Consider the following 68,673-nt stretch of genomic DNA (forward strand, 5'->3'; position numbering starts at 1 on the left):
ACAGCAATGGTGTGCCTAACCTTTGAAAATATGAAGTTGCTGGGGAGGGGGAGAGGCTAATAGAATCAATTATTCAGAAGTCATTCAGCATCCCTAGGGCTACCTAGGCCACCCTCCCATGAATTTTGAGAAACCACTTTCACTGACATCACTTAATGCTCTCACACAAAAACTCCAACGCTTCTTTTGGTTGTGCAAATGGGGGGAAAAAAATGGTAATTCTATCTACCTTTTGCACAGATTAAGACCAAATTGCTTCTACCTGAAGAACCAGCAATTACGATTTGGTCATGTTGTGGTAAATCCAGTAAGCTCCACTTAAGTTACTGACCACTCCCGCAGAAAGTATCAAAGATAAAAGTTCAGTACAAAACTTATCCTGGATCTCCATATAATCATAAAGATACCACCATATGGAAAAAAACCCCAGATTTGTGGTTTATGGAGTGCTTTTTTTTATGGTGTTTAAATGCTTATTCTAGCATGTGCTAAACCACTATCAAAATAGATTAAATAAAAACAACAACAAAAAAGCAGGACTTAAATAAATTCCTGCTACTGGCAACTGTAATATTTAAAAAGGAAACACCCATTCATCGAGTGTTCGACCCTGACAGTATTACAGATAGATATGATGCAGAGCCTGAATTAGATCAGGCTACCAGTGTTTTACTTCTTCCCTGAACATTAACAAGCTCCTTCACTAATGTGGATATTTGGGCAGACTACTGAGGTTGTAACGTTTGAGATCACCATTTTGTGGGCTATTTTTTTTCTTTTTTTTTTTCTTTTTTTTTTTTTTTCTTCAGTATCACAGTAGTTTGTTACACAAATCCCCCATCCCTGGATTAGAGTCATTTAAACTAGCTGTTGGGACCACATAGTTTAGTAAACTCAGAATCAAGTCTGTAAAAAGTGTAAAGGTCACAAAGAACCATAGTAAAGGGTATAATGAGGCATACCCTAATACATCATGTAGTGTACCCTGACTGCTCCTGACTGTGAGAAGCTTGTCTTCCGTGAGATAAGGCTACATCCTCAAGCAGGTGAGTCTAAATATCACCCTTCAAAAACACCAAATAAAATTACAGCGAAGGTAGTGTTATAAATAATTAACTGACATTTTCTGAAGGTAGTGTATGTAAGTTTTCCCTCCCCTCCCCTCCGGGTGAGCACTAAGCAGACAGCAAATGGTAAGTACGGTTAATTTAGAAAGAAAACGGTGGAGAGCCTAATTAGATCCAATTGATTATCTACCTAGTTGACAAATATGAGTTCAAGAGAGGTACCATTTCTAAATAATTTGATTTAGCTCAAATCTTTCAATCAACTGGATCAATAAAAAGAAGAGGGGGAAAAAAGATTTCTGAAACATTTTTGAAGAATGACAGTCTGATTTTCATTTGAAAATTGCCTGGTTTTAGGAGAGTGTCAGTTTAACAAAGTGGACTTATTTCTATAAAGGCAGACATGAAAAATCCAACATCAGAAGTTCAGGCAGGTTCTACAGGCAAGATGTCCACTTCTACAGATCTGCATTCTTTGTGAGGTAACTCAGTTCTCTATTACAGAGAAATATGCAAAAGAAAAAAAAAAAAAAAAAAGAGGGCAGTGGGCAGGTGAAGAAGGGAAACTGCACCATACCAGGCTAGAAAAATTTACAAATGTGACATTCAGAGCACATCTTTCATCTGTGTTCACATAAGTCTATGCTAAACTGCAAAGGAAAGAGCATTGCAGTAAACAGGAGACTCAGGTGCGCTCAGTGATGGTTGAACTATGCAGTAGTGCTCACCCAGTTTGCAAAGTAATTGGCACTCTACACCATCCCTATTCATCCTTCAATTCATTCGCACTTTGTGCTGCTTCTCCCTGGGGATCTAATTCAATCTTTACTGAAACATCCTGCCCCTCCGACCTCATTAATTTCATTTTTTTCTTTGGAGGGTTTTTCAAAGTGCCCAGCCTCTCTTTAACTTTGTACTCCAGTGTACTGTGGGGGATCCCATAAATACTCTGAGCTTTGGAAACACTCATTTTCCCGCTCATAACCACAGAGATTGCTTCCTCCAGTATCTCGCTGTTGTACTGTCTGTATCTCCCTCTTTTCTTCCTAGGTTGCTTGGAGCCAGGATCTCCCTCTTGATCTGAGGTGGGATATGGCTGTCCAGAGGTAGACTGCTCAGCATCTGAGCCCCAGGAATCTGGTCCAGCATCCAGCAAACTTCTCCTATTTTGTTTTGGAAGGATAGCCCTTAACTTTTTGCTAAGCGCGCTCTCCGTTTGTGAACCCATTACCAAAGAGCTATAGCTGTACTGGTCACCAGTGCGGGACTCCCATGAAAGGTCCATGCCTCGAACTTGTGGTATCTTTAAATCCACAGGAGATGAATGGCTCACGTCCTTTTTCCCATCCTGTTTAGTTTGAAGTGCCATTTTTTGAAAGGCAGAGTTTTCTGTAAGAAAAGGAAGGTCACTGATGTTGCTGAGTGCACCATTTCCCCTGAATTTCATGCGGCTGAAATTGAATTCGTAGTGTGGTTTTGCCCAAGAAGCCTCCCTGGATAATATTAAGTGCTGTCCATGATTCTGTAGTCCAGATGGCCCATGGCTGGCAGCTGTAGAAAACTGGTTTCTGCTCAGCAGTTCTTCACTAATCTGGAGTGATCGAGCCAGCGGTACTTTAAGAGATGTGGAGTGGCCATAACCTTCCCTGGTTCCATCCTGCAAGCTTCTTGGAGGTACCCCATCACCACTCTGTAGTCCCTCCGGATGGTGCTGGCTGGGTCTCCCAGGTCGCCTAATTGGATGGAAGGAAACTGATGTGAGCAGGACTTGCACAGGTAGGGAGGGATGGGTGAGGGGGCCACTCCTTTATTAGAAGGCCTTGCTTGGGTAACATCACTTTTTGTGTTATTTATTTTTCTCTAAATTTTTTTATTACTTTAATTTTTTTATTTTTTTTTTAAGTCTCAGCATCAGTCAGTTTTATAACTTGTTTGCAAAAAAAGAGAAGCTTTTTGGGCAAAGCAAAATGAAACCTGTTGGCTGGTCTCTGGTTGGGTTCACAAATTCTCGGAGTAGAAAAGACTTCGCGCAAGCGTCTGAAAATAGCACCTTAATTACAAAGTAGTAATCAATCGCCATAGATCTACACACAACTGTGTTACTGGTGTGACGTTACCACTAAACAAGCACAATAATAAAAGAGTAAGCCAAAGTGCAACATATTTAACATGCAAATATGACTGCCACCTGCAGTATCTACACATAGGTGGAACCCCGGATAGTGTTTGCTTACATCATATTGAAGAATTGCTGCTCAGGATAAAAGAAAAAACTTAGCAGGCCTCAAAGGTATTTGCCTGACTTCCATTAAGCACCAAATATGAAAGCTGGGATACTGCAGATCACAAAGGAAAGCGCTGCATTACTCTAGACTTACCAAACGGCTCACTTAACAACTAATTGCATATATACACAGCCCTGCATCTCATTTGATATAAAGCATGGCTAGGAAAAGGAACGTCTAAGCTCCAACTGTCACACAGATCAAGGGTTAGCAAAAAATTAAAAAAAAAAAAGGCAGTATGTATTTTTACCATTTCCTTTTCATCACGAGTGTTCTTTCTATGAAATTAAGTACTACTGCTGCAGAGAATCACATCTATTTTAATGCTTTGATTGCTTAGCCCCCTGTAGTTATTAAGTCACATTGGTTTCAAAATACACTTCCAAATTTCTGCACAAAGAGGATCTATTTTAATGCTCTAGGACACTACACTGGTGTAAAGGCCTCTGGCTAAGTCAGCATTACTTAAGAATATGATACATAGTACTGAAAAGCTACATTATTATTTTTAACATCACACTAGGATTACGAAAAGTCTTTAGAGAAAATACATCCACTGAAAGAACCTGGCATGTAACATACGAAATGCTTAATACACATGCTGTTCCCTTCTCCCCAGGATGCAACAAGTCATAGGATGTGCACAACAGAAGTCAAGAAGGATTCAGAACAAAATCCAGAGAAGTGGATCAAAGTTTGCAGCTCCAGAGAACCCTCTCAGACAATGGGCATTCTCTATCCCTTCTACAGCATGTATCAGCATCACAGTGTGCACCAGTGATTCTACACCTAAATAAAGGTCATACTGGCAGCTAACAGAGGATTACACCAAACTTAGTGACGCTGAACAAACTGCAGCCAGCCTCATATACCACACACCTGCACAAGTAACCACAGGTGCCAGTATGCCACATCCTCTCCGGACCCACAGGACTGAACAGGACAGTGCCAGATGCTGGCCCTGCCATCCCTGTGTGTTGAACTTTGGCCCTCACTTGATTCCCAAACAAGGGAACAAACAGTACAGAGCTACAGTGGCTTCTGCTGCCTTCCTCGGAAAATAAAGTTGGAAATAACCTGTTCAGAATTAAAAGGAAAATGCTGCTGGGGAAGGTTTATGCTAAAGAATTGTAGAAAGTATTAAGACTAAATTTTAAAGAAGGATTTAAGTATTTTATTAATAGAAATATTAAACAGAAAAGTAATCTTGAAAGGAGAAATCTGAGATAGTAATATTTTTCCAAAGAGAAACTCAAAAATTCAATCAGCTGTTATCGGTACATGGGATTGGTGGTGGAAGAGGGTTGCTAGTTGAGATTTTCAAGTTTTTCAAAGGCTATCATAAAGCTAAATCCAGCAATTAAATAGCACGTTAAACCATATACTATTTCTGTACTTCAATAAAAAATTATTTGTTCATAGTAGCTTCAAGGTAATCAATACCCAAAACCCCTCATAGTCCCAGTCAGCCTCTCCAGCAGAACCATGACTAAGAGTAAAGGGTTTCTAAATGTATGCAAATAGTGACCACTAGAAATATGAAACCTAAAGATTTTTTTTTTATTATTTAACAGTATTTCACACCTTGAACTGATCAGGTAGGAGTAGTACACCACATACTCTGTGATTATTAAAAAAAACCAAAAACACTTGTTCAGTACTACAGAACTATCACAAATCCAAAGTTACATTTAAAGTTTTCTGAACTACCAGACTCCCTGCTTCATGTCCTTTTCAAAGCTGCAGTTTAGGCTAGAAAATATTAACAAAAATTATGCAGTTATTTAAATCTAATTCAGCATGGTTTATCACCCAAATATCATTGTTACTTCTAAAATAAACTTTCCTGTTAGGTAACTTTGCCCTAAGTGAAATGAAGTTTAAATATACTGCAAAGTCCCTAAGACTCTTCATGCATTTAAATGAACTTGCATCTCCACAGAAATCACCTATCACTAAACTCAAGAAACAGGCAATGGAAAGATCTCTGGCTTAGTACCAAATTGGCCAAAATAACAGATATTAGAATCTTTAACTGCAAGTTAAACCTGTCTCAGTTGGCAACAACTCTTATTTGACAGGTGGGGTGAAGGTATCTGCCAAAGGTGCAAGTTGAAAACACATTACTCCAAAGGGTTAACATCAAAAGTTAAAATTAACAGGAGCTAAGCACACATTTTTAGTAAAAAACTGTTTTAAAAAGTCATAGTAAGTTGCTTTCTCTTACCCATTTCCTGAAGTACTGGAGCACCCTGGAGAGTGACTCAGAGAGGTGCTGCCAGCACAAGGACTCTTCTTAGTGGATAAATCAAGCACACCGTCTGTAGAGACAAAAGAATGACTTCAGTGTTTGCAGAAGCAGGATCAGCCATGCTGATCTTGTCTTTCGCTGAAAAGACAAAGTCTTCTGGTTGAAGTAATTTTTAGCACACATTTGTTGGTTTATTGTATTTTTAAACAAAATAAGACTTGGATTTTTCTTTTTTTTTTTTTTTTGCAATATGGTCTACATGTGACTTCAATAGTCTTCAGAAATCACAATAAAAAACCCCAAAATTTAAAGTGTATCTCTTACAAGAGACATAGCATAACAAATTACCTACAAGTGACATTTCTGGATCCAACAGAGTCTATCACATAACTACCTCTCAGTGGTCCAGAACTGAGACAATCTTCCAAGATTTGTCAACTTGAGATATTCCCACATTAAAGGGAGGCTGCAAGCCAGTATTAAGTTTTTTTTTTAATCCAAGTATCTTGTAGGAAAATTTACTGAGAATTACATATTGGAAATTAAATGAACTCACATACAGATGTGAGATTCCTTCTCATGTAGCAGCCAGCTTCATCTTCTTTTTTCATATCTCCAATGGGTCCCTACTGGAAAAGCTGCTGCCTTTCTCTTCTACTGTGTCACGTTATTCCCCCTCTCTCGTATGCCAGAATGGTTTTCCTGTTAGACTGCTTCCTCCACTTTCACTCCCTCACGCTCCCCCCATGCTCTCCTGCAAACCCTTGGGTAAACTCTGCATTTATAGGCACCAGAAAAGGAAGCATGTTTCACCAGAAAAGCCTTGCTCCTGCTGCACTGAAGCAGCTTGAAATCCTGGTCATTTTAGTAAGGGCAACATTGTCATTGAAGCAGCCCAGTCTTCTGAAGTTCCTGGAAACTCTGAGATGAGGAATTTATGAGGCAAAGATAAATGAAACCTGTTGGCAAGGTGAACTCATCAGAGCCCCTCACTCATTCCATCTAATCAAGTGAATACCACCCAACACAAGAACAATGTAAGACAGCTTTCAGATTGCTTAAAGTTCTCATTTGACATATGGAAAAAAAACATGATAAACAGTGAACTAGAATTAACTTATGGAAAGCTGTTCCACCCACTGCATTTGGGAACACACCATAACCCAAACTTAAGCAAGCAGAAAATTAAATTTTCTTTTTGAACAACACTTATGCAGGCACAAGAGGCACAGACTGGATCAAGTCTTTCCTTCTTTTCAAGAGGCTGGACAGCATAGGCAGCTGCTGGAGGCACGTGCATCCAATGCTTCTTCTCTCAGAAGGGCCAGTATCACCCAGAAACCCCTGAAGGGAAGCAGGGCCATCCTCACTCCCCAGGGAAAAGCTTACAACAAGCTGGGTTCCCTTCAACCCACTAGAAAAAAATATAGCACAAAGCACCACTAGCAGTCTTTCATGACAGCCTCTGAAATCTCTCATTAACAAGTTTGGCAAAATCTCTTTCCAATTACATTAAATGTAAATTGGGGAAAAAAATTTACATCAGCAAACAGATTACTGTATAAGTCAATACGCACATGTTCTACTTTCATAACAAGTGTTATGAACATTATACATTATTTTACAGCTTTTTCCATCACATGGTAGCTAAAGAACAGTTCATGTACATGCTTTTTTATTCACCATACCATCCTCTAATTAAAAAGGAACAAAGCAAAAATGTTTCTCTCCCTCCTTCTTTCAGCAAAAATTTTAACAAAGAGAACAGTTTAACATTTATAAACATACATGCAAAACACACTCACAAAATGCATTTATAATAAAGACAGCTAGAAACAAATGCCTATCAGCCAACTGTACAGGTCCACATTCCAAGAGAGACACTATTGAGACACTGCAGTTTGTAACAAGTAAAACGACAGCCTTCAGTAAAGCTGTTTAAGTGCAATATGTGTCCAGATGTCCAATCTGCATATTACCAGATACATAAATTTAACCTGTTTACAAAAAGCTTCATAAACCAAATTTAAAAGAATAAAGGGATACCTACTCTTCTGTCCTAGCTAGAAAAGGCTAGCTTTTTTTTTTTTTTTTTTTTTTTTCTCCCCGCAGGGACCTTTTCCGTTTGCAGATGGACAGCCTACTGCGACAGAATGACTTCAAGCACTAACATTTTTCTGAAGAACGGTAAAGGGTCTAATTTTAATCAGTACGATACACTTAGGATTTAACAGTTTCAGAAAAGAAAAGTTCATATACTGTATCACTCAAAGAATTTGCTTTTTTAAAAAACAGCATTTTTGATGGAAAGCAAGGCTTTTGAATTAAAATAAGCTCTGAAACACTGTTACAAATTATTCAATCTGTGCTCTGCAGAACAAGTCTATTTTTAAGGTAGAAAAGAGACATTTCTTCCAAATGCACAAACCTGAAAGTTTAGTGCAGTTCATGGATATCATTTTTATAGCCTTCACAAAGCAATTTCTCACAGACTTTTAACAGATACTCTTCTCACACCATGACCAGAAAGAAAATAAATCAGCCTTTCAGTCAGACTGTGCACTAATCTTCAGAGAAGAGACAACATTATGATTTTCATGACCACATGAACTTCTCTTATCAGCAAGCATGCAGTCTATTCTGGCAGACTGTTTCTTGCAGCTCCCAGTAGGAAAAGCACATTTATCCTCTGAGTCTAGAGCATGTCCATCCCCTTTGCCCTTCTTCAGAAGAATCCCTCATGTCTACGGGTCTACATTCTTTCAAGAAGTCTTTTCTTTCCCAGCCACACTGAGCTAGACATTATTTTATAAAAACATCTACTGCTTTTCCACTTTACATTTTATGCAAAAGTGCAACCTTCTAATTGTCTGGTTCTGCAACAAGAATGCCATTAATGGACTGCCACGGGATGCAAGACACTGGTAAGAGTCCTACCTTGTTCACTAGGTTCTGACTGAGACTTTCTGACAGTAAGGTCCAGAGGTGAGTCTTGGTCAGCCATGAGCAGTTTGCTGAGCACAGGGTTCTGAGCAGTTGCAGCCGTGGGAGTGGAGGCGACCAGAGATGCTTTCAGCAGGCTTTGGTTCTTTGTGCTATTGGGCTGGCTGGAGTCCTGAGTAGAGCTATTTTTTGAGGTATATTCAGCAGCAAACTGTCGGATCATTCGCTGCATGATCTCACGGGCCACTAGGGGAATATTGGGGTCAGAGACCCTAGGACTGTCTGCAAATATTAGAGATTTCTTTTAAGGAAGCGCTTTAAGTAAAACAGCTTTTATATTAAGTCATTGTTTATTTACAAAAAAAAAAAACAGGGTGGGGGGGAAAAACCCAGAGATAAAATAGTTTCTGTAGAAAATGTACTTTAGTCTTAGAATACCTGAATAAGAACCATGGCTAATTCTGGTACAGCCTTCCCAAAGTAACACTTTGCTAAAGGAAATACACAATCTCATATTTTGTTTTAAAATATAGATATATTCGACCAGACCTTTAAGAGGTATGGAAATAGAAAAGAAAGCTAAAGTGCCAAGTAATGGAGCTCATCCAAAAATATTGGACAGGTTATACAGTGGAAGAATTGCATAACTTACCTGCAGCTACAGAAGGGTAATATGGTGAATAAAGTTGCAGCAGTCCCCTATAAGTTTACTGAGAAATAAAGCCCTATAATTCTGATAATTTAAAATTATTCACACGAAGATCAAATATTCAAGTGTCTTCTATCTATTCCTTTTGATATTTCTACCATTGTAATCAATGCAGGATTAGAAATTACCCAAAGAATTTGCATATACACCAAACCCCAAGGTGTGTCACATGACAAGTAATTCTATTTCTAGAAGAACTGCTAAGTCTATTAGTAATGGATGTGAAATAGAACAAGTAGGAATTCCAATTTGTTTATATGAAATAGTGTATAAATAAAATGGTATTTGGGCATGTGGGCAACCCAAAAATTTATTGACAAAACCCACTATTTTAGATAGTAGTAATTTGTGATGTGAAAGTAAATCTGTAACTCCTAAATCACAAAAGCTAAATCCTGCCACTTCACTTGAAACACTGTGTTCTCTAGCCAAAACTGTTTTGGGTTTATTTAAACAAACAAGCCCTGACCCCAAAAACCAAAACAACAAGAACAACAACTGCCAACCGCCCACAATACCCCCCAAAAACCCCAAAGCACAGACAATCACACCACTATTCCAGAAATGGCTCAAAAGGCTTGATTTTCTATTACCAAAGAAACATTCAGGGAAAAAAAACTGTACAGCAGAAGACCAAATAAATCTTTAAAAGCAGCTCTCAAGAGGGAACAACAGAGAAGTGTTTACTACCTCTTTTAAAGAAATTGCCCAGGTTGAAAGGTAATCGATTGAGACTGAGCTATTAGAAGCATTAGCAAAATCTTCTGTGGGACCTTTCAGTGTTAGATTTCCCTTTTGCCACCATTTTTGTCAAAAGTACATCAATCCAACAAACCAGCTTTACTGTGTGTTTGAAAAATGACTGACATGAAGGTTTGAGCAGAGCTGCCCACAAATCAAAGAGCAGCAGTAGCAGCCTGTTTCTTGATGAAACACCATACTGAGCTTTAAATACTTATCAAGCCCAAATTCCTTTCTGTTAAGCACAGCTTTCTACACCTAAGATCTTATACAGTCACCACATACAGTAAATTTCTGTAAATCCATAAATTTACAGGATGTTTATGTAAATATATAACCATTTTCTTTAAAACATCCTGTTTACTTGTGGTTAAGTATAAAATACTACTGTTTTAAGAAGTTACCAAACAATGAGCCAAACTTAAAATTCTGGTATATTTATAATCTCACTTGCCTCCCAAATGATCCACAAGGACTCCAGGCTGGAAAAGTGTGGAGGTTTTGCTCTGCTGTGGTGGCATTTCTTCTAATTTTCCAAACTCTCCACTATAACCTCCTGAAGCATATAGAAAAGCTCTAGGGAGGCCCAGAGGAACATAATTTGATGGCATGATCACACAGATACCAACTGTTTGACATGTGCTTGTAGCATCTACAAGTGGGGCTGGCAGGAATGCAGAGCTCTATGGCTCTTGTGGTTTCTGAAAGAAGATTCAGGCCTTTACTGTGCACCGTGTTCATATGTTCATTTCAAAAATGCTTACATCTGAACATATTTACACATTCAGAAATAAAATATTACATATGCCTACAGCCATGCATCCTTGTAATCTGCAACTTCAAAGTATCAGCCCAGAGTGACAACTTTCTAGTGGCGTTCAAGATAAACGCACTAATTTGGGTCACAAAACTGTTTTCAAGCAGAAGGGTAGGTACCTAGCACATTACAGGCTTCTTGCTTAATATAAAGCCTGAATGCTGAGGATTAAAGCTGTTCAAAAGTGAGTGGAAAACATATGCTGGTGCCCCTCCAGCATCACTTGAAATCAACCAGATATTTATCTTGACTCCACCTGTTCAGGTTTTTTTTTAAGAAAATAAAACTAAAATTAACTAAAACATAGAAATTCTCAGAGAAGAAAAAATACAGCAAAAAATTATCAGCTATAAATAGTCTAAAGCAGTACCTTTGAGCTTTAAAGCCTTAATAGCTTTTGTGTATTTTTATACCAAAATCTTAAAAGGGCAGTATCAAACAAGTAAAGGTATGATTTCATTAAACCAGAAAAAGGTAGGTCCTGTCCTGCCACAAAGTAAAGGTAATAGACAATTAAGTACTACCATTCTGCTTTGACTGGAAAAATATGAATATTTGAAGGAAGCATTACTGGGTCAGAGTGCCAGGGACACATATTTCAGAGAAAGGACTAAAATTAATGGACAGTAAACCTGTTCAAAAAGTTTGCTGATCTTGTTAATTCCCTATTCACATTCAGAACAAGAATGTGTGGCCAGTTTAAAGAGCATCTGCATTTTCTCTAATCTATCTGGGCTACAAAATACCCATCTCAAATGTTACTGGCAGTGAGGATGGAAAAAAGAAAAAAACTAATTGCCAGCATGAAGCCAAGAGAATTCGGCATCCCTGAGCAATGTAGGAACGTCAGAGTGCTGCCATTCTTTGTGTCCTTTTTGGTATGACAGTGCCTTGGGATTTTATGGCACTAGCATGAGTTAGATTTCAAGAAAGCTAAATACAGGCAAGCTTGAAAATCATGCATTAAGGATTCAGAACTGACTTTCTGCCAGGCTTCTACCCCTTGCCTATTACTCAAGCACAGCTTTGTCCAAGGAAGGAAAACAAGGGTATATTTTTAAAAAATTCTCAAAGATTTTTAGACATCTGACATGTTTTCTTATCTTTATTCTGGGTATTCAGCCATGGACAGAATATCATATTCTTCAATAGCACACTGCAATATCTGCTGCTGGGCCTCCAATGAATTTTAAAAAGCATACTTTCCTAAAAGACACACACACACACATCATACATAAAGATTTCAGTTTAGTGGTAAAGGAATGAAGTCTTTAATAAACAATTTGGAAATTATGGCAGGGCTTTTTTTTTTTTTTTTTTCTCCTCACCAGAAAAAGCAATATGGAAAAAAACCTGTATTTTCTCTAGACTTTAGTTTTCTTAAATTCCTTCTGGATTTGAAGATAAATGGGATGAACTCAAAAGCAAAAGGAAACATTAACCGTACAATAAAAAAAGAAAACTTGAAAAGGAAGCCTTGGAATAAAGGCGTTATCTGAACCATCACTAGTAATGCAGTAACTATCCTTCCTACCATCCTGCATGTATTACAAAATGTATAGAAGCATCATAATGTATAGCTTGTATTTATTCATTTGAGTCATAAAAGAAAGGCTAAGATACTGTTATCTACTTAAAACACCTTTAAATATTTTGGTCACTGGAAGGAAGGGCTGAGGACTGGCTACAGCAATTTCTAATTTGTTAAACTGATGCCTTGCATTGTCCTCCAGCAGATAGGTTGGAATTACTGATTTGGCAGATTTTCTCACACATGGGTTAGACTGATAAGTACGATGTACTTTCATTCAGGATGAATTTGGAAACAACCTCTGGATTCATGTTTCTCAGATTTGTAGAAAACAGTGAAATGAGCTCTGTGCCTTTCTTAAGAGCACAGTTTAAGCAACAACTCTCCAGAAGATATTTAGGTGATTTGCTAGCATTGAGCATGTTCTCAGTATATTCTATAGCAATTCTTTTGCTGATTTTGAATTCTTCATATATCCCCCTTAGTGCTATTCCAATATTATTTTATAATGTTGATTGTTGGGATTACAGTGGGTAATCATTACCAATAGTGAAAAGACTGATGACCTTTAAGAAAAACTGCACTAGTACATATCCCATCAAAATAAAATAAATATTTTTTAAAAATCACATTACCCACCTACTACCACCACTGCCACTTGACCTTTCTTCCAAACAGCTCAGTCACCTAAACACTGGTTATGGGAACCAGTTCTGAGGGGTAAGAACTGAGTCATCTCTCCAAAAGCGAAAACACCACTGTTCTCATGGAGAGATTTGGTTTAGGGTTAAACTAAGAGTTATACTCTCTTCCGCTATTGCCACATTACTTGAGAGTCAATTTTTATCCTTGATAAATATATATAAAGAAGAAGATTGAAAAATATTGAACATAAAATTTGAACATCAGATCTTTGACACCTACATTGCATGCAAAAAGAACACAAGAGAGACTATTTCCCATATCCTCCTCCCCCCATTGAAACCAACCTTTTCTGTAAAAGACTGCATTGAGGAACTCTTCCGCTTGCCTTTCAAAACGAATGATTTTTGCTTGCTCTTGTCTAAGCAGAGCTTCTTGTCCAGCTTCCGAGGCTGGCTCATCCAGACTGACTAAGTGTTCCTGCAAAGATATTTAATATTTGTAAGATCTTCCAGACTCCAAAATTAATAAAGTTCCCTAGGCACGCAATATTTTACTAAATTCAAAACTTTTTAACGTACTCAGCTCAGAGTTGAATTTATTGAAATCAAAACTTGGTTTTTTTGGCTGCATCAGAACATTGTACTTTATCCTGTTTTAAATTTGGCTTGTTTGAAGGTAAACCAGCAGGAGGAATTAACCTCACAGAAATAATTTGCAAGTGATTTCCAGATGGAACTATAGTTTACTAGGAAAGTTACAATAAAGGCAACAGCACAGAAACACTGGCTTAAACTGACAAAGCCAGAGTACAACTGGGCACCCTGTTGGTCAGGGTGGTGATGGCAGCCTGGTTAAATGGTGGTTGCAGCCCCATTGAAATGAGGGATGTGGACTTGTCAAAGCAGTCATCCTGTGGAAAGGTCTGGTCCTTATCTGGAGGTCCAGTGGTGGTTCCCTGAAGTGCCCAAACCGCCAGATCATACACCCTCAAATCCAGGCAGAAATGTTCAGTACCTCCCCCAGGGCAGGGAATTTTACAATGGAATGATGTAACCCAATGAGACATAGGGGATTCTGGGGAGTCCTTGACGGTGCATTAGCAGAGATGACCACCCTTAGGCTGGGTGTAACAAAGAGAACACTACGCCCAACTCACAGCTGGGGTATGCAGATGCTACAAAGGATCCACCATTAACAGTTCATCAAAAGTTGATGTATGTGGTGGTAGAATACATACTTTGGTGACACCTTATATTGTAACCCAAGATATTATCCACCCCTTATTCCACATCATCTACATCATACCCAAATTAAACCCCTTCTTTAACTCTCCTTTATATATATATATACACACATACACAGTGAAACATTACACACAGTTCCCACTCAAAATTAGGTTCCACTGAGGTACACAACAGGTTTCCCCATCTTTCTGCATTACCCACCAAGTGTGACCAGGACCTTGAGCAATAACAATCCCATGGATGGATTTGCCTTTGCCTGAGGTGGGATTAATCCAAATGATCTTTCCTAACATAGCTGTCATGTGCAACATAGAGACTTTATTTCCATCTACTGTGTGCAAGGGTTCTGACTGGGCAGGAGCAGCTCGACTGATGGAGCTTCAGGTGTTGAGCAACCAGGTGGCTTTTCCTAAATGCAGCTCCCAATTTTTGAAGGTCTCCCCCACCCAATGCCTTCAGGGTGGTTTTTAGCAGTCCATTGCACCATTCAACTTCCCCAGCCGCTGGTTCATAAGGAATACCGTACACCCAGTCAATGAATGTTCCCTAGCCCAGGGGTTTATAAGGTTGTTCTTGAAACAAGCCCTGTTGTCAGACTCAGTTCTTTCAGTGGTGCCATGTCTCCACAGGCCCAAGATGGTGTTCTGGGTAGTGGCATGATGCACAGGGTAGGTCTCCAGCCATCTAGTGGTTGCTCCTACCATGGTCAGCATATAGCACTTGCCTTGGCGGGTTTGGGGAAGGGTAATGTAGTCAATTTGGCATGGTTCCCCATACCTATACTTTGATCACTGTCCACCATACCATAGAGGCATAATCCGCTTGGCCTGCTTGATTGCAGCACACATCTCACAGTCATGGATGACCTGTGAGATACTGTCCATGTTTAAGTCCACCCCATGGTCACAGGCCCATTGGTATGTCCCATCTCTTCCCTGATGAGGCATCAATGCTCTAACAAGCTAGAAGTAATTCCCCTCTGTACTACCAGTCCAGATACTTTAGTATCTCCACCTGAGACACTTTAATCTTGGCAGCTCAATCCACCAGTTTGTTACTTCATTAGCCAGACTTTTGGGTACACATACATAGACATGATAGACCTTCACAGTCAGTTTCTCTACCTGGGCAGCAATGTCTTGCCAGATCTCAGCAGCCCAGATGGGTTTCCCTCTGTGCTGCTATTTGGCCTTTCTCCACCAATCCAGCCATCCCCACAGAGCACTGGCTACCATTCATAAGTCAGTGTAAAGACAAGAGTCTCGGCCACTTCTCTCATTCAGTGATATTCAAAGCCAGCTGGACAGCTTTAACCTCTGCAAGTTGACTTGATCTGCCTTGTCCTTGTGCAGTAGCTTCTGCAGCTTTCTGTGTGCGGGTCCTTACAGGAGCTTTCCATTTCCGTTTTGTTCCTACAATTTGACAGGAACCATTGGTGAAGAGGGTGTTATCACTTTTCTTTCTATGGGCTAGCTGGTTATGTGGCGGGGCCTCCTCAGCACGTGTCACCTGCTCCTCTTCTTCTTCAGAAGATAGTCCAAAATTCTCACCTTCAGGCCAGTTTGTTATGATTTCCAGAATCCCAGGGTGATTAGGATTTCCTGTCTAGGCTCGCTGTGTGATCAGTGCTAGCCAGTTGCTCCACGTGGCATCAGTGGCACAATGAGTTGAAGGAACCTTCCCTTTGAACACCTAGCCCAGCACTGGTAGTCAGGGTAACAGAAGAAGCTGTGCCTCAGTGCCAATCACTTCTGAGGCAGCTTGAACCCCTTTGTAGGCTGCAAGAATCTCTTTCTCTTGGGGTATAGCTGGCCTCAGATCCTTTGTACCCCTGACTCCAGAATCCCAGCGGTCATCCTCAGGTCTCCCCAGGTATCTGCCAGAGGCTCCAGGAAGGACCATTCTCCCTAGCCACAGTGCAGAGCACACTTTTTTACATCCTGCCCTGTTCTCACTGGCCAAAGGGCTACTGCACTGGCAAACCCTGTTTACTTTGTTGAAAAGCTTTTTGTTCAGGGCCCCATCAGCAATAATTTTTCTTTTGTGCCATGAGATTGAGAGGGTTTACAATTGTACTGTACTCTGGGATATGCATCCTCCAAAAGCCCACAGCACCGAGGAAGGTCTGTGTCTCCTTCTTGTTGGTTGGTGGAGACATAGCTGTTATTTTGTTAATCACTTCTGTTGAAATCTGGAAATGTCCATCTTGCCACTTTACTCCTAGAAACTGAATTTCTTGAGAAGGTCCCTTAATCTTACTTCATTTAATGGCAAGCTTTCATAAGAATCTGGATAATCTTCTCTCCCTTCTCAAAAACTTCCCCGGCTGTGTTACCCCATATGATGATGCCATTGATGTACTGCAGATGTTCTGGAGCCTTACCCTTTTCCAGTGCAGATTGGACCAGTCCATGGCAGATGGTGGAACTGTGCTTCCACCCCTGGGGCAGTTGATTCCAAGTATATTCCATGCCCCTCCATGTGAAGGCAAACTGGGGCTTGCACTTTGCTGCCAAAGAACAGAGAAAAATCATTGGCAATGTCAATGGTCGCATGCCACTTCGCTGCCTTGGACCCCAGCTCGTACTGAAACTCCAGCATGTCCGGCACAGAAGCACTTGGTGGCATGATTTAATTCAGGCCACGGTAATCCACCATCAGACTCCATTCTCCAGTGGACTTACGCACTAGCCCTGTAGGGCTGTTAATGGGTGCATGAGTCTTGCTGACCACCCCTTGTAACTGGTGGGCTTTCCAGTCCACAAATCATCTTATGGATGGGAATCAGTCTTGGTCGGTGCGGTATTGCCGACAGTGCACTATTGCTGTGACAATAGGCACCTGTTGCTCTTCAACTCTTAGTAGTCCCACAATAGAGGGGATGTCTGAGAGACCAGGCAGGGTATTTAGTTATCTGATTTCCTCTGTCCCTAGAGCAGCTATCCTAAAAGCCCAGCAATGTCCATTTGGGTCTTGAGATAGTCTGTGCTGAGGATGCACAGGGCCTCTGGAGCAGTCACGATGGGGTGCTTCTGCCGCTCCTTACCAGACAAGCTCACTTCAGTGTCCAATACGGTCAGCTGCTGGGAACCCCCTGTCACCTCAGAAATGGAAATGGATTCCGCTCCCACATACCTTGATGACATCAGGGTACACTGAGCACTGGTGTCAACCAAAGACATAAATCTTTGTGCGTCAGACATGCCAGGCCATCGGATCCACACAGTCCAATAGATCTGATTGTCCCTTTCCTCTACTTGGCTGGAGGCAGGGCTCCTCTAATCCTGGTCATGGTACACATTGTCTCCTCCCGTAAATATAACCTTGAGGTCCCTTCAAGAGGGTCAGTCATATCATCATTCTTTTACCACCTGGAATCTTGTCTACAAGAGACCAGAGCAGTGTTGACCTTAGAGGAGCTTCTTGTAGTCATTGTTCTTTCCATGTCATGTACCCAGGTAGCTAAGGAAGAGGTGGGTTTTCCATCCCACTTCTTCATGTCTTCTCCATGCTCCTGAAGGAAAAACCAGAGGTTGCCGCATGGAGTGTATCCTCTCTCCTTGGCTGGGGGACACCTGGTCCTAAGTGCAGAGACTCTTCTTGATACTGAAAAGATGTGGTAAATTCCTTCCTTAAGCTCCTTCCTCAGTTTCTGGGGGCCCTCTTCAATTTTATCTTCCAAATTCTAGACATTCTCAGCCAGCTTTGTTTCCAGAGATTAGACATGAGTGTGTAACAGGGCAGTGATAGGACCTTGTAAATTCTTAGTTTGTTGACCAATGCACCCTCCTTCCTTCCACTGCAGTGTTGCTAAGTAGTAGGATTATATTTCTGGTCCAAGCCATGAGAATTTCAAACACATTTGTGATGTGCACTGGACACCATCTGGGCTCTTAGGGAATCTCTCATCTTGCAAAAAAATTATCTGCAGCACAGTAAATTCCCTTAAGGCATTGGATACCTTGTTTCATTGTGCTCCATAGTCCTTGTTGCACACGGACATCCTCTTTACAAAGGTATCTATCCCTTATATGTGCCAGTAGCCACTGCCAGGGCCTGAATTTCCTGGGTTCCCCTGGTCAATGACCACATCCTGGGACAATGATCCCAGCTGCCCAGCCTCACGTCCTTTCAGAATGGAGTCATTAGCTGTGGAGTCCCAGATGTGGAGCAGCCAGGTCAGAATGGACTCATTTACCTGGTGGTTGCATTCCCTCCACAGCTCATGGAGGGATAGAGATTGAGTAATGATCTCTGGTTCTGTCTCTTCCACTTTGTGCGATGGTCCTGCTGCCTCCTCAGCAGTCACTATGCAGACTGATTTGCTTTTCAATTTCCTTTTCTGAACAGGGGCAACTGTTACTGAATTAGCCTGTCATGGCTCAGTGAGAGTCTTGTGGACAGGATGCCTGCTGGTTTGCTTCTTTTCTCCTCCTCCTCTTGAAAATGATGGACCACACCAAGCTTGGTCCTGATTCCAAGCGTGGCGTACACAGCACAGGCCGTTCAGAGAAGACAAAGCAAAACTAACAACAAGATTATGCCATCCTTGACATCCAGGCAGAACTCAATATTCTCAAAAACTGCTGTGTCGGGCCTGAAAGGCTGGAAGAAACCAGTCTCTGCTCTTCCCCCATTGGCTGGGTGTGATTATTAACGAGGCCCCAGAGGCAGCAGCCCAGCCCAGGACAGGTGAACAAACGAGGTTCACTGCCTCTGATGTTATCATGCAATAGACATAAAAAACTAACAAAGCAATTTTCATACCATTCCCTGTTCTCAAAAGGAGCACCACAACTGGCAGATAGCTCCCCATGTACAGAAAAATATAGAGAGCAAGGTACAACATGCATTTAAACATCACAGGCAGTTCCTGTAATACAATGTAAAACTGCAATTCTTACTGCTCTCCGGATGCCACACACTGGGTGCCAAAATATGTGCTGGGTTCAAGGTAAACCAGCAGGAGGAATTAACCTCACAGAAATAATTTACAAGTGATTTTCAGATGGAACTACAGTTTACTAGGAAAGTTACAATAAAGGCAACAGCACAGAAACACTGGCTTAAACTGACAAAGCCAGAGTACAACTGGGCACCCTGTTGGTCAGGGTGGTGATGGCAGCCTGGTTAAATGGTGGTTGCAGCCCCATTGAAATGAGGGATGTGGACTTGTCAAAGCAGTCATCCTGTGGAAAGGTCTGGTCCTTATCTGGAGGTCCAGTGGTGGTTCCCTGAAGTGCCCAAACCGCCAGATCATACACCCTCAAATCCAGGCAGAAATGTTCAGTACCTCCCCCAGGGCAGGGAATTTTACAATGGAATGATGTAACCCAATGAGACATAGGGGATTCTGGGGAGTCCTTGACGGTGCATTAGCAGAGATGACCACCCTTAGGCTGGGTGTAACAAAGAGAACACTACACCCAACTCACAGCTGGGGTATGCAGATGCTACAAAGGACCCACCATTAACAGTTCATGAGAAGGTGATGGTAGAACACATACTTTGGTGACACCTTACATTGTAACCCAAGACATATGCAGCAGCACCCTGTAAGATTTGATAACAATACAGAAAATAAGAGTCTATTATAAAGAAGAAAACTTAAGATATTTCACAGCATTTGGCTGCCAATCTCATACCTAGCATGTGATCTTTGGCTATTGTTTTTAGATCCCAGAAGTAATTGTTGAAGGCAAAACATATGCAGTTCTCCTTACACTACACATCCTACATGCAAATTAAGCAAAAAATGACCAAGCACTATCAACAAGCAGGACTTTTTGTGAAGAGGCTCAGTAGTAAGATAGCTGTTACAACACCGACAATGAAATAAAATCCATTCTCACAACTGGAAGCAGCTGAGTAATCTCAAGAATATATTCATACTATGGCAATTAGGCACGTGAGATGTCAGGATACATCATTCATTTTAAATACATTCGAGAAACTAGAAGACAAGTTTACAAAAATACAAACGCTTAATGCTTAGGTTCCACCCCCAGATGCACACACCTTTGCTCTTTTCTTTCAGTTTAATGCCTTGCTCCTGCTCAAGAGAAAGATCTCTTTACTGGCTCTCCCCCTCCGCTTTCATTTTAAACTGTATTAATGATACAACCCAGTGGAAACAGAGTCCAGCAGCACCCTCCCTCACCATAAACAAATGTATTTTAAATTATTCATATAAAGGCAACATAAGAACAGTACAATTTAATCTACTGAAGCTAATTAAAGCTTTACACTTGCTACATAGAGAAGGAAGGAAGAAAAAGGGATCGGCCAGAAGAAAAATTCTAACTGGCTTATGCTGGTGAACAGCTCAGTAAAGGATCTCTTGATCTGCATTCAGAAGAGGAGAGGAATAATAGCAAGAAAATGGCAATGCTGAGTTTTTACCCCCCAAACTAAGGAGCTCCTCCTTACATGTATGGTTTTGAATAGTGTCCATGCTAAGACATCAAAATGTATAGAAATAGTTATGTAAAAGAGTCAGATTTAACCTCACATTTATGGGAAAAAAAAGTCTTCAGGCATCTTCAGTATACCACTGACTACGTGAGACAAAATATACTGGAAGTAGTTCTGCTTATTGCAGTTTTAAATTGTTTTTTTATCCATTGGACCATACTGTTCCAGGAATCTGAAGGTTTTTTCACCCCAGAAGGAAAATTCAAGTTTGCACACTAAGTATTTGATTGTAATTGCTATCCAACTTCCAAAATTGAGGTGGTTTGGTTCTGTTTGAGAGTGTCTGTTTGGTTGGTTTCTGTTGGGAATTTTTTGTTTGGTTAGGGTGGGGAGCTGTTGATTTTTTAGGTGGTTTTTTTACATTTTCCAGCATTTCTTCCCAATAACCATTATTTAGAACCACTAATTTCATATTTACCCACTCACTCTACAGTCCTAAATCACATCTAAGTTTTCAGTAGCAACATGCAGGTAATAATAAGAAGAAAACCCCAACAGTATCTAGAGAGCATTTTCATTGGGTGTTTTTTTCCAGTGTATTTATATTCAGTTACTTTTACATATTATTTATAACACAAGATTCTTTCTATTCTCTTTGTGCTTCTCTTCAGGTGGGAAGCAGGACCCAGAGCATTCCTGGAATCCAACACTAAACATGGAGTATCACTATATTGAACAATACTCCTTCAGAGAAAGATACCTGGAGTGCTTCATGCATGCTCCCTGAGGGCTAAAGCTCTTTCTGAATGTTAAGATAAACAGCATAACCATGTAATTAAGCCAAAGAGCCTCAGAAATACAGAGCTCAGGTTTTAAAAACGCAAGGTCAATGTGTGACCTTGCAAGACCACCTAATCCTAAGCAGCCCGGCCTCGTCAGCACTAGTGCTGGATGCTCACTGAGGGCCTCCTTGTAGGAAATGTTGATACAGCAATTCCAAATGCTAAACTGCTGACATGAAGAGAACTGTATGATGCAGGCTGTTGTTGTGTAGATGTGCAAACAGCAGTTTCATGTTTAAGCCACAGCACACACACAGATGGAATGGGAAGAGCCCAAAAGCCGGAGCAGGATGAGGTAATTCCTAGCCACCTTCAGGGAGAAAAAGAAGCGATGCTGCCCACAGACCACCCATGGCTGATGGGTCAACTAGTGGACCCTAAGGATAAAATCTAGCCTCCCACCCTACCTCAAGGCAAAATCGGGAACACTGAGTTAAGAAAGGAATGTTTCAACATCCCTAGGTTGTCTTCTCCAATGCTTTCTTTTCCTTTAGACTGGTAGAGTCTTTTTAATTCATAGCCATCAAAAAGGAGAACAATTTTCTGCAGACAAGCTTTAAGGGCACCAGAGACTCTTCTTTCCTTCTACCTGCAAGAAAGTATCATTCTCATTGCTTTCATTTCAGTGCTATTCAGTTTGTTTACATGTCTCAAAATGCTAACAGTTATTTGAGGCTTCACCAGCATTTAGGTTTTCCTCTCCAGAAATTAACACAAATTCTTCTCTTGAAATAGTTCCCAAAGTCGTTTACAACTTTTGTAATCCTATCACTTAAGACATCTGTAACTTGTGACTTGACAAAACAGGTCTGTCTGTCCTGTTTTTCAAATGTATCAAGATAATTTTCAATTCTGAGCATATCCTTTAAAGCATCTACAACTGCTCCCAGTTTAGTATTAATAAAAATTCAGATGGTTTAATAAGTTTTAAGACATCACTCACTTACTGAACATATGTATTTTTATAGTAAGATGACCGATGTCATGTTTATCAAATTCTGAACAAACAACTTGACTGATCCATAGCTATTGACTACCATTTATTGCCTATAGCAGGGGGAGTAGAAATATATCAGTGAAATATAGATGTAAGCATATTATGATGTGGAACCACAATATGCTTACATTAACACTGATACACAAGCAAAGCTGCCACCCTGCATTACTACTAAGTACATCTGGAGATTACCACAAAAAACCTTTTCAAGTTTTAGCCTCCACATCAAATTACTTTAAAATGGCACAATACAATATTGACAGTCTAAACACTTGAGTTTTTTTAAATGTTGAAATCCATTTAAAATGTTTTAGAGCACGATCCAGCATACTTAGGGATCTCTGTACACAGTTTAAACACATCCTAAAGCCATTAAAAATTTTAAGAGTTGTGCAACTTCAATTCATTTTCAGGTATTTCCTTTGCCATCTTCAATTATTCTACAAGTTAATGCTTTAAGATGAGTGATAACTTCTCTTCAGAATTATTCAGGCATTTATCACAGTTTATATCTCATTGCTTATGTTCCTCCATAGCCAAAGGCCACCAGATTTATGTAAAATAGTTTCAAGCTTTTAAAAATACCCAAATCATATTACAGTAATTTTGAATTTTAAAATAACTTGTTCAAATGCTGTACCTTACCACACTTCTTCACAAATGAAAGACATGTGAGAGGTTCTTTCACTGAAGTCCAGGTATTTTAGAGAACTTTGCAGACCAGAATCAATCTTCTGGCATCAACAGCCCATGAATCCATAATATGCTCCTAAAAGTCATTTTCTCTCTTGCTATTTTTGTAGCTTAAATATATCTATAAAATAGTTAATGTGCTTAGCAGTATTATCCTTCTTGTTCTGCTCTCACCAACTAATGAGATTAGTTGTGTGTCCATGTGTGTGTGTGTGTGTGTGTGTGTTCCTTTTTTCTCTTAATACACATGAATTGCTTTATGTCACTATAGACAATACTGTTTTCCACATAAATATACTCAACTGAATACTCTTTAAGGATTCATTTTCCAGTATCTCCTTTCTTCTGGCCTTTCTTAAACTAGGCTTGAGTGCCAACTATGAGCAAATGACACTCAAGACTACCTCATTTGATACAAACATTCTATGTGGAGCCAAAGATCTCTTCTGTAATGATAGCTCAGTCAGACTATTTAACAAACCGCATGGAAAAATTAGGAATCATAATTAATGAGAGATAAGGCTAGTACACTTCTAGTTCTATCCATCTGAATTGATGAGTCTTTGTTGTACCACATTTTAGAAGGAAAAGGGATAAAGACCACAAGCAATAGAGAATAACCACAACTGCAGATTATCCAAATGTGAATTTGTCAGATTTGATCACACAGAACCCGATACTTCTCTCACCAGATGTAGGCAGCCACAGCTGCTAACTGTCTTTTTATGTCTTTCAAGATACCTGTCCATTTCTGCACACAGGCACCAATGTTAATAACCTGTCAGCAGCACCTCAGGTGACCAGTTACTCTCCTTTCACACCCTACAGAAACAACTGTGTATTCTGCATTCTGTGATGAGAAGAAAAAATCTAGTTTCCAAAAGTTCTACATTACTGCACATAACCCTTTGGATTTGGGAAAAAAATATGTCTGGGAAGATGCTGGCTCCCTACTTTGTCTTTTATTATCTCTTTCAAATGAATGAAGACACTTAAGTCCATTTCCCTATCAAAACCTGTCTTGTATTTTGACTGCCAAAAAATGCAAGTATTTCCTCAGTATTTACAATTAGAACTACTGCTGCAAATAAATTAATATTTTCAGAATACTGCAGCAGATGGTTCTCTATCCTTTGAAGAAGTCATGTAATTGAACCTGACTGCCTGCGAAAGCAGTAACAACTATCACTGAAAGAGTAGGAGAGCTAAAGTAGATTTTTACCCTTTAAGCAGCACTGCCAATAATCTCATACTTCGATTCTCATCCTACAGTCCAGAACTCATTTTTACTTATGCACAACTACTGGTCTCCTAAGTTACAGGTAATTCTCATGGGCAAATGAAATCCAGAAAAAAACCCTGAAGATCTTTATTGGTTTTCAACTTGTTACACTAGGTAGCTATGTGTCACCTACAGATGAAAATCAAGTACACCGATTAATTATTCAACTAATTCAAAACGAGGTATTGGTAATTGTGTACTCAAAAACACCACAGTCACATGCTATCGTAATAACATGGCTTGTGGCTATCCTGCTCTCAGCTGCAGCATCAATTACACACCTTTTCATTCTGTAACTCAGCACTACACAAACACCAACTCAAACCATCCCACCCTGCCCAGTTCTTTTCCAAACAAGCTGAGAGGATGGACACGCACAGCCTGCAACTTCCTAAAGAGTTAAAGATCAGTCCAGATGTTCAACGGAACAGATGTCAAATAAACTAGTACCATTCCTAATTTAGTTAAATAAATTAGCTGAAGACTGTCTATTATTTAGCTAAATACCAAATTAAGTTACAAACTTTTTTCTAACAATTTGGTGTCTGATATAATTCCATTTAAGATGTTGTCAAATTCACACTATTTGAAGGCTCTTGTGAAAGAATCATATTTAACTGTGTACCGCAAGTTAATGACATCAGTGCCAGCAGGGCAGCAATCTGCTGCACCCACAGGGGAAAGGAAGCACTCCCATCCTACCATTTCTCACATGACGCACAAAAACTCCTAGACCTGAAAGGAGACATTATTTTCTCAAAAACAAAACAAACAAAAAAACACAAAGCAAAATGCCAAAATACCCAAACCCAACAGAATTGACAGAGAGGCTGGAGTGCAGTAACACTGCCTTTTTGAATACCTACACTGTCACATTGGCCCACACTACGACCAGTCTCTCACCCACCACAAAACTAATTTCTGAATCAATTCAATGGCTTAACTAGAGCTGTGCTTAACACTGGACTTTGTCCTTTTATGAGATGAGGTAAGAAAAAAGACAGAACTCCTTACACAAGAAGCATACACATTACCAATATGTGTAATTCTCAATAAAATAACTACGACTTATATCCGTTCTAAATGCCCTCCTCCCGTTCCTTAAAAAAACCTGTAATATGAAAACATGCATGAACTGACAGCATGGCAAGTATCAGGGTCAACAAGGTACTTCCTTTATGGACAAGCCATGCAGCTACATGTTAGCTGCTGCAGAGGAAAGAAAGAGTGCTTTCATTTCATTCCTAAAATGATACGAGAGCCATTCTGGTTTTTTTACATTGTGCAGAAGAAGCAGTAGTTACAAATTCCAGTAAATGAAGTTTTGCCAAGACAGATGATCCTTCCTTCCTATGTTGTAAAACAATCACAATTTCAACATGTGGGCTGAACAACAATTGGTATAGTACCATAGCTTTTGTTTTATATATAACTACAATCTCCTTAAGAAAATAAACTGCAAGTTTATTGTGTTGGCAAACCTGACTTGTCCATGTTTAGGTTCTGACTTCATTATGAACAAATCTACCATGCACAAGAGCACTTTAATAAAAGGATATGGCCCACAGGGAAGGAGACTCCAAGATACAGAACAAGATTCTAGATTGTTAAAATGGACCACATTTCCATACAGAAGATAAACCCATCATCTAGCTTTAGTAAACATGAACAAGCCACAGTCTGGCTTGCTTGGGGAGGGTTTCATGATTCCCAACAAGATCTCTCACAAAGAACTCAAGAAAACACAAAACAAATAAAAAACAACAACCGGAAAGAGCTAATGCACAGGGAAAAAAAAATAAACCCACCACCTGCATTACATACTACAAAGAAAAGGTTGCAGAGAAAGAGGCAAGTCTGTTCATTAACTTGCATATTTTAATTCAGAAAACCTTTTTCCAAAGGAGAGGAAAGGGGTAGGAGGTTGCAGATTTTCCATATTCAGTTAACTACAAGAAGCAAACTCCCTCCTTTTGTCCCTCCCCTACAACTACTAGCTTCACACATCTGCATTGTTACCTTCACTTTTTCTCTTCTCAGGCAGCAGAAAAGACAATTTTCATCAAAAGACCAATCAGAAACACCTTCAGGCTCACAGTCTGTAAATCAGAAGAATAGCAAATTACTTCATATTCATAAACCATGACACAACTGGAGCCAAAAGAGAAATGCTGAATTAAATACCTGTTTCACAACATTCTTGCCTGCATTCTGAGGATTCAGGCTTCATTTCGGCCATTTTTCTAAATCCCCAGATTACCAAACTATATACATTTTATCTATGCACAACAAAACTGGTTTTTTTGAGCACTGCAAAATACACTCCCAGCTACATAAAGATGAACACACACTCATTAGTAATTTTAGCCAATATGAAACTAACTGTGAGCACTGCCTGGGGGAGGGGGAAAAAAAAGCACAAATCACCACGGTAACACACATTTTCTAGAGGCAGTGCTGAGGCTGCTTCTGTCATTAGAAATGCAGAACAAGATACAAACATAGAGATTGAATACCTTTAAACAAACTGAGATCTTTTAATAATCCAGGTCCAAACAGGCCTTCTAGAATACTTTCAAACCCTAAAAGCAAATAAAAGAATTGTTAGCTTTCTAGATTAGTACGTCACTACAATATTCACAATAGCAGTTCTATATTTATCTGTTCCAAGAACAGAGCTCAACATGTTTTCTCCAAGTATTACAAGATACACGGGTCAACTGTGATGACTTAACTACTGATAAATCATAGCACAATCTAGAGTCCACTGACTCCTGTACTTTTCTAAATAGCTCGATTAAAAACAAAGAACATTACAACATTGAAATAAACCCCTTTGAAAAGAGCATAGGAAGCTGCAGGTTCTACAACATGACCGAGTAATTTCTACACAAATAAAAATATTCTCATTTAAGCTCCAAACTGAAAGAAGGTACATTTTCCCAATTAAAAAAAATACATTCTTCCATCTCAGTGGCATTCAGTTACTTTTCTGAATTTCAGTAAACATTAGAAGAAGTGTTTCCTGAACAGTTGCAGGTTTGAGGAGCGAAAATTAAAAGGAGAGGGATTCAATATTGCCATATCACTAAGGAATGAAATTTCAATCACAGATCTGCATCCAAGACACACGCAGTCCGATTTACTTCAATGCCATGATTTATACCTAACTTAAAATAAATCTAATCAATTTGAGTTTATTCCAGAAGAGGGAAAACGTGCACCAAAATTACTGCCATTATTTGGAAAAGTTAAATCAATATTCCGCTAACCCCCTGCTGGCAATAAAAAAAACTACTGAGCTATTAATTACCCAGTACTGTGAGACGATTAGCAGAATAAGAAAAGTACAAAAATTACTTTAAGGGTGACGACAAATTCCACCTTATAAAAATGTATATAAAAATTGAATGACCAGAAAAATTCAAGACTGTAACTCACTAAATTGCCTGCCCTTCCCTCCCCCTCCAATACTTTTCCTTTGTAGGTTTAAGAATGGTTTGCAAGTAGCTAGCGGCTTCTAGCTTCTCCTATTTGTTTCACTCTTTGAGTGGCAGAAGAAGAAATAAAAAACAAATTTGGAAACAAAAACATGGTCTTAAATTTAGAGAAACTTGCATGGGTGAATCAGGGACAGAAACTACCCAAAATAGCAATGTTGTAAGATATCAGTCAAAATCTAAATGATCACATACTATGAAGGAAATAGTTTATTACAGTTCAAAAGAGCAGTAATTCTAAAATAATTCTGACTTCATCCAGATGTAATATCTAAGTTACGTTTTGCAGAGCAGTCTTCAAAAGGAAATGACAAGTAGTGTTACACCCCTCTGGGTGTCAGCAAGAGTGTCAGTGCACCAGCATCTTCAGTGATCAAGATGCAGGATCCTACAGAATTTACAGCTTGCAACATGACTTAAATGGTCAAAGCATTGCTGAGGTACAACACTAAAAATCTAATCTCAGAAAGGACCAAGAACCAAAAAAAAAAAAAAAAAAAAAAAAAAAAGAAAAAAAAAGGGGAAAAAAACAAGGAAAAAAAAAAAAAAAGGAAGTGAAATAATAGTCAAGAGTGAAGAGAAATAGAGAGAAATCAGAAAACAAGGTGGAAGAGGAGAAACTGAGAAACACATCCCATTGAACAGCACCTTGTCAGGCAGAGAAGTAGCACTGCCTCCAAAAAAAGCCAATTCAGGCTTCAGGAAGTGGCAGGAACAGTGGGAAAGGGCCGACCAACCTGACCTAGAAGAAAAATAGGAGAATCAGGGTATTGACCCATAGGTTTGTAACGTTGAATAGTTTATAACGTTTTTAACATATGGGTAGTGACCCTCAGAATTTGACTCTCAAATGAAACTTTAAGGAAAGTTCTTTTTGTTCTTTATCTTTTTGTTTAAAACTTATATTTTATACATATATATGTATAAAAATCAAAAGACTTCAGAAATCTTACTCAAACTGATCAATCTTTTAATAGTAACTGCCAGTGACTCATGCCCCATAGTTTTCCATGCATGCAATTGCACACTGAAGTCCCTGCCAAGTTTTACAGCTTGGATATTGTATGATCAGAGTTTGCTAGCCCACTGTTCTGAGTGATGCTAATGCCACTCGGGTTTTATTAATATTAAATATTGGATTTAGCAGTTGCATAGCAACAGCAGAACATCTTATGTGCAATGTTTGACATTAAAAAAGGCAAATAAGGGAAGTATGAATGTATTCAAAAATTATACTAGAGACTGGTAAAACTGCCATAAAGCTGAGCCCTTTTCCCCCCAAATGCAAAGTGCAATGCAGCAAAGGCAGTTTAAGCCTTGTGATGTCGTGTTCAGTCATTCAGGGCTCCAAAAGAGCAACTATGTACAGTTAATCATGCAGAATACATTGAAAACAAAATCTTGAAAAAGGAGCTGCCTACTTTTTATAGTATTTTTTCTCTCCATTGTCACTGCTCTTAGAAGCTTGAAAAGAACATTTCTTTTCCCACCGATTGTCCTTTTCCATTTGGCAGATGATATTTTCCTGCATTTCAAATGGAACAGAAATTAACATGGCTGCCTCTGCTAAATTCCAGTTTCTATATTTTCATCATCTGTATTTCAGTGTCTGACAGTTCATAGCAGCTGAAGAGCAGAGTCAGTGGAAAAGTTGCAGGAATAACAGAATTAGAAGAAAGAAAAAGAAAGAAGATTCCAGTATTTTAGAAATCATTATTATTTATATATCAGATTAGATTTTCAATATCAGTTCTATTTAGATGTCTGATATGCTCTTCACAATCAAAGCTGCCACATATTTAACTCTTTAAAAAGTAACTGGCGACCTTTAAAATGAAAACCTTTTTTTGGATATTAGTATAAAAATTTAGGTTTTTTTAAAAAACAAACAAAAAAAATTAGGGTTTTTTTCTAAAAAAACAAACTTATGAAATGTAAAACATCTCTCTTTTCCTAAAGGCTCTATAGAAAGTGAAGAATTAGAAAAAATAAATCCCAGAACAAAGAAAGAAAACCCTTAATACTGAAGCAAGGGTGGAATAACTTTTTAAATGCAGAGGTTGTTAAAGACTTGTTTCTATTTCACAACTATTAGCTCTACAAGTAAAGCATCCCCTGAAAAAACCTCTGATAAAAATCAGAATACGTATGTGCTGTTTTTCTGCTAAGAGTAGCAAGGACAGAAATTAAAACTGAAGAGAAGGGGGAGTGGAAAAGGTTGACTATGCAGTCTCCAGCACGATCAGTTTTCATTAGTCGTCTCAGCACCTAAACAGTTTTATTTTCATTTTTTCTTGGCATTTTTACCCCTCTGTAACCAAATATTTTGTCATAAATTTAAACTGTAATTGTAGTTTGATGGCTAATGGCTTAAGACAACAATTTAACACAACAGTTTCATTTAAGCCTTGCAAAGAAAAAAAAAAATCCCTTAAAACAGAGAGCTCCTGTGATCATTAAGTAGCTACCAGGCTCCTTGAGATAATAGTATTAGAGAAGTCATAGTCGATGGCCTATCTCTAGTAATGCAGATTAGCCAAAGACACATTCTCTACTATCAAAAACAGGAATGCAAGATCTTCAAAAAAAGATAGGGATGCATTTCTGGAGTGCCATTGACACAGAGCCTACCTAGCATGTCAAACAATGCTTTTCCCCCCCCTCAAGACAGCACAGCTCAACTATACCTTTGAATAGTCACTACCTAATTCAGCCCTAGATATGTATCTAGTCAAAGCAGTAAATCTTGACTTTAACTTACAGGTACAAATCATTTTGGGGGTACTAAAAACCACAGACTACAATTGCTCTGAACGCATTATTACATAAATTGTTAATAACGGAGAAAAAAAAGAAAAAAAAAATCAACATAGCAAGGGCAGAAAATAAAAGCCGACATATGTAGCTGTCAACTCCTCAGCCCTTATCGGTGCATATCAATTTAATTTGTGAATATCAATTTATAAACTAAACCTCAACAGACTAAGTAAGTACCACCCAGGCCAGCAGTTAAGTACGGCAGGTCAGAGAACCAGAGAATCAGAATATCCAGAGTTGGAAGTGATTCACCAGGAGCAAATCCAACTGCAATGGACCAGTTTCGATAGAAATGAAGACAAGTGACTCATCAGCATTTATTTACAATAAACAGCCAAATATATAGCAATTTGCACATTAAAAGGACAACTTCAAAAAGCTGGAAATTGAGTCAAGTCACTTAAGACATTAGTTTGCAATATATTTTGTTTAAATTCCTTAAGTATCTAAAAACTTATTAGAAACTATCAAAACCATGGGGGGAAAAACCTGACCTGCCAAATGGGAAAAAAATAAATTAAAAAACCAACAAAACCCAAGTGACTAAGAGTAAAAGCACAAAGAGGAGACACTCGGTTGGATGATGGACAGGAAAATTCAGAGCAGAAAAGATAAATCAAAACTCAGAAATGTTGCAAAAGTCAGAGAGGGATGCACACAGCTTTAAAGTAAGCAAAGATAAAATCAAAGCCAAGGCACCTATAGATTGGATTTTTTAGGTAATATATATTAAAGTATGGTAGTATATTACAAAAATTCAAAAGAATGGCATATAATCATTCAGCAAAATCTACCAAGGTGGTGTTACTAACATTTGTAAGTTGTCTTAATATTCAATGGATGTGTGCTGGTTTTCTGTGAGCTACTCAATGAGTACTTGCAGCAGTGTTTAATTTCAGAAAGTCTTGAAATATTGCAAAAGTCCCAACAGGATCAAAAAAAGGAAAAAAAAATTGCTTTGAAATGTCACAACATTAAACAAGTTAGTACCAGGTTCTCAAATTTGTAAAGGTTTTCAAAACCAATGAACAGTTCTCAGGAATTGACAGCAAAAATGGTGTCAATCAACATAGGCTTACAAAAATTCTTATTAGAGTCTTACAAAATTTTAATTAACAACAGGTTTGGGGGGTTGGTATAATATTTTTAGACTTTTGGGCTGGCACAACACATTTGACTAAAACCAGAAGTTTAAAAAAAAAGACAAAAAAACCCAACCAAACAAAAAAACCCCACACCTAAGCCAAAACAAATAAAAATCAGCCAAATAAATACAAAACATTAAAAATAATTAAGTGACAGCTCTTGAAATATTGGTGGCAATGAGAAACTATTGGCAGAGAGGTCCATCAGGTACTGGCTCTTGGCCCTGTGCCATTTGCCATTTCAGTCCTAGTCAATGACTTGGAAGAAAGCAGTCACTAAATTTGCTGGAGCTACAAAGACAGGAAAAGCAGCAATTAACAAAAGGCCCAGGTCACAGAGGCTGCTTACCAAAGCAAATGCAATTAAACACTACTTGGAAAGGGGGGGTAGGGGGAACAGAGAAAGCCACAAATCACATCTAGGAACAGGAAAAACAGCTTCTCAAAGACATACCGAGATCCAGCAGCTGAAACTGGAAGCTGATCAAACTCAGCCAGACATAAGACATTCCCTCTAATTTTACAAGGGTCCAATTGAAGAGGTAAGACATGCACTCTAGGACTGGATCATCGTTTTCCCTACTCTAGGGTACTGGAGGTGTTATTTAGGAAAGCATGGGCTGGTTGCTGAGATCTATTTCCCTTTCCCTCTTCCCCAGCATTTGGATTTATCATGTTATGAGTCTCATTAACTAGTGAAGCAAGAGCCACCATGATCACATCAGGTTTTTATTGGATTTCTCCTGCCTAGATTTTCTGGTCAAGATTGGTTATATTTATCCACAGCTATGGGATTTGAAGGAGGAATTAATTCAGAAAAATCCTACAGTCTCTATGTAACACGGGAATTCTGTCTCTTTCAGAACAAGAATCTATTAAACTTGAATGTTTCAGTCACAAGCATCTTAATAGAAAAGCAAAACCACGCAACAAGGGAGGGCGAAAAAAGTCACAGGACAGTTATTAATATACACTAAGTCTCATGGCATGCATGTAATTATAAGTTGTGAATATTCTTTTATTCATGCAACAAAATAAAACTCCTACCTATGATGAGAGACCTCATTATCTGGATGGAGACCAATTAAGGACTCCAACTACAAGTCAAATCAACTTTGCTTTAGCTTCTTGGGGAACAAAGAAAAAGCTGTGCATCTCAACCAATTTTTCAAATTTCATGCTTCCCCATTCTTGTTAATGAAACTGCACTGTTCAGGGACTTACTGCAGACATTCCTGCTCCAGAGGATTCTGAGGCCCTTAAATATCAACCTGGTTCTATAAGAGCAATATAGACACATGCATACAGAAGAAAAGAACTAAGGATGTTAAGACAGGTAACGTTTAAAAGAACATGTATATCCAAGTTCTGTATAGCAACATACAGCTCTTCTGTAGCTTTTTGCACCAAAACACTTTCTGTTCTCAAGACAGAATACAGATTATCTTGTGTTGGGGTCCCTAAACAGGCCCTTGGAGGTCAAGAGAAAAAGAATTCTTTGGCCTTTGAGTAATGTTTTATATACTGTAGAACAGCATCTCCAGTAGAGAAGCTTCATTTGAAGCTATCAAGAAGCCAACAAGGTGCATGCTCTGCCAAACAGCCACTACTTCACACCGCAGTAAGCTGAGAAATCAAAAAAGCAGCAAAAAAAAAGAACTGTTAATAGAAGTGCTTCTGACTGGCCATCCATCCTGCAGGACTAATTAAAAATTCCACTACTAGTTTGTAATTTTAATAAAAAAGCTGCAGCAGACCATCCTCACTCTTCTCTCCAAGCATCCCTCTCAACCAAGCATCCCTCTCAACCTTTTCCTCTGAGAACCAAGTCTAAGAACATTTTCTCTGATGCAATCCCAAACTCACAGCAAGGCATTTAAAATTTAATGAGCTAAATATGACAGCATAACAGCTACATATCAGAACTACAGAGCTGCAATGCACTTGCCTTCACAGCAGAAAAATGCCCTGCCAAATACCCTAGAAGAGGGGAGATCTCTCCGCTCTACAAGGAAGAACAGAGAAGCAAAGCAAGCTATCAGCTTGTGTCACAGTGCAAGAAATGGAAACAAGAGACTCTCCATCCAATGTTAGCACTCTAACTGGCAGGTTATCTCACTGATTACAAATGAAAATTCAACCCCAAAAACTCAGAAGTGACAAGTTATAAAGCTTGTTGCCAGAGTGCAGAGTATAGCAAAATATGGATCATCTCCTGCTTCCCTCCCACGAGGAGTATTTTTGTGTGTGTGATCTGATATCAAGAAGAGAATTACACAAAGGCATGAAAACTTCTTATCTCCAATCAAAAGTCTCAGAAGCAGAATTCAAAAAAAGCTAAGGTCATTGCAACTGGCTGCCTTAAGATCCCCTCAAGATATAGCAATTGTTCTGGCAGGCTGAGTTGCAATCCTCTTACAGATTTGCAGGGGTGAAAGGATCCTCCAGTTTGTAGATACTGCACCACTGATCTGGCTAGTTGCTCAAGTCAGGGGTTGTGGGTTTCTGTCTTACATTTTAACTCAAGATCAGGAGGTTTATTGTACGACTGTCTGGTTTCCTTCACAGCCAGTCACCACTAATGCAGGGCCTAACTGGAATCTTCTCACATAAATACTTGAATTTTATTACTTTAGAAAATAAACCAAAAAATACAGACAGCACAAAACGGCAAAGAATTACAACAGCAGAGTTTCAGTAACTACCAACTTTTTATGCATCCTTTAAAAATACAGGTTTTACTTAATGGTAGGACAGGATCTAAATTTTCCAAAAAAGGATTTAACTAAACTAAAATCAAAAAGAAACAAATTTTAACAATAAAAACTGAAGAGGGATTTGCTTTTCAGTATCTCAGCTCAAAGACAGTGTTCTTATTTGTTCAGCTTCCAGGTATGGAGTTCCAGCAGGCAACCAGGTACAATTTTCACTAATAATAAACTGTAAGAACTAGCTAGGAAGTTTACAAGCCGTTTAGAAGAGTCAAATAGCTCAAGAATGAGAATGCACACTAGCACAAATCAGCACGGACCAAAATATAGAGGCCCAAACATTTCTCAAACTTGAGGCATTTTTTTTTTATTTCTAGCCGTGTTGCATTATTTATCACAGCAAAATAAAAACATTGAAACTTTTTTCACCATTGGAGACAATCCGTTAATGCTTCACTCCCAAGCAAATGTAAGGTGGCATTCATTAACTACCACTGTTTATCCCCATATGCCATCCTCCTAAGGCACAAACTTAAGAATAGCCTTGCAGTAGATGGAATTGATCTGCCTGGAAAATGCCTCCCACAGAAAAGATAGGATTTCCAGAAGCATCAATTCACTGCTCCACTTTATTTCACGGCCACAGTAATGCTCGTATCACAGATCAGCAAAGGCCAGGTGTGCTACCAGGAACAATGTGCAACAAGCAGGTACAGCACAGGTCCAAGTCAGTCTAAACCATGGAAGAACCCTTCCTCTCCCACAGAAGCTGTCTGTGTGGAAGCACAAGACACCAGTGGCTCTCCCCCCAACCTCAAGAGATACTGGCACAGTGCAGAAGCATTAGAGGCATGAGTTGAACTGGCTGAGATATGAGCTATATTTCATACTCTACAACGTTTTGAAGAGGGTTGCCTTCCCTCAGCCATTCAGTCTTGCCTGACATTGTTCCCAATCTGCAACACAGTCAGCTACTGAAACCACATTAACTGAAATAATTCAAAGCTGAAAATCAGCCAGAAAGGGTAGGTACAAAGCTGCTGAATACACTTAAATAAGGACTGCCAGCAGAAAAATCACCTACCAAACCACAGCTGTGATCTAGAAAACTCCTGGAGTGTGACTCAGTTTCAACTTCTTTATCGCAGGAGGTCATTTATACCACAATTCATTACTCAATTAACTCATTACATTATTCTTTTCTTTCAGCTCTTAAGTTATAGATATCTCTTTCACCATCTCTACAGAGATTTTTCAGATCTATACAGTAATTGGCAAATGGGAATGAAAACATGATTCTGTTTAGGAAACTAAATCACCAGTCACTGAAAATCTGATGACCTTCAGTTAACAGACCCATGAAAACAACTGAACATTTCTGAGTTGAGAGGTAAATATTCTGAGCTTACCTGTAAGGTAAAAATTGCCAAGAGCATTTTTACTCTGTTATTTGTGATTGTAAGTCTGTCTGGTGTAATATAAACCTCCACAATAAGCCATTACGTAACTGCCTCAATTGAACAATATACCTTGACTCCAGCTAGCTCACAGCATCCTGAAAAATCTTACGGCATGCAAAGATACATCACTTCATTGAGTCAAGTGATTATTTCACTACACCAGTGAGTATATCTAATTCTGATTAAGAAGCTAAGAAAGGCAAAGGAAAGCTCTAGATCATAGAAAGAAAGTTGAATCATGACTATAGTGAACATGAAGCACATCTGAGGTTTTGAGAAGGCTTCCCAGAAATTCTGGAAAAGTATCCTTAGTCTTTTCAGATGGACAGCTCAGTTCTGTCTCAAAAGGAAGGATGATCCAGGTGAAATCAGAAGGTGATGCAGGCAGCTACACAAAAATGAAAGGGGAAATGAAAGAAGGGCAGGGGGTCACAAGTTATCTTAAAAACCCTGAACACAGCACACACAGAGGAGGATCTTCACACTGAAAGACACAGAATTCATACCAGCTGCAGGGCAGGTTATAGTGACTAATTGATATCACTGAAGTCACGCTTGCAAGTACACATCAAGCGAGACATTATTCCATGAGTCTACAACACCAGGTGCAAACCCAAAGGAAGCAAAACTAAGCCTAACAATCCCTTCCAGCTTTATGGTTGTTTGCACAGCAGTAGTATTAAGAACACAAAGGTACAAAGTAAGCACATGTCAACTCTTCCATACAGAAAGGAAGATATAGCTGTACTACTGTTGTTATTCTTGTGCCAGCAGAATCAAATAATAACAGACATATTCTTAGTTATCCTCCAGTCACACCACAGTTTATGCCTATAAGAAAGAAGCTGCACTAAAGAAGCTGCAAGTCCCGATATTCCTCTGGAAACAGAAGAGCATAAGCATAGATGCTGACAACTTTGTAACAAAATATTACAGCAGAAAAACAATGTGGTGCTGAAATTAACGGAGGGAACTGAAATTGCCAGATGTTGTGGAACATTACTCAGTGTAGACGAGGAACAGTAAACCTTTTCCAAAAAAATAACTACACTCAGATGCAAGAAACCCAAAGTAAATAGCTGTAAAAATGCCTGACCTTTGGGGTTTAGTGAAATTTTCCCGAAGAGCAAGTGACTGATAAATCTCTCTCATTTTTGAAGTCACATGATGTCTACCATCATTTCATGTCGCAACTCTTCAAGTCTTACTAACCTTTTAGCCTCAGACACACATCACCAATTCTGTAAGCTGAGCTCACACTGCTTAACCATCAGCATTTATAGTCACTCTTTTGACTGGCAATATAAATTACTATATAAGAACATAGAGAAGATTAAAAAAAATAATATTTTTTGCTTGCCTGATTTCTATATTGGAACAATTTCCTGGCCTAGTCCAGTTACATCAGCAGGAACAAGTGGCAAGATCTGGGAGGGGCATCTTAGACAACACTGCAGAAACCAAGATCTGTCCAACCTAGTTGTTCACCCTCTCAGACTACCTTCCCCTTATTCAGATTAGAGATATCTGAAATAATTACTGGATCAGAACCGAAGATAATAGCCAGAAAAGATCCCTTGGGATTTGGTTGATCCAAAAGTAACACGATAGAGAACACAAATTTCATTATCGCCATTCAGGATTTCAAAGTTATTCCCAAGTATCTTCTGGATAGCTACAGTGAATTTGGTGTCTAATGGTATATTTAACATCTTATTTTTTATTTAACACTTATATTTAACACTTAACTGAGTTATATACATAGTAATTTCAGTTTCTATCATCATCTTTAAGTCTTTCTGAAACCAAGCAGTTAAGTGCAGCTTTTTGACACTGCTGTCTTCTACATCTCGTTTATTCCAGACCTTCTCAAATTCCTGAAGCACAGCATATATTACTGACCTTCTTTAGTCAAGTGTTTAAGCCACTGTACTTTGGTTGAGGCCACCTTATAACCTCACACGTTTGTTTTCAATACAGTTGAAGTTCTTTGCTTCAAAGCAACATTGATGATCTGAACTTCAGAGAAGGCAACAGTCCCATGCTTCTGCACACGAAGTTCCTCAATGTCATTATGTGGCAGCAGAATCTCAGGATATGCTAACAGTTAAACAAATTACATGTTTCTAGTCAAGAACATCAAACTGTTACAAAGACAAAACATCTAAAGATAGACTTCTACAACAGCCAGTCTTGCTCTAATTTTACAGTTAGTATCTCAATAAAAAGATCTTAGTAAACCTGCTAGACCTTTTCAAAGAATGAAGTCACTATCATCACTAGGATGATTAGATCTGAAACCAATTTTTTGATGCAAAGTGAAGAAACAGTGTGAGAGCACTCAGCCTTCCAAATCAGAAGTTGGTCCTTTGTTCCAAATCCAAAATAAATTTTCCAGGTAAGCTATACACAAATCTTCTCAACCTTGCCCACTCTGTTGTATTGCTAAATTCATCCGAGACTGAAGTATCTGGTATAATCTTTATATGAAGAAATAACAGAAACCCTTCACAATTTTGAGTGCTGCTCTGCTAGAAGCTTCAGCTTTTAAGATCCGTATCACCATCCACTTATTTTCAAAGCCGCCCTTTTTGTGACTTCTTAATTGTTCTTTCAGAGCAAAATCTCAGAAATTGATTTCCTAATCCACAGCTAGGATCTGCCAGCAGTACAGCCATATAAACGGCAAAGATCTTGATGCAAATTGAGCTTCTGCAGGCTACACCCTAATCATCTGACTGTAAGGGATTAAAAGACTACAGTAGCACTAACAACTATTCAAAGTTTGTTGATGTCTATGACACTTTGTAAATGTCTTCCCTGAAGGTTATTTTTCCCCTACAAAACTCTTCATACATAAGTTTCCCTAAAAGAAAAATACTATCATGCACAAGTAATGAACAAAGTATGGCATAAAGAGGGAACAGTAAATTACTGATGACTGTGTGTGCAAGAAGCATTAATAATTACTTCATGTGAGCGCCCTGCTCCCCACTATTGTCAATTTTATATCTCAAGTACTCTGAAAATTATTTCAAATATAGCAAACTTTTCAAAAAAGTTATCTTTGACAGCAGAAGTATTTCCAAGCTCAAGGAATATCAGACTTCTAGAACACATTGTAGCAACCATACCACACTTTTCTATAAAACCACAGCAATAATACCAGAGGTATGAGTGAAGGGAATCAGACACTGAAACAAAATGCAGTGGGATACCAGAACAAGTGTTGCAGAACAACTTGCACTAGTTCTTCTTTTCGGCCAAAGTAGCCAAGCTAAAGAATTGCAGTTTTACCTGGATTTATTACCTATGTACAGAGCTGAAGAGTACCAATTAAAATCCAAGCAGAGAAACTATACCTAATCACTTTAAAATCATAGCCAAGAAGGTCAGCAGCAGTTTTAACAAAAGAAATTCAAACCACATGAAGAGAAGGTGCCTTTCATTTACAGGGGAAAAAGAACAGACACATACTGGAAAACCAAGGCTGGAGAGGAACCTGCAAAATCCACAGCTCCACAATGAACACTGCATTCAGTATCCTAGTGACTTCAGTGTTTTAAATAGTTGCTTATATTAGTGTTCAACAAGTAATTCATTTAAATACAGTAGTAGTTGAATTCATGGAACACTCTAAGAGTAGCCAAGTAAAAACCCCACATTTTTCAAAATAGCACATAGTTTAATGCTGCCTTTGTCTTTGAACTGCTAATTACTTCCATACAAATAACTTACATAACAGGAAACATGAAATACCTCATTTTGCAACAGTGATACAATTACAAAACACATTTTTAAGGAAGCTGCATTACAAAATCTGCAAAAACAGTTTAGCACAGGGTTTACTCTTCCAGGCAACTGGCTCCTTACTAGTCCCAGAATAATAATATGACCTGTGATGCAGGGAATCAAAGAAGACATCAGCATGCAATTTTAGGTTTTGTTAACGCTTATGTGATGCAAGTATTTCTGTAGATATTTGACTATTTCAAGTATTTAAAAATCTCTCTTCATGCATTCAGAAGTCTGAAACTATCTTGAACACAGTCTAAAGATTTTATATGTTCATGGATTAACCTACAGTTAACCTTATTACACAAAGAGCCAACATTTTCAAGAATGAATGCTAAAGCTGTAACACTAAATAAGCTCATTTAAAAAGCAACCCTGAAATTCTTCTTACTCCTGCATCCATTTTAAAGTCACCAATAAGCACTAGTCAGACTGCAAAATGTTTCTACCAGCAGGCTTCTGAATATGCATAATGCCAATAAAGTTAATTACATTTAAGAAATAATAGTCTATGTGCAATTAAGATACTGGCAACATTTTAATGCAAAAAAAATGTTTAAATATACTAACATCCTAGTCTTGGGATATCCAGTCAAGCTACGCAAAGAGATGTGTTTGTCCCTTGCATACTCCCAAATGTGGAAGTAGGATCAGAAACTGGATCTGGAAGAAAGGGTAAACAGCAGGTTAGTTAAATTCACAGAGGATACTATGTTTGGAGATGTTGCAAACATTAGTGAAGACAAATACATAAATAACCCAAAGAAAAAATAAAATTACTTTGGAAACAAAAACATTTCATGAAAAATAACTCCAGACACTCAATGTAGAAGAACCACAAGGATAGCAGAAGAAAATGTAAAATGAAAGGAACCTAGAAGCAGCAACAGTGGACAGTCAGCTAAATATTTGCATCGAAAGACAGTTTGGAGTTGCAGAGGCACCAAACAGAGTAGGGAAATTAAAGTTCTTTCTACAGTCTCTGAGCCAATAACAATAGCCATCTCTCTGCACAATTACCAGGGACTGAAAAATTCCCCTTCACACCCAGCAAGTGGAAAGCTCTTCTCAATGGCAAATCAAGTTCTGCAGGAGGTAGGGTTTAATTTTTTTTTAAGCAAAGTTAACATACGGTTAGCATAAGCCTACGCAGCAGGCTCTTCCAGTACTTCTGCTGCTTGTGGCTTTGTGCAGAACAGGAGGAAGCTAAGAAAACTAATCCATTTTTACAGGTGCAACTCAACCTTGCATTGTTCAGATTTATTCCTGTGGTCCTTGAGAAAAGAAACCGAAACAGCTAATTCAACTACAAAAAAAAAAAAAAAAAAAAAAAAAAAAAAAAAAAAAAAAAAAAAAAAAAAAAAAAAAAACCACACCAAAAAAAACACAACCCACACAAACCCAACGAACCTTCACCATTTACTTTTTGCCTTAAATTTACTTCTCCCAAGAATGACATCCACTCATCCATCAAGGCAGATGTCAGCACTATCCAGCTTTAATAGCAAAGATAACAGGAAGAAAGCATGGACTCTGCCTTTAGAAAGGCTACAAGAGGATCCCCACCCACAGCAGACAAATGTAAATGTAAAAGTTAAAGTAACCAGCATACATCTTCAAGGATTGTCAAGCCTTTGTTTCCAAGAAATATTTCTAGGCACAAACTAAGAATCATTTACTCTGATTCATTCCCAAATTAACAGAACAAGCTAATTTTACAGAATTTGTTTCTCTCAGTAACAATGGTTCCATAAGGCAACTGTGTAGATGCTTTATATTCATGGCAGCCCACAGAAAAAACAAACAAATAACATTAAAATAATAATAATAATTAAAAAAACACCCTAAACCAAAAGGTAAAATGTCCAACATTTTACCAGAAGCCATCTTTCTGCCTATCATGCTGCTGAATATTAGGTGAAGCTCCAGTATGGAGACTCATGCTCCGTTTACGCATCCCATCATCACAAACAAACAAGAGACTGAAGGTTTTCCCTTCTCCTGACAACTGCTAAGCTATGTGATTTCTGAAATAAGTCACCCTATGCACATCTTCAGCTGCTGCCTGTGGTGTGATGGAAAGAACAAAACAGCTCCTACCAGTTTGCCTCATCTTTGACAGAAACTGGTTAGCCCTGCATATTTCAATGGAGATTTAAACTTGTTGCCAGGTATCCCTCAAGCCAAAGGCACATGAAATGCAGCTTGGGTTTTAAATTAATTCAAACTATAAAGACAGTACAGAACCAAGAATCACAATCTCATTGAAGAACTCAGTGCATTTCAGGAAGATGCAAGGCTTCAGACGTAACAAAAATTATTCTCTGCTTTTTGCACCAGAGGACACTGGTAAAGTATCTCTGTAATCTTTAGCCCCTTTTAAAAGATCAGCGCTAGCATGAGGCAAGATTCATAGAGGCAAATTCCAATCAAGCCTACAGATTCAAAGCACAGTCTCCTGAGCAGTAGCAACAGCAGGTTTTGCAGCCCTTTCCTTCCCTACTCCATCAGTCATTCCTACTCCTACACTGCATCAGTTACTCCGGTAGAAGTTCATGAGACTGCAGAAAGGATAAGTGGTTTTGCACACTCTCCCCTCACTTCTCTCTTTTTTTAAGCAGCAACTTCTACAAGTTCACCTTGCCTGAGAATGACTGTTCAGGGTTAAGACAAAGGTTTAACTAGCCCAGAATCCCAATTCCGATAAGGGCAAAAGTGCAAGTGGCAACACAAGGAGTTGCCTTAAACAATGCCATAATGAAAAGCATGGCCATCAAATCACGGAAAACCTCTTTCCAGAACTAGAAGCGTAGCTGCTGCTTAAAAGTCTGTTAAACAACAGCATGTCATTTCTCCAGTTTGTCAGACATGTAACTGCACTGGACTCCTTGCAAGTGAAAAACATGAGAGATGCTTGTTACAGTGAAGATGCTGGAAAGTCAAGGCCTTTTAGAACAGAAAGGAGACAGAGTCAACAGTACTCTGTGGTCCATAGGTTTTGGCACAGTGTGCTGCAGAGAACAAGTGAGACACAGAGGAGCAGGACAGACTCATACTCCTGCAGAAGAGGCCACCACACAGATCATGCAGCTCATATGGAAGGCAATGGGACCTATTGCCAAATGAGCAGACAGGTGTTATTTGGGAGTGGTTCTTACTCCAGCTCGCTCTTGTGAACGCAGAGCTGGTCTGACACAGCCCTTGCCATACTTCTTGGTCAGCCATCAGGAGTTGCTGGCTGATGAATCTCAGATGAACTCGGCACAAGTGCCAGCTGCCCTTAGCTCTACCTGTTTTTTCTACCTAATGACTCCTGTTTAGAAGCAAGCCCTATGACAACTTTAAACCTTGTCTTAATACAAAATCCCGAAACCAGTAATCATGCTGAATATGCCCCCGACTGGCTGACCACATAAAAAGCCCAATCCAAACCTATGCATCCCTCTGTGGTAGGGACTGTTTTCTCGGAAAATGGAAGATACTGCACTAGACCAAGAATGCTTTGAAGTCTGGTGTAATGAGGGGTTGAGGTTCAGGAGGTTCCCATGGCTAGAAATCCACTGCTCCTGCTCTTTGGGAGAACCCTAACAAGCTGTTTCAGCACTGGCCCATCTCCCCAGGTGGTATCATAAACCTAAGCTGTAAGGTACCCTAGCAGAGGTTGTCACCATTTTGTTAAAGACTGAATATGCAGATTACTCGAAGAGGTAAAGAGAATCCCTTCCTTTAAGCCAACATCCCAAAGTCTGTTGACGCAAGTTCAAAAGGAGATTTTAGACTATCATCATATCATAGGAACCAGAGCAAGGAAATACCTATGATAACAACTACTAGGGGATACAAAGATAGATTCAGCTGGTTTCATCCCTGAAAACCACTTTTTTGCTAACTAGCGATGACCCTAATGCCCCCATTACAGCATCAGTTTCTCTGTAACTTCCTGTTAATTTTATGAAAAACATATTGGATAAAGACCTTTATCTACTCAAAACTTATTGCAACTTGAGGCACGCTGACTAGCAAGGCAGCATCAGGAATAGAATGAGGCTTGCCTGATTCAAATGCATTAAAGAAGCATGATAAAAATTAAACAGCGGTAAAATGCATGTGCATGCCAAATGTAGGATTGCAAAATATACTGCACAAAAATTGTTAACTATGAGAAGCAGAGTAAGAAAACACAAAATTCCAAAATTCACTTGTCCCAAATCACTAGAAGACAGATTACTGCAAACTGAAGGTTCCTGAAACAGTGAAGTTCACTCCGCAGCATGTCTTCAATGTTTTGAAGCTATGATTACTGATCACCTGGCACTTTAATCCATGATAAATCCACCTCTCCACTGAAAGAGCTGATCCGACTCATCCTCCCCACCCCCCCAGATGCTCACTCATCTCGCATTTGCACAGTAACACGACAAGATGGTTCAGGGATCAGTTTCCTGATCCAGCCCAGCACGCATTTACACAAAGTGAGGGCAGCGGCACAAAGGGGGTGGTATGATCACCCTTCTCCTGCGGCATTTTAAACCTATGAGAGTAAAAACTGCTGTGAAACCATGAACTGTGTTCTTCTAAGGAAATTCACTATTACTGTTATGCATCCCTTGGACATGTATTCTGTTTACCTGTGGTGGAACCAAAATCTTTCCTGAATAATCTTATACATTGGTCAGCACTAAACAACTATACTCTCCCATACTGTTCATTTAGGTTAAAAGGCACGTAAACATGATTTCTCAGAAAAGATGGTAAGAGTTACTGCCCAAACCTGTACCTACTCTAGATGCAACACAGAGTTGCAGTTTGGCACAGTCCATAATGTGGGCTTGAAGTTTCTTCAAAATCAGGGTGAAATGCTTTATCACAGTTACTCTAGCATAACTTCTCCTTTATTTTAAAAAGGACAAAAGTCTACTTAATATTTCCTATAGCATCTTCTACAAACATTAAATATAACTTTTAGGGTATATAAACCATAATCAAGACATTTCCATATTTTTCACCAAAACAGTGATATCACAAAGAGAGTAATTTCATGCCTTTTCAAAAATTGGACCCTCTAGAAACTTGTTTAATGTCATGCAATACAGTCTAAAAAATAGCATAATGTTTAACTAAATTCTGGACAAAGAATAACTCATGACTCAAAAGCCAAAAGTAATCTTATTAGATATTCTTGAGGACCATTTTTGGTTACTTTTCTTTAAAAAAAAGATTCAGAGAACCTATCTAGGCAGACCCCTATGCTGTCCTAACCTTTAACTCTTCAACTGAAAATAGTATGTTTTTAGATTAGCTTTTTCATAGTGACTTCCATTTGATTTTTAAGCTTAAAACAACAAAACCAAAGCCAAACAAAATTGAAAACCCCAACCAAACAAACAAAAAACCAAAACAAACCCACCAGAACCGGGCTACCTTCTCCCACCAGTGCATTACCCAAACACTGTGCCCTCAAGTTTCACATTAAAACTTTAACAAGCAAAAGCTTCAAAGAATATTCTTTTCTCTTTGATAGGAAGATCAGGTAGTTAGTACCTGAAACTGTTTTTTCTCTATAGTGGGAAATATTTTGCCCAATCCCCAAAAACGCTTTAAGATGTATTTGGAAGAGTTTAGTCTTTACATAGGTATTAAAGCTCATTATCTCCTTTTCTAAAAGCATTCTTTGTGAAGTTTGACCTTAATTTATGCTAAATCTGAGAGACCTAGTTTTGAGTATATATTCGTTTTCCTTCACTGGTTCCAAGAAGAAAAACTTTTGGGATATTTCAATGCTATGATGTCCTGTTAGCTCATTTTCATCTCTTCCTCCCCTCAAAAGGAACGAACAGGGAGGAGCCACCCGAGTTAAAGAATGCCTTACCAAGGAGTTCGAAAGCCCACAGCCAAGTATTTTACGTGTCATTTTGAAAACAAGAGTAAGCTTATGACCTTCTGTGATATCATCTGAAACAAGAGATAAGTTTCTTAAGACCACCTGACGCAAGCTGCTTTAGACCCCAGCCCTACATGAGCATGGACTGACAGCAGAGGGTGAGGCAGTTATTGCACGACAGCCCAAGCACGTTTGCACACTGGCTGCCACAGTGACAGAAAGCAGGAATTAGTCCTCAGGAGAGCCTCACTTGTCACATTTAACCACAAGGTGCTCCAGCAGGCACTGGTGTCCTTTCGCTGCCACTGAGAACAGACGGTTCCTAGCTCAGAGGCAAGGACACCCCTTTCAGGGATTCCTCCATACACCCACATCCACGGCTCTCCTTCTGGCCCACTCACAACTAAGGTCCCATAGCCTCTGTTCACACTAACCTGTGACTTCTCATTAGATTCAAGGCTTATTAAACCTTGCCTTCACAACCCAACTTAAAAACAGACCAAACAGAGCTATGCCAGCAAAACTATGGGGCAGCAAACCAGTGTTCAGAGCACGATTCATTTATTTATTAAAGAAATTTTTGACACCACCAACAATCTCAAAACTGCACAATAAATTCAGCACTCTTAACCCTTCAAATCTGCTAGTACAAACTAACTCAGAAGTTAGCTCGGTTTGCTGCTTACCAGCAGAATCATGAAGACCCACCCCCCCCTCCAGGCAGCACCATGGCATGCTGAGAGCAAAGATCCATCGGCCTTAAGGATGAGATCAGAGAATTGCTTATCTCTTTCTCCTAACTGAATGGGAAATTCTTCTGCCCTTACAGCAATGGAAAGCCCTCCAACTTTCAGACAACAGAAAGACAGACAAGAAGGAACATCAAGAGGGATATAGGGTTGGGATGCTGAAATGCCCACAAACAGGATAAGCAGAAGGTGCCGATTTCTTGGGAAAAAGTGTTTTTGCATAGACTTTTTTTTTTAAGTAGGTTTAGTAGTTTTAGTCCTGAGGGGATAAAAGTTTCCAAAAATAACTGCTTACTTTCTGAAGTTTGTGAGGTGTCATCACAAGTGCATTTAACTGCTAAAGTTCATCACCATGCCAGTAAGTATAGACCAAAGCAGCTGCGATCGACTTCTTGATACATGCCTTCCTCTTAAGCACCTCCCATTATATACCAAGCTGCCTAAGGAATTTCCTATCCTAGGGCCAGGAGCAGTCCTTGGGCTACAAGGGGTTGAGAAACTGCAAAGCCTTGTCTGCTGTTCTTATTTGGACCACAGAATTCACTTCGAAGTACACACAGTAGAAAGATACAAATTCAAGATTAGTCACAGGCAAACAGATGATTTAGGAACAAGAACCAATCTGTCATAGGAAACAAGTGCAGCCTCCATGGCAAAGTCAACTATACTTCTGCAACATCTTTAATTTATGAAGTCAATTTTTAATCTATTTTAAAACTGAGTAACTTGTTGAGCAGAGTAACCTCTGAACTCTATTCCATTTTGTTCTGTTTGCATGCTCAAACTGTGACCTCAGTTATGGTTCTAGCAAGAGTCAGATGGACAGTGGTCAGGATGGAGACTATTTGGGTTTTGATACCCAGAAAAGCAGCGCCCCAAGGGATTAGCAAACAGCTTAGCGTCTATCCCATACTTCAAATGTCTTATAGTCATTAAAATAAATAAATCCATGTCCTCTTGAGACCCGAAAGGTGGTTTACCTGTTGTTTCAGGGCATCTGCCAATGCACTGCGTGGAAACTACATCAGTTTATGCTCAAGCCTGCATATTTAAAGTTCCTTTTACAACCACATAATGGAGGAATGCAATAAAATCTTCAGATCTAACACAAACTGCCAGGGGTTTGGCCTTCATACCAACATTCTTGGAAGGGAAAATACAGAAGCTCTACATTCACAGAGTGCAGTTCTGTAAACAGACCTACTTAACACCACTCTAACCTTTTTTCAGAAGTCAGCTTTCAAGTTGAAGTTTTCCAGACTTAGTATCCTCCACGATATCCATTTTAGGATAAAATATACTTTTAAATAGCAAAGTATGAGAAGAGGAAGCAAAGATAAAAATCAATCCTAATCTAATGGATCACTAAGCATCAGCTCATACTCCTTAACACCTACAGCCACTTTGGAAAGGAAAAAGAGCCCTCATTTACAAATAATTTAGAGCAGTAATTTTCAAATTGTGAAATCCTGAAAAGCATAAAACCCCCACACAATTTAAACTACTGGCAATAGCCTTGTTTTTCCACAGTTGCTTCTTGCCAACTTCAGATTGAAAAACACTGATTTAAGAGAGCCCTGGCAAAGCACAGTTCTTCTCTCAATGGTTTAAGCTTTTTCAAGAAATAAATGCAGCACCCCTGCTGAATTCAAAAGATCATATGCAAAATGGACCTCTGCATGGCCTATGTCAACTGAGCACTAAAGCCATTCATTCCCAAATGACTGCACATCGCTCAAGGCAAACTGCAGAAGCAAGACTAAGGCATTAGATTTTGTGAATTTACAAAAATACTCCTGTAAGATCCAAGAACTAGGTTCTCATAGCATCTTACCGCACAGTTCCAGATGATTACATTTTCCTTATTTTGTATGAATGCACAGGATTGACAAGGATGACAGAAAAGTATAAAAAACCAAGAGAAATGTGTGGGCAGTAGTTAGGCACTTATCCAGAAATACCACATTTAGTGTTATACTTGATACAATTTTGCCCACAAAGTATAAGTTAGAATAAACAAAACATTAATGGGAAATATTTCAGGGAAAAAAATACTTTTCCCCCCTCCAAGAGACTCTGACACTTCATTTTGACAAAGACTCAGTGAACTTCTCTAATACAACACATCGTGCAACACGGATACTCATCTAAACCTACACATAACTAACACTTCACACTTAGTTTTTCCCTCACATGTCTTCATCCTTTTCTCAATCTTGTAATATTTTGAAAGATAGTGAGGTACAGCACGCAGATAAAGAATAACCACTAAGGTCACTGAAACTTTCCATTTCCAGTTGAGTAAGAGCACAACTTTTCCAAAGGACATTTAAAACCAGCAAGGAACACTCCTATTACTTAGCAAGGAGGACAGTTAGATCAAGAAATGATCACTGACACACAGGTGCAGTAGGGTTTTTTTTAAGATAAGTTTTTTCACAGCTCATTTGAAAGTGAACACTGTCAAGATGTTTTTTTCTCCCTAAGATAAAAGTAAGACCCTTGAGAGAAACCCCAGAAGAGAGATTCTGGTATCATATAAGCTTAAGTTTCACTCATTACTTTAAAATAGCAGAGAAAGCTGGGGATAAGGTAGCAATACTCCTCCTGTTCTGAAGGATGTAAATGGAATCACCACTTTAAGATTGCTTTTAAGTTTGTTTAGATCAGAAACAGACCTCCATGCTTTCCTATTCTTCTGCTTTTGCAGAGCAAAATGGAAGTTAAGCATCCAATTCTGCAAAAATTTTCATTTATGCAAAGGATACAATAGCCAACCTTCAGAAACACATCTAAATATATGATCTAAAGACCATGATAAAGCATCACCTAGACAGTAGCTCTCCTAGTTTTTGCCACAATGACAAAATCTTAACCCAGGCAATGACCAAATTTGAGACAAAGGTCTCAATTAGCTTATCTTCAACTAGTTCATGAGGTTCAATGAGGAACAAATAACTCTCAAAGAAGGCAAGAAGTAAGCCAGGTTGCTGTTTAAACCAAAGGAAATCCACTTTCTGCATTCAAATACACAAAAATACTTCTCTAGAAGCACAAGGACACAAGGCTGAGAGGACTGTTCTGATCACAAAACTCCCCATCTGAAGTGCACAAGCACATTATTCCATTACTCTGACTAATCTGTGACAAAGTTTCAAAACTGACCTACACGCTAGCCTACACATTAAGCACAAGCAGACCACCAAAGAGCTTTGTGTACATGAATCACTGTGGAGTTTAACAGCTGCAGGACTAGCTTGTCCTTGCAAGACTGGAGGCTGGACTCAAAAGTTTATTACACAGGTAACATAGCAAGCTGCCTCCTGTGACAAGCACAGCAGCAAAGGGAACCAAACAGCACATTGCTACAGATTCATCACAGACACCCCAACAAGCACAGGAGCACAGGGCAAGGAGCCTCAGCGCTAAGGACTGGCCATGAAGTAACAGAGTGGGGAATTACAGGCTGTGGGCTGAAGCTTTCACATCCTTTTGTTAGGGCAACCAACAAGAAAAGAAAAGAAATTAAGAAATTAAGAACTCTGACTCTTGACTATCTGTTCCTCTTCCTATTCTGGCAGTCACTCCATTTTCAAAACAACCACTACCCCTGCAGCAGCAGAGGGCAAAGGACATCAGATGGACTCACCTCTCCAGTTACACACTGACACAGCTGTACTATAGGTGTATGCAAAAAGCAATCAAAGACAACTAGGAAAGTTTTCATTAGTATACTCAGCTCAAGAGTTAAGATTGTCTGGTGGCCTCTGATATCTTTCCACACTGCTGGATTCAGCTTCTGAAAGCTTCCTTTGTTAATGAATACTAGGCTCTTGTCCCATCCTCTTTTCTCCCCCTTTACTCCCTCCCATAAAATATCATGGTCCTCAGGGCATAAGGGACATCCTTTGTCTTCCTGCAAGTCTTCCCTGTGTAGTCACTTTGCCACCCCTCCTAGAAAATGCAAGAGGAGTACCATCCTTTCTCCTCTCTGTAAGAAGAGTGGAAAAAACAGATGGAGACATCATCTAATAGCCATTTTACCGCAGAGGAACTGGTGTCCTGCAGAAAGGTTGCAAAACCATAACCTCTACTTCATCTTTAATGTGTCAGCAACATTGATGTGTAACTCAAATCTCCTACTTAGAGAGTTCAATTTTTTTGTCGTCTCACCATAAAGAGCATGTGATACTACACACAACATAAAAGGTGAACTAAATCTGATGAAAAAGGTAAATTACTTAAAGATATCCAGAGAAATAAAAGTAACACATTCTTCAAGAGAAAAAGAAAGAAGCTGAACTTTCATTTGCCAAAATGGCCACATAGATTTATCAGAGAGAAATGAGAAACCCCAGGGGCCTGCAGAGATATGGGAGAGGAGGTATAAAGCTGCAACTTATTAAAGTGGAACTGGTTAGGAAAGCAAAGCCCACAGTTCATTATCTGGGAGAGAGCATGAAGAGGGAGATTGCTTCAATCTTCCTGCTTCTGCAGTGAAGCACACAAAAATTAACACCTACTCAGTCAAAGATTTATTTTTGCACACGTGACAATACCAGTTGAATAGTCTCAACTCCTCATTCTCTGCCTCCTCTTCCTCCGCAGATGTTGTAGGACAAAAAGAAAAAAAAAAAAAAAAGAAAAAGAAATTGTTTTCCAGCCAGGTCTAGTCAGGGAACTGATTCACCAAGCTGCTGCCACACATAGTTGTGCTTGAACAGAGGGGACTATTTAAGCCAGTTTAGACAGCACTACTGTCAAACATAACCACAGTCTGTAGCATGGTTACAAGAAACAAGATACAAACTAGAAGACTCCGTGCCTTTGGAATAGACTATTCTACCTACTTCCCTTCCCCCCACAGATGTGATCCCATCCCATGTGATCCATTCAGATGAGCTCTCCTGATCATCTCATTCCCAGGAAGGATGACTCAGGTTACTGCACATCACCAGAAGATTAGCTGGTTTTGCAGACTTCTGTCAGTTTAGTAAAAATAAGCCCTAGCGCCCTAGCCAGAGGCAAACCCTAAATTGGCTCAGGCCATCCCACCACATCCAACTTGGCCCTCAGAAAATCCCAAAAGCTTTGTGTTTCTCAGAGAGTTATAAATACCCATCCCAGCAACCTTTGAGAACCAAAACCTCATCCTCTTAAGAATGAAAACATGCATGCATAGAAGGGTGAGGAAGAGGATTGGAAAGTCTCCTGTAAAATACTGCAATAGTATTTGCTCTGCCCCAAAATGTAAGACAGGGCTGATTTTCTCTAACCCTATTAAATGCCTGTTTTCCTCAAACTTTGCCTAAACTGACTTCTAGGAAGTATTCTCATTGTGATTTTACAATAGCAATGAAAGAACACAAGTTCTCAGACAAAAACAAACAAGCAAACAAAACCAAAAACAAGCAAAGCCCCCAAACCCCATAAAGATACACGACAGTACTTGCCTGGATGTACAATAGCTTAGGATGGCAGACTGTCAAGTCACTAAAGTACCACGCAATAAGGATTTAGGCAACTAAGCATGGGAATTGGGACTTTTTATCACCCATTATTAATTAAAGTGCAGTTACTGGACTTCTACACATAACAGCATTTGGACTACCATCAACATCTGGCACAAACTATCAAGAAAAAAACTGGAACACTCCTTCAGGTACTCTTTTAAAATGGTACTGCACCACAAAGCTGTAAATCTGTAATATATACATTCCAACAAAAATGCTAAAAAGATTTTGTTTAGGTGGATTTTTACTGTTTTCTACATGCATGGAATGGATTACTGTAATTTATTTTGGAAGTTCTATTAGAGCGGATGAATTGTGAATGTTACTATTTCTTAGTTTAAAAGTCCAAACGCCTGTACTTCCTGCAGGACAAACATATGCCAAGAAGGAAACATTCCCCCTTGCAAAGATTGTTATTACCTCACACAAATTAAAATATGTTTTTGTTGAAATGTGAAAAAAACCAAATGATTAGGCCTAGTGTGAAATTTCAGGTCACAGGCATCAGAAGAAGATCTCAAGCTGGTATAACTCAAAGTGATTATTAATAATTTTTTTGAGTATGCTTTTGTTTGATTGACATCATCCCTGAAAGGACAGAAGTTATTCTTTGCATGCAAGAAGGGAAACAAGGACAAATTCAGAATGATTTGTAGTGAATTCAAAGAGGTATTTGGAACAGATCTAGATTCTAGATTCATTCCCCACAGTTCAACTTCTACTGTTCTTCAGACACACACCATCCTTCCATGTACATTTAAAGTACAGCTAAAAATCGAACTGTAAATTTCATTCCTTTGAACTAAGGATTTTTATTTTTAAATGATAGTTGCTTCAATCTTTTCCTGGCATAACTCTGTAATAAAAGGGTAATTCCTCTTCCCTCTATTCACACTGCAAACAAACAGAAATGTCGGAGCACAGAACAGATCTTCTTGAATGAGCCTTCAGCTACTATACTGTAAAATTGCTGTACAATGGATTTATATTAATAAAAGAAACCACAAGCTGCAGCTACGTTGCAAGCAGGTTGAGATAAAGCAAACAGTACCACTCACACATTTGCTGGGGACAAGGCTGGGGGTGTATCTAAAACAAATACCAGTCTAGAACAGCCCTACATTTAAACTTTAACTTGCCTTTTATTATTACTTTTCATCATCATCACAGCTATAATAAGCTTTCTCACTTTGGAACAAAGAAACACAATCTGACCTTTGAACTAGAACTACGTTAAACACTTGAAGACTCGAGCCTACTTCTAAAACAAGATAACACAGCTAACTGTTTGGAAGCAGCAGCTACTTCATATCACAAACACAGGCTGGAGCTATACTGGAGCCATAATCAAGATAAGAAAAGTAATAAAGATTTCAGAATTATTCAACTGTTATACACCTTCTCTTGATTATTATTATATTCTAACACTTCCGGATGTATCATATTTCTTCCTCAGACTCCACATTTTTAATCCTAAGTATCGAAGGTCACAGAAGACCACCACCATACAACTAAACAGAAAGATCAGGTACTTAAGTTGCAGTATTTAATCAGCAACAATAACTCAAAAAAAAAAGAAGGGGGGAATTACTACAGCTTATTTTGACAGCATAACAGCTAAACAGCATTTCAGTGCTGGCAGAGTTCAAGATGATTTGAAATTTTATGAGAACGTTACAGGTTTTCCCTTGAAATCCTCATTTTGCTCCCAAGACTAGGATCACAGCTGAAGAGTAGTGAACCATTCCCTCCCTGCCCCCACACCCCCAACACAGACCATAATTCAGTCAGGGAGTCTCCAAGAGTACAGCTAATATTTAACAAAGGGCCAAGCATCACCAGCTAGAAGAAATGCATGCGATCACCTCACACTACTCCAGTGATCACGCAGCACTGCCGTGCTATTAACCGCCTGTATAAAAGGTGTCAGGAGGTTTCAGAGATCAGTGGGTTACTTCCTTCCTCAAACTCCTCAATCCTTAGCAGATCCAATCTCATCAACCAGTTAAAATTCAGCAAGTGTCTGAACACAAGATGATTAGAGGCTGTAAGGAAAAAAAATTAAAATCACCCCATGCCTTTGTGTCTAGGTATCTACTTTTGACCACTGATAAAGATGTTAACACTGAAGACTGGTACAGAGAACACATATGTTAGCATCAAATAGTTATCATCTGGCACACTGCGTCTCTACAAAGTCCTCCCAGGGCATCAAGATCCAGGTACCAGTCCCAGCTACCCCTGCTCTGTGGTTCCACAGCCCCATTACAGCTCCTGCTAAGGGAGCTTAGACACCCCCTTCTCCACACTTCCTTCCACCTCCAGGCCACGGCATGCTGCTCCCTTAATTTCATCACTGATCAACAGAACTGCTCACAGATCTATGCTCCATCAGCCTCACCATCTCCCTCCTCACAAAATGCATGACAATGAAGGAAGGTTTCAGCCAGATCAGTTCCCTGAGTTGTCTCCCACAGAAAGCCACACTGGGACAACCAAAGATGATGCTTCTGACACTCCGTGACACTTCAAGCTATCTGTATCTTTGCTGCCTTCTTCTCACCCTTTTCCTTGCCACCAGCTTTGTGTTCTCAAGCTCTTCCCTCGTGCTAGTGCTGGTATTTCCTTGACCTTGATTTTCCAGCCAGTGCAGGGACCTATACCAGCTGTACCATTATTCTACTCCCTCCAAAAGATGCTTTCTGCTAGGACAGCTCCTTGTGGGCAGGTGGTCTGTCAGCCCCTCTGTGGTTTTCCTCCCTTAAGAGCACAAGCTTAGTTTGACAAATTGCCATGAACCCACAGTCCAAAGGAGCAGCCAACTGCAGAAGCAAGGAACAAGAGGGGAAAGTGAATTACTTAGACCATTTTTATTGCCAAATAATTGCACTAGTTCAAACCACAGGTATATTTTTTCTGGATGCCACATGGTGTGGTATTAGAATGACTTTTTAGGGAATTATGTTAACACAGAAGATCCCACACACCTTATTTCCTTTCAGAACTAAATATGAACGAGTATTTCTGATTAGTACAAGAAAGATTTTCCCTTATTGATACATAAATATTGGAAAGCAGAGTGTTTATTAGAGGAAAAAATTCTCAAAGGCTTCTACAAACAGCCAAGGTGAAATAGAACATTTCATAATCTAACAGTCTACTTCCAAATCTCATGGAAAATTGTCAAAATTTACTTTAAAAGATGACAGGTATATTTTAGAGCAAGGGGTTAACATAATTCAGCTGGAGACTCTGGGCAAGTGCAATAAACCTTTTAGAATTTTATAAAAATATGAAAACAAAAAAGGTAACAATCAACACATTTACATGACCCAACAATTTATGCAAGACTCATACTAGGAACAAGACAGGTCCTGAAACCTCATAAAGTTGATTATTTTGAAGCTAAAACTATTTACGACATAGTGTCATCAAGATAAAAGTCAGAGAGCATTGTTACACTTTGGACTTTATTTTTAAAAATGGTTTTGTACTTTACCTCCAAAAAAACCCCAGTCAATTCTGCGCTTAAAAGCATTCTCAGTATCCTTTGTTAAACACACACAGAGGGACTTTCAGAGAGGGAAATCTTTTGGAGGAAGAAAATGTATCAAATCTAGGTATGAGGAAGAGACATGCAAGGGACAAGGGGAGGAAGCAACTTTACCAGAAGCTGGCAATTTAACCGGCTTTAGGGAAATGGAACAGGGTGTGTATTAATGGGGGTGGAGGTGGGGTGTTTGTTTTAAGTTTTAGCACTTAGGGTTGCTAAGAACTTCAATAATGTAGTGCTTTCCTTGAATCTGTACACATAAACTTCTCTAGCTACCCAGGATTTTCCCAAAGAGCAGCACAATGAATAGAGACAATTCTTGCATTTTACCCCAACACAGTATCGTCAACAGCAGCTTTGAAACTGTCCTTTTTGGTTTTTTTTTTCCCTTCTTCTTTCTTCCATCCAAATTTACTCCTCACAGCTATCTAATTAAACTCCAAGCAGTAGGACAGCTCCACTGCAGGATTCAAGGACCCAATGCTAGAGCAGCAGGGACTGAGAGGAAGACAATATGACATGCTGCAAATAGGGAGTTTAGAAAGGACTAGAACAGCTGAACCTCAGCAGCTTGAGGTAAGAGGAATTGAGAGAAGGAGACAGAAGTAAAATAAATCTGATTCAAGCAGAGGTGGAATAAAATGTAGCAGAGATAGAATCAAAATAAAATCTCACAAACTGACTCTAGAAATATCAATTATTCGTTGGAAAGAAAACCCAGCACTTCTGTGTAGTGTGAATTTCTCAGTAACATATTGCCCTTCCATTGCTTTCTGCATAAAACAAATTAATTGCTTGAATTAATCTGAAGTTAACAAGCATCTAGAGCACACTTTTAGTTACAGAAATTTAAACATTTAGATGAAGCCAAAAATATACACAGCAGTTACACATCCTGGCGTAACCAAAAATGGTGTTTCAAATCCCTGATAATGAACTGGGATGCTGAGCTAACTGACAATAAGAGGTTTAACTCCGCGCACAAGGAACTAAAGTGAATCTGTGACTGTTATTACAGATTACCTATGCTGAGCAGTCACTGGCAGATTACGGCCATGTTTGCATATTTAAAAATAAAACGAGGATTTGTGCTCAATTAGAAACAGAAAGCCAAACAAGATGAAACATACCAATGTTCCGGACAGGGGTTTTTAAGATTACTCTGCAAGTTCACAGTCTACTGTCCTCAAACCTTTTTTCTTTGGTGACACACACTGGCCTAGAGCTGACATTTATGTGAATGTTTGGACCCACAGAAACGGTCTCAATTTCTTACTAAGGAAAGAGAAAACGTCAAAATCTGTATTTTGAATGGAAAAAGTTACTCGAGATGAAAAGGACTTCTTTTTCCAAACCCCAAACGTTCGATTGCAAGGAGCCTACCCAACAAGAAATGCGCAAAGGAGAGGAGGAGGGGGAAAAAAAAAAAAAAAAAAAAAGGTGGGGGGAGAATAGAAAAGCAATCACACATCCTTTTAACCCCTCGGCCCCGCTCCGGATTCACGGCGTCAATCCGGCACCGCGATCCACAACTTTCCGCCTCCCCCGCCGCTCCTCCCGCCGGCTCCGCGACCTCGCTCCCTCCCGCCTCGCCGGGCCGGGGGCAGGCGGGCCGGCCCGGGCTCGCCCCTGGGCAGTGACAGGTGGGCCGCTCCCCGCCGCCGGGCGCGGCCCCGCCGTAAACAAGTTTGAAGGGGCCGCGGCCGGGCCGGGCCGCGCCGAGCGGGGAGGAGCGGGCGCGGTGCTGACAGGGGCCACACAAAAGGGCAGGGCAGGACCCCCCTCCCGGCTCCCCCCCTTCGGCGCAGGGCGGGGCCCGCCCCGGCGCGGCGCCTCACGGCGGCCAGCGGGGAGGGGGAGCGGGGCGGGCCCGCAGGCCGCGGCGCCGCTCGCCTCACGGCCCCCGCTTCGGCGGAGCCTCCCGCCGCCGCGGGGCCCAGCCCGGCCTCCCAGCCGCGCCGCCGTCCCTCACCTACACAGTGAATAAGCTTGTGTCGCCACGAATCGAGCTGGTGGCGGACGCCGCGCCTCTGGATGGAGCACTGCTGCCGCCCGCACGGGCTCGCCATCTTCTGGGCGGGGGCGGGGCGGGGGCGGTGGCGGCCGTCGGGGCGGGGGGGAGGGAGGGAGGGAGGGCCGCGCGCGCCGCGCTCTGACACGCCCACTCGCGCTCGGAGCCAGCCCCGCCCCGCGCATGCGCCGCCCGCCCGCCGGCGGCTCGCACGTGCGGCGGCGACGCGCCCGTCCGCTAGGGGGCTCTGTGCAATCCCGGAGCCTTTCGTGAGGGAGCGGGAACGCCCTGAGGGGTCGTCGTGTTCTGAGAGGTCATTGTGTCCTGAGGGGACGTGCCACCCGTCAAGGGTCACCGTGTCCTGAGGGGACACTGTGTCCTATGGGTACATCCCATCGCTGAGGGGTCACTGAGTCCTGAGGGGACGTCACGCCCCTGAGGGTACACTTGTGTCCTGAGGGGACAGCCCCACTCCTGAGGGTTCACTGTGCCCAGAGCTGCAATCCCTCCTTGAGGGGACATTTCAGCCCTGGGGGGGACACATAGTTTATCATCAGGAAGAGATGAAATCTCCTCATCTGCTCCACCGTGTAGTTATAAAACCACTGGGTCTACTGGTGGCCGCCATGCAAAGGGAAGGCACGTGTGCCCACAGTGGCCGGGAGGTGCCCCGGTGACAGCTCCATGACTGCTGTGCTGTAGCCTTGCACCACAAGCACAAGGCCCTCCTTCCAGGTGAGCTCAGATGTTGTAAGGGCACTGGTGATATAGTAACACTAGTTATGATGGCAAGCAGGGAATACATTGACAGTCTAGGGAACGCATGGCACTGCCTTGTGCCCATGCAGGAGGACATGAACATCAGTACCAGCTTCTTTCGAGCTCAGGGGATAGGATTGTAAAGTGAAATCTCTTACTCCAAACCTTAGTTTGGCCAGAGACGAAGGTCCATGAGCCTTTATTTCCTCACTTTAACCCCCAGAGCCATTACCCTCAGCTTGCCTAGCCACACATGATTACAGAGTTAAAAAGGCATGGAGCTCAAAGTTGGCTGTGCAAAGCTGGCTGGTTCAAATGCAGCTGCAGTATTAGAATGTCCCAGATAAAGTATTTCCTGGAGAGAACTGTTTGAGCTACCGTTCAGGTGCTGTTGTAGCTGCAGTAAGCCACCTGTCCTTTTCAAAGGGAACTCCAAGAGGCATTTGGTGTGAGCAGGTAGGAAAACAATGAACCTGTCCTACAAAAGGAGATCAGGACGGCTCAGTATGGCTAGCTGTCAAAGCAAAAGGAATGCAAACCCAAGGTGTACTTGCTCTGCCAATCTACTAGGGAAGCTGCAATGGGGAAAAGATGGACAGAGCTATCTGAAGGCCAATGGTAGTATAAGGAAAGATTATTAACTGGCTCTTAATACTCTCCTGGAGGAAGTCAGAGGATGATTTCTCACTGTAGGAGGTGGAACTTCCCAGAGCAGATAGCAACCAGAGTAGCTAGAGGCAATAGCTCATTTCAAGACGCAGCTTCTGTGCAAGGAGGGCAAGGTGAAGCCTGTTTTCATGAGCAGAACAGACAGGTTTAGGGAATCCCAGTCGTGGTTTGAAAGCCATTAACAGTGAAAAAAGGAAAAGCATGACCTATGGAGAATTTCTATACCACAAAGGGTAGGAAAGCTCTTCGGGCACCCCTGCTCAGGAATGATCCCCTTAGCTGCATCTCATTCCAATTGTTAGCAATATCCTGGTCTTTGTTCCACCCTTTTTTCAATGTGATGAGCCACTGGGGTCTACATGTCTTCATATCCAGGAGTGGGGCATCTCCATTCAATTCAAAGTCCAGGTATGTCTCTCACTAGAGCCTGAGCTCATAAGTCTCTTAGGCATTGTACTAATCACAGAAGTATGTATTTCCTGAGAGGTAGAAAATCTAAACAAAGGGATTGCAACATGAATGGTCTAAACTCCAGCAGGTAACTTCTGCCTGCAGTCTGCATGGTAGCTAGAACAGGGGGAGGACTCCCAGCACTAATTATTAGAGAGTTCCAGTTTGGCTTTTTTCCGCAATCATCTGTTCTTAGACTGGTGTTTAGATTGCAAACTCTTTGAGACAGCCCAATGGTTCTACTCTGTGCTGGTATTGAACCTATCATAAAGCTTCTAATTCCTGACTGGGACCCACGTAGCTTTGGCCTCCCCCCATTTCCCATGAGCCATGAGACTTGCTACATTTGGAACATCGTTTTCCCCCTGTTTCACAGTGGCTCCCCTTTGATGTTAATTGTTTGCAGGCAAAGCTTAGTGGAGAGGGTAGCTGTTCTCTGGTCCGTCTGCTGGTTACTACTGAGCCGCCCAGACCAGTGGAGAAAATGCTTTGATGTTAATGAGCTGCAGACAATTTCACTTAACACCGAGCAGGGCCTGGCATCTCAGAGGTAAGACTTTCAAGGCAGATCCTACAGCAAGTCCCCCCAACATCCGTTTTGCCATAAGAACAGAAAATACTCAGAAAGACATTTGAGCAGAAACCTGTCTTCTCACACAGTCTTGCACCACACCCAATATCATCACAGCCCCAGAGATGCCAGAGGCAGGGAAGTGGTGAGAGTTAAAATTAGCCCTATAGAATCACATGACCTTTATGGGACTCAGTAGAAGCATGATTTACCCTCTTGCCCCATTAATTGCCTGCTTCTGTGGTCCTGCAGAAGGAATACACAGGAATGGAGAAGGGCATGGATTAAATTGCTGATTTACCTGGTTCCTGTGTGGCTGTGGTGTTCAAGGCAATGCCATTCTGAACATGGTACCTTCTCCATCAGCACAGCAGATGTCTGAATGAAAGGGGCCAGCTGCTGTAAAGTGGGAGTTGCAAAAACAGCCTCGGACTATCCTCTTTCTTAAGTGGATATTTCAGCAAAACCTTTTCTGTCAATCTGCTCCAGGCAGCAGCACGTTACCAAGTGCAGCCAACCTACAGGTCAGTGATCAACCTCTCAGAGACAGGGGACAAAAGAGTATGTGGACACGTTGTAGCTTCCTTGGCTTCAGTCAGCCCTTGTTGTGGGGCCTAGACCAGGAGGTGGGGATTTCTCCGTAGGGAAACACCTCATGTACTGCAGAGGGCCAGATTAGGCAGAATTCCTGCTGCGGAGAGATAGGGTGGGAAGCACAGAACAGTGAGAAAGGTACCTGTCCAGTGGAAATGTGAGGTACCATGGTCTCAGGAAGGAAGTGCTGAACCACAAGTATGAACAAAGGCAGGTGAGAAAAAGGCACAAATTTTGTAACCTTCTGCCCATTACCAGCAAAGTATATTTATTGTGTCACAAAAACTTTGCTTCTATCCAGACTCTGGAGTGACCCAGTCCTCTGAGAAGCTCCTGTCAAACAGAAGCCAACCTGTCAAGTAGAGCAACAAATGAGACCTGACTGAAAGTTAAGGAGAAACATGCCTTCTTCTGAGGAATGTGACATAACTCCAATGTATCACCTTTGTTAAATGATTTATAGCAATGAGAGAGATACTAACTCTTCCGTTTTCTTGCCAGAACAGGATTATTCCCTGCAGCAAACTGGATTACACAGATAAAATAACACAAGCCAAGTCCAAATGCTTGTGCCATGCCCACTGCAGGAAGGAGCTCACACAAATGTGTGTGAGCCTACATTGAAATAAAATCCAACAAGGTAGAAAGGGACATCATGGAGGAGGCCGTGACTGATCACAGGTCAAGGAGACTGTCCAGGAAAAGGAACAGTGCACTTTGCAAAGTCTACCCAAGTCAGTGGGAAGAGACACAAAACTAACCTTGGACAACATATTCAGCATTTGCTGAGCACCAAAAGTCACTCCATCCAAGCAAAGTTTGTGGGCCGTGTTCTGACACAATGAGTACAGCTGTATATCCTGCAAGAGATGAGACTGGCAGATAAGAGGCCATTGACAACAGCACGGAGCAACACATACAATGATCCAGAGACAGCAGTAAGGGAAACACTGTGACTGATAGTGCTGGGCAGGAGCCTGAGAAGCACTATGGAGTGTGTGCAGGATGGATGAAGAGGGAAGCAATTTGATCCCTTTTTCAAGGGGATTTATTGTCACATGCAATAGCAGCTTGACTAGAGATGGACAGACTATCAGCCTGAGAGCAGAGAGATATTCATTAAGTTTAGGATGGATTTCAGGGCAGAAGACAATATATTGTTGTCAGAAATTATAATATTAATATAAATAGAAAGCAGCAGATTTGTAAGGTGGATGGGAATAATCTGGGGTATACAGCAGGGAGTTTATCTCCATTAAAGGAACAGCAAAGCTGGACAGTTGAATAAATGGACTAAAAAAGATCACCTTTGTAATAAAAGGAAGAGTGATGTAGCAAGGTGAACACTAGGTCAGCTTGTAACTGTTTCTGGGAATGAGGAAACATTCACCTGAAACCAGGATAGAGCTGGAACAGCCAAGTTGTCCACAACATGTTTGACTTGAGACTGCTGGATGACTTGAGACAGTTCTCATGCTCTGAATGCTTTGCTCCAGTGCCACTGTCCCTGGTACACACAAAGCATATCTTCTCTGTGTGACACATCCATATGAGGCAGCACTGTTGGTGTGTGCATGATGCTTGATGCCAAAGGAACAGGTAACTGCTGGGTTCTGCTTTTCCCCCATAAGGGAGCAGGATCAGCTATTTTTTGTCTGTGCCACTGCTGACTGTCAGGAAATTCATAGGAATTTAATCAACCTTGGTCTGATTCTATGACATTTACAAGAATGGTGGCAAATTGCAGTATAGTTCCAAAGCTCTTAGCAGAGTGATTAGCAGACAACAGCATCTTTGTGTGTGTCAGCTCATTAAGGAGCTTGGCCAAAACTATAAATGGTGTAGAAACAGGAAACAACAAAACATTAATTCAACCAAGCATGCATGTAACTCCTAGGAAGGCTTGGTGCATCCTAAGAGACAGGCAAGTGGAACAAGCAGTTGCACCTTACAAGTTCTCCATACCAGCAACTTGACAGGTGTTGTGTCCCCAAAATAAAGGGAGCAAAGAGTTTGTAAATTTAAAGTTCTCATCATAAAACTCCTCTCGCTATATATACGCTAAAAGAATGAAGGCACTGCTCAAAATCACTTCAGGTGTTCATGTTCTGCACTCAACAGCCACACTCAAATCTCTGCTCAATGTTAAACAGGTTTGTGGTCACCCTGAAGGTGTGAGGGAGATGCTGGAGGCTCAGTGACAAGTGATTAATCAAGAACTTTAAAGTGTTTCAGATATGAAACCACTGACTTACTTGATGCAGTGTACTATGTTCTCCTTAAACTGGCTCTCATAATCAAGAAGTCAAAAGTGGCAAATGCTCTGCAGTTTCTGAATGGAGATTGAGGAAATTAGGGAATGGTCACCGTACCCATCACCCTGGGAAGAACAGTATGAGTATAAAAAAGCTGAGTGTCTTCATACACAGTAAGCTGATTTTTACAAGCAATGACCATAAAATGCTTCTTGCATTACAGAAGAGGTGGGGGACCGCATGCAGATAGAAAATATTTCTGCCCTTCTCCAAGGTGATAAAAGTTTTCTTTCAAGTTACAAATGTACATTTAACAAACGGAAAAAACAGCCGGTGAAAGAAGGTATTTTTCATGGAGCAAAGTCCAGAACTAGAAATTAAATATATGAATTTTAATTTTAAAACAACAACAACAGAAGAAACAAAACAAAAAACTCACCCAAGCAAATGTGAGGTTTTGTCTCATTTCAAGAGGAAAATGACTGCCAGAGTAGCAGCTCAAAATATGAAGCTACGGAAAATTATTCAGGGTAGTAGCAGAGAGAGGGAAAGGAAAGGAAAGGAAAGGAAAGGAAAGGAAAGGAAAGGAAAGGAAAGGAAAGGAAAGGAAAGGAAAGGAAAGGAAAGGAAAGGAAAGGAAAGGAAAGGAAAGGAAAGGAAAGGAAAGGAAAGGAAAGGAAAGGAAAGGAAAGGAAAGGAAAGGAAAGGAAAGGAAAGGAAAGGAAAGGAAAGGAAGCACACCTGGTATGTTGTTTAAACTACTAGAGAACAATTATGCATTGACACGTGCCTAAGTGATACTGAGCATACACTATTGACCACCTGATTAAGATAGTGGAATCAAAAGCATCTAGAGGACTTAAGAGGTTGTCAGGGGAGAAAACATAATGATAATGGGAGACATTACATACAGACTGGGTAGACAACATGGCAAAGAATGATGCAAAGACTGCAATTTTAGCCCTCATAAATGGATATTTCTTAGAACAACCACTCAGAGGAACCAAGTAGACCATGAACCCTTGATTTAGTCATGAGTAGTACATCGGAGGGAGTTCGAAATGTAATAATGAAGAGTCACCTTGTCTTTATGAACACAATGTGCTCAAATCCAGTATTATGGCAGGAGAGGAAAAAGCAACAGAAAAGTACACTGCAGTGCAATGTAATTTAAAAGGGAAATGAGCGTATTCTCCTTCCAAAGGGAATAAGTGTAGAAGTCAGCAGAGTAATTAAGAAGAATTTTTAGGTAGCTGATGAAAAAACAAATGGTTGCAATGATATTTAAAGCTTTAATGGCATCACTCGAAGTATCCTAAAAACAAGCTAAAATAATAAATAACCCCAAGTCTGGCACAGTTAATCAGTAGAACAAAGACGACATTTAGAAGAAAAAGAAAAAAATTCCTTAGAAGAAGAAGAAAAAAAAATCCTTCAAAAAGAGTAAGTATGGCCAAGGAAGAAATTCAGAAAATCCCAAATTCTGCCAAGTTAAATAAATAAACAATGAAACCCCACAACCCATTTAAGCCAGCCAAATTAATTTTCAAAGAGCAGCTTTCTGAAAACATGAAGATTACTAATAAAGACATGTTTTACACAATGGGGGAAGCCTACAGGCTCAGGGGCCCAACAGAGAGCTTTAAGGGAAGAACAGTGCAGAAGAATTACCTTGACTAGGGGCTACTATCACCAAGCACAGTTGTGGACATCCACACATTTTTTTAGTTGTGGTTTAAAAGCAGTGAGTATATGTAAATTTCTACTGATGTTTGGGTCCAGCCTTGTAATTGTCTCAAATATGTGGCTTCTAGCATGCTGAGGGAAATATTGCTGAAATAATAAGGTGGTGGCTGAGAGTCCCAGACCAGGTTTCAGTCCCTGTTAACTGACATTTCATTAATAGGTAGCTCTGAAGTGAATAGTCAAATGGGAAGCACTGAGGTCTGAGGAATTAGCCACTAGTCAAAGCACCAGGAGAGAGAGAATACAAAGACAAAATTGAACCCAGCTTGTGGATCTGGGAGGGGTTATTGATTCACCAACCTTGCTATCACATGGAGATGTTTAGAGATGTTGATAGAGATGAGGATTAAGAGAACAGCTGTCCATAGCAGTAAGTAGTGTTGGCTGCTGTCCCCTCTTTCCCTGGTTGCTATTAGCACTCCAGAGATCCTGTCCTGCTCTGACCTATTCCTTTTATCTGGGCCATTAATAGCATTGCCTTCTCTGAAGTTTGCCTCCACCAGCATCCGGAGGCATCTGATTTATTCATTTTCCTCTAGTGGCAGCTACAATTCATGAGCGGATACATCCTGAAGGTCTCTTCACTCACATGAGATTGTAAGTGGAACTCATTCTTGTCCACAGGTAAAAATGAACCCCAGTGAGGTCTAACTGTACCTTAGCCAGGCTTCAAAGCCTATAAAACCCCAAATTTATTCTGAAGTAGTTCCTCATTCATTGTACCAGGTGTTTCCCCAAACATTATGATCATCTCTTATCCACTTAATGCGCATTTTTATAACAAATTAAGTGCTTTGCCTACAGGCTAAGTGCAATCCCAGGTCTTGGAAGTTCCGGTATGCAGACATTTCCCGGTCCCCACATCTTCATTGCACCACACCTCTGATGTCCTTTGTGCACTTCACAAGTCCTTTGATGGGCGATAGATGTCATGCTCCAGGCCATCTGAACGACCATATCAAACATGTCTGCTCTGACTTGCATGGCTAGAGCCAGTAAAGTCCTGTTTCCTGAGCTTATGCAGCATTGCTCTAGTGAATGAGTGGGATTCAGGAATCATTTTACCCCCAGGTACTTGAAGGAAAGCTGCTTTACTTAGGGACAAGCTCCAGCTGTCTCTTGGTAACTGAAAAAGTATATTTTCTGCTACTTCGCTGCATACTTCCTGCCTCTAAAAATACGCTATTTGATGATGTGGTTTCTAATACTCGCCAGTTCACCTGGGAACAGAGCTTGTATGCTATATTGATATTGTACACAATTTCACAACCTTGTAACTCACCCATTGACTAAGCCTTCCAGTCACACTCAATTTACCTTGTTTAGCATTTTCACACGGACTTGTGGGTCTCCCTTGGATTAAGCTGAGAGGTGTTAAATCCATTTGTCCTGCTAGCGTTATCTCCTAAGGCTCTGTCATCACTAACCACAATCTTTTGAGGTTAAACTGGAAACACCATGTCCTTTATCTCCATCATCCCTTCCTTGTACAAGTTTTTTCTCTTCCTCAGATTTTGTGACAGCTTGTGCTACTGCTTTTGTAGGCTTCTCTGCAAGTTTTGCCATTTGCTGTGGCCACATCAGGCCAGCCAGACTGTTGGCATACTGGAAAGGTGTTGAGCCAGAGGATAATGCATCCCAGTATGCGTTGGAATGCTTGGCGCAGGTAGAGTGTGCCACTTGGAACAAAGCTGCAGAGATAAGCAGGAGTGGAAGCTGGCTGGCAGCACCTGGTCGGTAGGAGGCGAGCAGGAAGTCGTGAAGCACTGCTAGTAAATCAGGTCATTGTAAGGATATAAAAGGGAATGACATGGATAAGATATGTCCTGAGGAGGTGTGTGAAAGGCTGGTAGAAAGGACCCTGCACAGTTATTCTTAGGGGCTGGCTACATATACACCTGACGTAGCCTTGAGAATAAACTGTGTTGTCTTCAAGGCTACAAGATGAATAAAAAGTAGGAACTGTGCAATTAGAGGAGTCTTTAATTTCACAGTGAATGCCAGGCAGTAAACCATGCCAGAATAGCAGTGCTCAGATATCCTCTGACAAGACAGAAAGCAAATCTCCATATTGATTCAGTGTAATGTAAAACACAATATCGTTTCAGACACAGCTTCAGTGAATGGTAAGCCTGCTCCATCAGTCAGGGAACAGACGTGCAGGGAGGAGCAGACACCAAATGTAGCGCTGCAGAGAGAGAGGTGAGGGGAGAGGAGACATGAACAAGCTGCAATCCAACCCCAAAAGTAGGTTTAACTCTGCTTCAGTAGAGTTGATGGAGGGAACACGGGGAGTGAGGAGATACCTAATGAAACAGGAAGAGCACAATAGAAATACTCCCTTAGATGAGGCTGCCAGTTTCTTAGACTGAGGCACTCAGTTCAGAGTAAAGAATGGTGCACTACAAACCATGCTGCTAAAGGTGAAGATTATCCCCAAGGCTGGAGAGGAGATAAAGGAGAAACTGGCCAGGCTGTATCAGACACGAGCATGACCAGGCTGCAGGACAGATATCAACCACAGATTCTGAGAATAAATTCAGGCTAGTAAATCCATTGGTAATTTCAGAAGAGCCAAGTGCAAGCTTCCAAAATGTCGAGGGAGCAGACGGTTTGGAGGTATGGCAAGCGCTGAGAGTAATAGTTCCTCACAGGGGAAGAAGGGGACCTTGACCTTGTCAAGGGATGAGGGAAGTAGGGTGAAATTTAATGGCAGAAAGGGCAGATTAAACACTTGGGGACCAGCAGCAAGGACATTTAATACAAACTGATGAAATGAAGGCTACAAAGGAATAAAAATACCTTGTTGCACTGAAGGATAAATATGAAGCAGCAGTGTGATGCTTCTGTGAGAAAGGAACGGCACTATGCTAGGATGCATCAGACAAGTTATTTTTAGCAGAGACAGAAACATTATTGCCATTGCGCAAGGCATTGTGAGACTTCGTCCAGAATATCCTAACAATTCTACATCCAGGAAGGATAAATTTCCACTGCATAAGAGAAAAACTATTTGGATGCTGAGACAAACAAATACAAGCTGATTAAAAATCTACTAAAAGGGTTTGGTTTGTTCTGGCCAGACAGGGGCTAAGAGGGGACAGATGTATTTCTGAAAAACCACTGAAAGAAAATTATAAATAAAATTGCTATGAAAAATGTAAGATGTATAACAATTGCAAAAATATTTAATAAGTTTAGGTGGTGAATTAGAGAGCTTATACCCCTGCCAGGATTGATGTCCTGGACCAGCCTCCAAGAAGGGTAATGAGGCAGGAAAGCCTGCATCAATTTAACACACAGTTTGATAGAATTCCCTCCATTAATTTGTAAATGAAGGAGCCATGGAAATGGGTGGCTCAGCCTGGGTTACAGATCCGGGCTGGCCAAGAAGTCTGCAGTGCTAAGGGTGTTTGGAGGAGGTGTTGCTTTATCCCAGGTTCCTGGGTTTCTGCTGGTCATTGTGATGATGAAGAATATAATTTCCCTCTTAATTTGCTTCTAAAGATACTTTCTTAGGGAAACTAAAGGCAAGCTCTAGGTCTCATGCATTGGTGCTCCTAGCATTACAGGCCCAGAGGTCTGCTCATACATTAGGCTTAAAGCTGTTGCCAGATTAGGGTCAGGAGGGAATTTTCCTAGATTGACAGAAAAATTGTGGTTGCGTTTTTTGTGCGGTTTTGGTTGGGGCCTTTTTGTTTTATCTTGCTTCATGTTTTTACTTCCCCAAGTTCATATCTGTTTTCTAGATCCTATGCAATTTTTTTTTTTCATTAATTCTCTGCCTTTGACAACTGCAGACCAACAGTCTCTTAATCTCGCTGCCTGTTTCCTGTAGCATGTTAAAGCTGCAGGTTTTTTTCTGAGGAGTCAGAAACCTGGTTTGTGAGGTGAGTGGAGCAGGTGTCCAGACTAGACACACCAACAGGATGTTCATTGCATTTTTATTCCAGCTGCAGCCACTGGACTACAGGGTGGCCCTGGAGGACTGCTCAATGCAAACACAAGCCCACACAGTAACTGCAGCAGCAGC

General features: G+C 40.4%; 1 protein-coding gene and 1 long non-coding RNA gene across 2 annotated transcripts; both read right to left on the reverse strand.

The window, feature by feature from the left end:
- Positions 1-626: 626 nt before the first annotated feature.
- LOC120755635 (ligand-dependent corepressor) lies at positions 627-22,033 on the reverse strand. Its single transcript, XM_058421495.1, has 5 exons — positions 21,897-22,033; positions 13,334-13,466; positions 8,541-8,828; positions 5,580-5,673; positions 627-2,800 (listed from the first exon to the last, which is right to left on the reverse strand). Exons 3-5 carry the CDS (start codon positions 8,776-8,778, stop codon positions 1,831-1,833), a joined length of 1,302 nt encoding a protein of 433 aa, XP_058277478.1. The 5' UTR covers positions 8,779-8,828; positions 13,334-13,466; positions 21,897-22,033; the 3' UTR covers positions 627-1,830.
- A 4,467-nt stretch (positions 22,034-26,500) lies between these two features.
- Positions 26,501-57,665, reverse strand: LOC131378589 (uncharacterized). Its single transcript, XR_009208066.1, has 6 exons — positions 57,558-57,665; positions 40,460-40,552; positions 29,383-29,486; positions 28,610-28,703; positions 26,978-27,043; positions 26,501-26,560 (listed from the first exon to the last, which is right to left on the reverse strand). It is a non-coding gene; the product is annotated as an uncharacterized LOC131378589 (long non-coding RNA).
- Between the last annotated feature and the right edge of the window lie 11,008 nt (positions 57,666-68,673).

Source organism: Hirundo rustica, chromosome 8 (assembly GCF_015227805.2).
Source record: "Hirundo rustica isolate bHirRus1 chromosome 8, bHirRus1.pri.v3, whole genome shotgun sequence".
NCBI lineage: Eukaryota > Metazoa > Chordata > Aves > Passeriformes > Hirundinidae > Hirundo > Hirundo rustica.

Bases quoted from the DNA above. Each gene is read 5' to 3' on its own strand.
- LOC120755635 (XM_058421495.1), bottom strand. From the start codon at position 8,778: ATGCAGCGAATGATCCGACAGTTTGCTGCTGAATATACCTCAAAAAAT. The intron at 5,674-8,540 runs GTAGGACTCTTA...TTGTCTCTACAG, and splicing joins GTCAGAACCTAGTGAACAAG to ACGGTGTGCTTGATTTATCC. The intron at 2,801-5,579 runs GTAAGAGAAAGC...CCATCCAATTAG, and splicing joins TCCAGTACTTCAGGAAATGG to GCGACCTGGGAGACCCAGCC.